General features: G+C 41.3%; 4 protein-coding genes across 5 annotated transcripts in view; 3 read left to right on the top strand and 1 right to left on the bottom strand.

Annotated features, from left to right (window-relative positions):
* Positions 1–16,286: 16,286 nt before the first annotated feature.
* Positions 16,287–29,514, bottom strand: LOC124253239 (elongation factor Ts, mitochondrial-like). Its single transcript, XM_046686981.1, has 6 exons — positions 29,253–29,514; positions 26,876–27,051; positions 26,346–26,474; positions 24,671–24,778; positions 24,164–24,335; positions 16,287–17,070 (listed from the first exon to the last, which is right to left on the bottom strand). Exons 1-6 carry the CDS (start codon positions 29,260–29,262, stop codon positions 16,670–16,672), a joined length of 996 nt encoding a protein of 331 aa, XP_046542937.1. The 5' UTR covers positions 29,263–29,514; the 3' UTR covers positions 16,287–16,669.
* A 2,639-nt stretch (positions 29,515–32,153) lies between these two features.
* Positions 32,154–40,175, top strand: LOC124253222 (protein CASC3-like). Its single transcript, XM_046686945.1, has 12 exons — positions 32,154–32,300; positions 33,470–33,497; positions 33,817–33,863; positions 34,171–34,344; positions 34,724–34,872; positions 34,982–35,152; positions 35,613–36,508; positions 36,719–36,916; positions 37,086–37,241; positions 37,452–37,663; positions 37,952–38,101; positions 38,322–40,175. The coding sequence occupies exons 1-12, from the start codon at positions 32,193–32,195 to the stop codon at positions 39,150–39,152; spliced, it is 3,120 nt and encodes a 1,039-aa protein (XP_046542901.1). The 5' UTR covers positions 32,154–32,192; the 3' UTR covers positions 39,153–40,175.
* A 7,022-nt stretch (positions 40,176–47,197) lies between these two features.
* Positions 47,198–57,099, top strand: LOC124253228. 2 transcript variants are annotated; one of them, XM_046686952.1, is made up of 12 exons: positions 47,198–47,335; positions 47,865–47,976; positions 48,321–48,482; positions 48,916–49,069; positions 49,582–50,198; positions 50,913–51,186; positions 53,408–53,466; positions 53,812–54,002; positions 54,332–54,395; positions 56,068–56,133; positions 56,322–56,491; positions 56,970–57,099. In XM_046686952.1, exons 1-11 carry the CDS (start codon positions 47,328–47,330, stop codon positions 56,412–56,414), a joined length of 1,800 nt encoding a protein of 599 aa, XP_046542908.1. In that variant the 5' UTR covers positions 47,198–47,327; the 3' UTR covers positions 56,415–56,491; positions 56,970–57,099. The 2 variants fall into 2 exon arrangements, with proteins under 2 accessions (XP_046542908.1, XP_046542907.1); XM_046686951.1 differs by having other exon boundaries at positions 48,321–48,491.
* A 3,166-nt stretch (positions 57,100–60,265) lies between these two features.
* LOC124253230 overlaps positions 60,266–63,127 on the top strand; it is a 9,734-nt gene continuing 6,872 nt past the window's right edge. Inside the window, exons 1-4 of the mRNA XM_046686956.1 lie at positions 60,266–60,290; positions 60,805–60,874; positions 61,193–61,309; positions 62,166–62,315. Coding sequence (XP_046542912.1) covers positions 60,268–60,290; positions 60,805–60,874; positions 61,193–61,309; positions 62,166–62,315 — 360 coding nt within the window. The 5' untranslated portion in view covers positions 60,266–60,267. The remainder of the gene's footprint in view (positions 60,291–60,804; positions 60,875–61,192; positions 61,310–62,165; positions 62,316–63,127) is intronic.

The raw sequence follows: 63,127 nt of genomic DNA, 5'->3' as shown, positions 1-63,127 counted from the left end.
ACAATGTGTGAAGCCCATTTCTGGTGTCGGCTGCGCGATATTGCTGGAATATTGCAAAAGCGGTGTAAACTAAACTCACTCACACATTCACTCTTACAGACTACCATTTTGCTTGCATGAGAGGAGTTTGACAAGCTGGTTGCTGATAATGGCTTTGGGGTGGGCTCAAGGTTCTCAGGCAACTGCTATGGAACAAGGTAAGGGACAAATGTGTCTGAATGGGTACTGGACTAATGTCTCAGTCAGCAGAATACCTTGGTGGTGGCTCCTATCAACCGGTCAGTTAAAAATATCTCATAACAATTAAAACACATGTTTTACAGGAACACAACGTTCATGTTTGATTTTTTGCATCACAATGCATGGCATATATATGTTTATATAAACACAACATTCATGGGGATCTTTGTAATACACACACAACAATGCTGGGCACACATGTTTATGTAACCCCATCATTCATGGGATCTTTGTAATACACAACAATGCTGGGCACACATGTTTATGTAACCCCAACATTCATGGGTTTGTTTATAGAGACATCACATCTGTGTTGCACATGCATTCCATTATTGTGACATTGCTTAAGGATCATTAGTCTCTGCCATTGTGTTTACTCAGCAAGAAATCCGTGGATGACATCAGCAGTTCTGGCAAGATCTGCATTCTGGATGTTGAGATCAACGATTGTAAAAGAACATTAAGAAGCGTTTGACCTTCTGGCCAGATACATCTTCATCAAGCACATGTGGCCTGGAAGTCCTGGTAGGTAGTCCTCAGCTGTACGTTCTCAAACAGTGAATGTATGCAGACACTGGCCATTCAGGGCAGAATAATTTGAAGGACATTTAAGGGGGCAGCATCAAAGCGTTGTATGAAAACATGAAACAGTTCTCTATTTTAACAAATACAGATAATATGATGGACTGGATCGGTGAGTGCGCGATGCAGTCACTGGCCTGTTAGCCCGTGGCTAGTAAAAAATCCAGTGAAATGCCAGTAAATCTCCACAGTCACTGTCCGCCCGACTGACTTGTGAATTTTCATGGGGTTATGTTGTAAATGTATCACTCTCTGCGACTTGTTAAGTTATAATACACTTTGCAAATCATGCAAGATTATAGCCTATTAAAAATGTGTCCATCATATTAGCAGCGTAATGATGAAACCCTTGTCTACATTCAAATTTTGGGCTAGTGAAGTATTTTTGTGGGCTAGTAACTTTTCAGGCATAGCTAGCCCTCGACTGCCTAACAAAATTTGGAAACTATTTAAGCACACTGGACTGGATATGTATTATCAGGACAGGGTTCATCTAAATATAACATATTCTTGTCATTGGGGTGTGCAAAATATGATGCAGTCCCAAGACCAATCCTCCTTGTAATGGTTAGATGCGTGAGTCAGTGAGAGTGTATGTGAGTCAGTGAGGTGTCGTCACGTGAGTCAGTGAGGTGTACTTGAGTCAGTGAGGTGTAAGTGAGTCAGTGAGGTGTGAGTCAGTCAGTGAGGTGTACATGGAGTCAGTGAGGTGTCGTGAGTCAGTGAGGTGTATGTGAGAGTGGGAGTGAGGTGTGCGTGAGAGTCAGTGAGGTGTGCTCTGAGTCAGTGAGGTGTACGTGAGTCAGTGAGGTGTATGTGAGTCAGTGTCATTGAGGTGTATGTGAGTCAGTGAGGTGTATGTGAGTCAGTGAGGTGTACATGTGAGTCAGTGAGGTGTACCTTGAGGTCAGTGAGGTGTACATGAGTCACTACAGTGGGTACACCTACAGAAGGCTGCTGTTCACATGTCATACAGCTTCACACTTCAGATGTTCAGACAGATTTGTAATTACCAGAACTTTTAACAATGTATAATATTTCGATGAAAACAAACAGTCTGGATCAGTATGCATCACTGGGACTCTAGTCTACCAATGGTCTGTGTACAACAGCCTTGTGTTCCTGTTCTGTCTTGATGCTGCTCCAGTGTTGAATAACAAGGTCTGAACCAGTAAACATCCTCTTTCTAAGTGATCCTCCATGGTCAAACTTGCAACAATATTCATCAGGAAAAAAGACTACAGGAACGAGGGACAGAGACTCCAGAGAGCCTGAAGAAGCGGATGGACACAGTGAAGGAGGCATTAGATTATGGTAATTGACCCCTTTCAAACAAAAATATAATAACTTTACAAGTAGATTACCGTAATGTGGAACCCTGCTCCAAATGTTGTGCCCATTTCTTCTCCCCCCAGTGATGTGCCCATTTCCTCTCCCCCAGTGATGTGCCCATTTCCTCTCCTCCCATGATGTGCCCATTTCCTCTCCCCCAGTGATGTGCCCATTTCATCTTTTTTTTTTCCCCAGTGATGTGCCCATTCCCTCTACCCCCAAGTGATGTGCCCATTTCATCTCCCCAGTGATGTGCCCATTTCATCCCCCATGATGCGTGCATTTCATCTCTACCCCCAGTGATGTGCCCATTTCCTCTCTGCCACCAAATATTGTGCCCATTTCCTCTCTGCACCCTAATGTTGTGCCCATTTCCCTCGCTGCACCCTCCATGATGTGCCAATTCCCTCTCTGCCACCCAATGATGTGCCTATTCCTTCTCTAACCCAAATGTTGTGGCCATACCCTCTCTACCCCCGTTGTTGTGCCCATTCCCTCTCTACCCCCGCTGTTGTGACATTTCCTCTTTACCCCCCGATGTTGTGTCCATTCCCTCTCTAACCCCAATGTTGTGCCCATTTCCTCTTCACACACACCCAATGTTGTGCCCATTCCCTCTCTACCCCCTAGACCACCTCCATGGTGTAGTGGTTAGAGCATCCGCCCGGAGAGTGGAAGGTCGCGGCTTCGATCCCCGACCGTGTCATACCAAAAGACGTTAAAATATGGTACTTGTTGGTCCCTGCCTGGCTCTCGGCATTAATGGGTACAACAAGGACTGGTCGGCTCAGAGTCAGTATAATGTGTCTGAGTGGGGTATTCATGCTTCACTGCGGCATGGTATCTCAGTGTGGCTAGGACTATAAAACCAGCTTAAGTCTGGGCTAGTACAAGCAGCCGCTGACATACACATACACACACACGCGTGCTGCGTCAGTCCATATGCCGAAATATTCTCAAGCACGACGTTGAACCCAATTTCACCTCACCTCTACCCCCTAATGTTGTGCCCATTTCCTCTCTGCCACCCAATGATGTGCCCATATTTCCTCTCTGCCCCAATCTGGTGCCCATTTCATCTCTGCCAAATATGAGTAAAAGATCATCAATTAAAAGACCATAAAGAAAATTAAATTGTCTCCAAGTAGTTTTAAACAACCTACAATACCATTGGTTGCTTCTGAGTCTTTTCTCTATTAACTTCATTTGATTCAGATAATTGTGATGGGATGCTTCGCTATTTCAGCTAATGGCAACAATTATGATTCTGTGATTGTCAATGATGTTAAAGAGAAGGCATACTACAAGTTGAGGGAAACTTTGATAGAGGTGAGAAGTAACATCTTTACTTTTTATAGAAGTATATTTCTCGGTTTTAAAATACAGAACACAAAATGTGGATCTATAAATATGTTTTAGTTTAAATCTCCAGCTTGTTTGTTAAACACATAATACCCTTCCTAGATGAATTTATGTAAATAGATTCTGTCTGTCTGTTGTGATTGGTTACCAAAGCATAAAAGCCTTAAAATGTTCCTCTATGGCCCTTTGTATACACATAAGCAATGTGCTAAACTGATGCCTTTTTTCACTATTCATGATGTTTTTATTATATTGCTTAGTGCAGTGTAAATTAAAGGTCACATGCAACCAAAAAATCAATCATAATTAAAACACAATTATCACTTATTCATATAATATACACTGCTGATTATGAAAAAACATATAAAACAAAATTATAAGCATACAATAGCGAAATCAAAAGTGCAATATTTTGTACTTGGGTTAACTTCCCAAGAAACAAAGGGAGCGGGATACCCAAACCCAGTCAGAGCTGGGTCATGTGACCCCATCAAATCTGTCATGTGACACACTACACTGGCTACATGAATGACCTTGACCTTAGATGAAATGTGGCCAGCCAAACGGTGATAAGCGAGAATTTTTAGAGTTGGTGATACAATTATGAGTATAAACAGAGTAATAAAATTGTTGTCATAATTTCTTATTTGTTTGTGTCAATAAATGTATCAAAAAAATAAAATGCTTCTGTATTTCACTTGTCGTTTAACAAAACCTCAAATTCGATAATTTTATCATAAACTAAGCCACCCGAAGTTATCTCCCTTTATGACAGTTCAGGAAAATCCTGGCTAAACGTTTTGCCTCTCATTCTGCCGATGATTGAATGTTCTTGTTTAAAGATAAGGTAAATAAAAGATCTTAAGAGTATCTGGGAAATTACAAGAGTCTTACAGTCCTTGCGACACCCTTCAAAACACCGTGTAACTAATATTGTCTGTGACGACATACCTATATCGCAAGTTAGAAATTCTGTCAACGCTTAAATAATGAAGCGTTGCTTTTAGTATCGAACTGAGAAAGTGGACTCGGTAAGAAAGAGCGTGTGGGGAAATAGACAAAGGAAATTATATAAACAGTTAAATCGGTAATGTACTGTCAACACAGAGGCCAAGATAAAATAATTATAGAATTACGCATTGAAAATAATTGTTGCTATGCACCAATTCGCATTTAAAAGTGTTAGATCGCTAGAAGTTTAAAACAAATCGTCACGGAATATATTTATAAAAATGCGGCTGGCATGTAATAAAAAGACATCGATTGCTATCAAGTTGTACTGTTAGTATATGGGACAAGTGTTGTAATGTCAGTATAGGATGAGTGATTTTTATGAAATAATTTCCATTATATTTAAGTTGGTTTTGATTAGGTATGACATAAGGCAGAACATACCTGCTTAGTAAACTTACTCAATGAGGTAATACTTAGGTGAGTAAAGTGACTGAAATAATGCACATATTTGAAAGCAGTGGGTAGCGGGAAAATGAAACACCCACTCAACATTCATAATACCCAATCCCAAAATACAGTGGGTACAGTACCCACATTAGCTAAATCTTATCTGGGCTCTGATAACATATAAAAAGCTCGTGCCTGTGAAACATCAACAACACATTATAAAAATAGCTCACACCAAAGCGTTCACCGAGTATTCACCGGACAACCCGCTTCCAAGCTGCACGCACCTATTTCACTGTGCATGTGCTATGAGCGCAGTCCAGCGCAGCCCAGCTGTTGAAACCACTTTTCCCCCCAAGCGCTGGGGGAAAATTAGTGAATCGTTTGAACTCCAATTTCACACGATTTTCTTCATTGCGTTATTTTTCAACTTTATAAGTTGAATTTGCAGTTTTGATGATTTGTTTCAGTAAGTCCATACCGAAAGGTATCAGAATCTGTAAAGTTGTGTTTTACGTTGCATGTAACCTTTAAGAATCATGTACACTTTGTTTTCTCGTGATGTTTGACTCACTATGATGAGTTATTTTCTTTTTCAGGACATCAACAGCCTGAAACCCGGGCAACTAGTTAATCTCAGTCCAGGATTGTGTTGCTCAGTCTCTAAGGAGAATCATCGAAATATACATTTTGTTTAGAGCTCATTATCACCTGTCAGGTATTTTTATGACAATATTTTAGAACCAGTTTATACAGATCTTTCATGGACCTGCATGGATTATTTTCCATTGTTTATAAATGCAGTCCATAAGTTAGTATATCCTGAACACAGTTGGGTCTGAGGCACTAGCATATGAAAACTTGTGTGTCAGTTGATTTACTTCATCATTTGGAGATGGAGCACTTCCTTGACATCAGGGTTTTGTGTTAAGTAATAACACAGTGTGTTAGGCAGTGTTGGCCACTAATTATAGTATTACTAACCCTTGGCTATTTTTTAAGTTGTTAAAATATTTTGATTATTATCTTGCTTACAAAATAATTTGTTTGTATGACAATGAGGGTAGGTCACATGCATAGCACTGCATGTCAGTGGTCAAGCTGCAGATGTTACGTTCACACTGAAGTTAGCAATATGTGCTATGCAGGCCGAGCAGTTTAATCTTGTAGAAATGTACCTAACAGGTTGATGAGTTAGTAGATATATATATTTCATATATCATGTGTATGTTTCGTCATCACTCTAGTGTAGATTTCACTGCCAGTACTTAACTTGAACACCATTATCACTATGCAGTTGCCATTTGGTATGGTTGGTGATAGCCATTTGGTATGGTTGGTGATAGCCATTTAGTATGGTTAATTGATAGCCATTTGGTATGGGTTTTCAGAAGCTAAGGAACATTTGTAGCTTCCTCCTCACCATTAGTAACTGGAAAACATCTGACTCACTTTTTATAGAACATTTTTATCTTTAAAAGCCATTATCAGAGTATTTACAGGGTCTATTTGACAGCACCCACCCACTGATATAGCACAAATAATTGCGAGAAACATGGCTATCTGAAAATGATGGAAAACATATAATCCAACAATGCAAGAGACCAAAGTGCGTTTGTTTTGCACCTATAATGGATCTATTTGATATAATGTTTACATGCTGTAACTTAAGGGTCTCTCCCTGTGTGTTGTGTGGGTAGACTGGTTCAGAGTCCTGTTTATAGGTTTATAACTCATATGGTTACATGTTCCAGTTAGTAATTGTTCCTGAATGTTTTGTAAGAACATCATTTAAACACACTTGATAATCATTGATACCAAATGTTTACACAGCCACAGCTTATCAATTGTTGGTCTTTCATGCAAGCTTGTTTTTTAAAAGTTTAATTTTGTTTCATATTTTGTTTGAAAAGCTACTGAAAACATTGCGGATGTGAATCAATGTTTGCATTCACGTTTATTGTGTAGTTAATGAAGGGGATGTTTGCTCACACATTGTGCTTGGTCAGTAATTGGGGTTTTAATATGATGCCACTAGTTTGGCAGTCAAGTTGGCGGACTGAAAGTCTAGTTATAAGTTTATTACGGTCTAAATGTTAATGTTTTAGAAGCACTAAAAGAGGCCCTCCCAAATCAAGTAATGTTCAGTCTGTACAGCATCTGAGGAAGAATCATGTGACGTCATCAATCAATGTGGATGCAGGACATGTCTTTTCATTATCTCTCTGTGTGCACACGGATGGAAGCAGATCCACAGGCAGTACATGGACATCAATGTTTCCCATCATGACAACTGCAGCAGGATTACCTCCCCTTGGTCAGCTGACATTCTGTGAGGAATGTTCCGAGACAAGTGCTCACTCATCTGCATTGTTTAAAAATTGTATATTAGTTTCTAAGGGCACAGACTTAAATGTCTAATGTGTACCTACACCATATCCTCAGGTGGAATTGTTCCTTGGCCAAGACAAAATGGTCTAGCATTTTATTATGAGCGGTTGCTATTTACAATTGTTTATGACACATTGTTTACAGGGATTCTGTGGGAATTAGCAATATAATTGTTGAGTATGTATAAACTTGTGATCATGTATACAGTCTTGATCTGACATCAATTTGTACATAGTGACTGGTTGTAGATACATTTTAACTATCTGAATGTCATAACATGTTTGTCAATACAAGTGTCATTCATGAAGAAATGGGAGTTCCCTGCACATGAATGTGGACCTGCATAATACTGTGTGGGATCCTGACATCAAGGGACTGAACTCCATTAAACAGGGATGAGTTTGGCTGCTTATTATAACAAGTAAGCCAAGTGTCAGATGATTTATCACGAACATTTTAATATATCATGTACAACAAAAGTGACTGTTGACTTATTGAATTCAAGGGAAAATTCTCGACCCTGGTAAATTCAGTTCTTTTCTGAACTAGTTAAATGGAAGTTTAGCCATTGTTTATTAACTTTGTCTTGTTCAATTTGCACAGTTTGGAGATAACCTATGAACCCACTGGACCAGTACATAAACTTTACAGTGGGATGATGGCTGTGCTGTATTTCAAGTATGCCAAAATCATTCAAACAAATTCGGACCTCCATGGCAGTTAGAAAATTGATCAGTCATCTACTTATGTATCTAAAAGGGTTTGTTGAAACCTCCGACATATATATTTCATTTTGTTCATGTTGTTGGGCGAAATAGGTCCGTCATTTTGGTTAAGTTTCTTTCTTTCATAATTGAGTTTCTTTAGCTTTAATCCATTGATATTGTAATGACAATCCTGCTCTGTGTATTGATGGGGTTTTTTAACATTTATATTTGGCTAAACTGTTTTTGAATGCATACCTTTATCTGTCAATATTATTCAATGGATAACCAGAGTTCCCAAGAGATCTAGTTATGGTGGATGTTGATGACCATCTCCAGTTCAAGTGCTGGAGGCAGTCTGTTGGTTCTGGGCATATTGCCTCAGTGCCTGAAACGTTCTGTACAGATAGTTTATGCATGCTTTTCATTGATCAGAATGCATATTCCATTAAATAAACATTTTACTAAATTCTTTTACAAAAAATGAAGTCAAAGCATTAATACTCTGAAACAAATACTGGATTATTTTTAAAGGCAAGCAGGTGAGAGTTTTCAGTTTTGTTATTTTACACTATATTTTATTGTTGTTTGTCAAGAGAACTATTTCAGCCAGTTGTGATGTTTGTGTATTGTGGGTTACATGTATTCTGTTGTATGTCGCACTCCATGGCTTTATGTAATAAAGACTAATCTCACAGCAGATCCTGTTGGTTTCTTTATTTATCTTGTGAATGCTGAATATACAAAACCCATTCGGAGAGTCCAACGCAGAAAAGGCCACCCTGACATCCAGAATCATGGCATGGAATAAAGCCTTTCTTGTCATAAAGACTAACTAATTGGGTTACCTGCAAAGGGGGTGGTTGCCCATTCTATCAACCACTGGTTTGCTTCGGCCATATTAATAGAGTTACAGGCTGCTGATTGTGCCTAAACTCACTATGATAAGTTATCTCTTATATTACTGTAATGTGTGTGTGTGTTTAACACCGCTTTTAGCAATAAAACGCTTTAACCGCTAGGCTACGCCACCGCCCCTGTATATATCAGTGAAGACATTTCATTGAACAGAAAGTGCATTGTGAAAACAAGTTATCCACATCTGCCATTGATGTTTATCCTGTGTATCCCTTATGACCTTGTACAACTGCAATCTGTCCTGCCACATCCTATCCCCACTTCGAATACGTGTGGCCACTAGTGTTACAGACACTGACAACATTCCTGTGCATTAGGAAAGATGTTCTGTTTTACAACTCACAAGGTTACAAGGTTAAGGCATGCACTGTCATGCTGTAATGTGATGTAACACCCATGGTTGATGTAACCACCTGACATCAATAAATATGGCCACCACTGCTTGCAAGATCAAACCTGATCCCGAGTTTCGTTTTACGCCACTTTTAGCAATATCCCAGCAATATCATGGTGGGTGGACACCAGAAATGGGCTTCACACATTGTGCCCATGTGGAGAATCGAACCTGTGTCTTCAGTGTGACAAGCAAACTTCTTCACCACTAGGCTACCCCCATATGTAGTTTAGTACTGATTTCAAAAGGTGAACCCGACAGACATGGTCTTCTTGCCAATGTGAAGTTACTTGTGGGCAACCAGAATTTGGAAATTTTAACTATAAATTGTATATTTATATGCTTATCCTATCTCACGACTTGCTCCTCTCTCTCTTCTTTCGACCATGAGTGGAAACAAATTAAACTTTGCTCCAGGCCTACCTTGTCCCTCTCCCGTGCTGTGTGTGCCTTCCTGTCTCAGTCGTGCTCACTAGTCCATGACAGCACGAGGCATGCGCAGTCCTCACCCAAGTGATCACCTTACATACTCATTCTCGATCTTGGAGCTGGTGGTAATCTAAGTAGTGGGGAGGTAGGGTGGGACTTTATTGCGTGAGATAGGATAAGTATATAAATATACAATTGATAGTTAAAATTTCCAAATTTTTAAACTTATCCTATCTCACGACTTGCACTATCCCACGGTAGGAATGTGGGTCAAAGATTACCCGTTCAAGCGATAAACAGCTAAGTGTTATGCCCAAACAGCCGTAGGAAGCAACTACAAGGTAGGCCAATAACTACAAGGTTACTACGTGCGAGGGTTAGTTCAAGCAGTAGAAGGGGAAGTGATCCCTCTGACCCGACAATAACATTCAAATTTCTTCCACTTATCGTCATATAAAGAGCGCGGTAGACGTGAGATGAGCTGCAGTGATAGCTGAGGCCACTCTGTGAGAATAACCTTTGGCCATTAGTGATTTCTGCAAATGTGCCATACGTGAAGATTGAACGTCTGTGGTGACTCGTGATACATGCCCGAGTGCGGATGAACTAGTAGATCGTCCCGCACGGGAAGAGGAATACTGCTTCGACTGACTAGACTTTAAGTCTGACGAACCAAGCTCTTTCCGGCCAGAAGGGCGCTACCAAAAGCAGTTGCACTTTGTTAGTTAACCGAATTTTCTGAATGACCTTGTGAAGCAGAGCCGGGGGCGGAAGTGCATGCGCGTTAAGACCCTTCCCAGGGAATGGCTAAGGCGTTGTGATCCCAAGCTAGTGGATCCTGTATTGGAGACACGAATCTCGGCAGTTGGGAGTTGAACCGAGTGGCAAACAGGTCAACATTTGGTCGAGAGTGCGGGTAAATTATCGTCCAAAAATCTTGAGCAGGAGTTGCCACTCTGTGGCGGCGGGTGACTGGGGCGTTCTTTGTTCGGGGATGTGCCTGGCTCTTGTTACGATGTTGAGAGAATCTATCAGGAGATAACATCGAAACGTCCACTGTAGAAGTGCTGCTGAACCTGTCAACCCTAGGTGATTGATGTACCACACTACTGTCAAGTTGTCGGACTGTATCAGCATGTGAGACATCTTGAGTAGAGCCGCCCAGTGCTGAATTGCCAGTAATACTGCCTTGAACTCCAGAATGTTTATGTGGAGTGACTTTTCTTCGGACGACCACTGCCCTGCCACTTGATGCTGAAGGAAGTGGGCGCCCCAACCTTCGAGAGAAGCATCCACAAACAACTAATGGGTCGGACTGATGGGCACCAAAGAGACGCCGGCGCAAACATTCTGTACGTTGAGCCACCAACGCAGAATTGGACGCAGTTCCCTGGATAACCGAATCAACTCCTGAGGGTTGTTGGCTTGACGATGAGGTCGCAGAAAAAAACTGAAGCGGGCGAAGCTGCAGCTGACCTCTGTAAGTCAGAGCCTGAGCTGACGTTAATACGCCCAGCAACTCTTGCCACTGGCGTAAAGTTCTAGGTTGATCCAAGGCTAGAGCAACCAGACGCTGAATTTTGGTCCACCTGTCCTAGGGAACAAACAACATGGCTTGTTTTGTGTCGAAAACTGCTCCTATGAACTGAAGTCTGTGAGTCGGTGTTAACTGCGACTTCTCTTAATTGAGGAGCCACCCTAACTGTTTGAGCAGCTTGATGGTGATCTCTCGATGAATTTGAAGAACGATTGGATCCTGTTGTGCCTGAATACAATCGTCTATATAGCTTTCGAAAGTCACTCCCCGAGAGTGAAGGAAACTGCTGATGGGTTTGGTCACCTCAGTAAAAAGCCACGGGGCCGTAGAGATTCCAAATGGAAGGACTTTCCATTGGAAGTGATGGCCCTCGAAGGTGAACCTCAGCTACTTCCGATGATCTGGGTGAATCGGAATGTGAAGGTATGCGTCTTGAAGATCGAGGGATATGATGAAATCCCCTTTCCTCAGAATTGAACGTAGAAGACTGACTGATACCATTCAAAAACGAGGTGGCGGTTGAAGGAAACGAGTGTTGAACGCCTTCATATTGAATATGAGACGCAGCTTGCTTGAGTTCTTCTTTGGCACAAGAAAAATCGGGGAGTAAAACCCTCGAGTTATGCACACCGGATCGAGGCGTTCTACCACATGTTTCTCCAGTAGAGTTGAGATTGTGGTCGGAAGGACTGTAGCCTGATCCTGAGGATACGTTCGCTGCAAAGGTTGAATGGTGAGGGGTGGTTCCCCGACAACAGGCATTCGATAGCCGTGAATGAGAGTCATTGTGACAAATGTATCCCCTAGAAACTCCCAGTTGGGAGCAAACAGACCTAACCTCCCGCTTACAGAACCAATCCGAGCTCTGATTTCCGCGAGTCACTGTTTGGAGTTTTTACTTCCGGTTCCAGCGTTGAGTCTAAAGGGGCAACGTGGTTGAGAAGACGCCTTGTCTTTCAAACAGTCACGAAGGTCTGGATTGGAAGGGGTAAAATGTGGGGTTCGACGGTGCCGCATAGAGCGTTGAAGTTGAATTTTTTGCAACTCCAACAGATCTACAGATACTTGAAACTGATTAAAACGGTCCACTTTGGATGCGACTTCTGCAATAGACCCACTGAACACCGTATCCCCCGACCACGGTTGACGAAACCATTCAGCCTTGAATCTATCTTCCCATGAGGATAAATTCAAAGGGCCCCGACACCGTATGGCAAGTAGATAGCCAAAGAAATGAGAAAGTTGCCCCAAGACCACCTGGAATTGATCTAACATCAGAGCCATACTTCCCCTAAAGTACGCATCCTGGTCTGTATAGGCATGATTGACAGCCGCCGCCACAGCGTCAACAGCCAAAATGATACAACTAATGGAAGGGATAGAATGCCAAATCGCAGCATCTAGATGAGCCAATTCCCTGTCATCCACAAAAAACACCATGATTGACAGCCGCCGTCCACAGCGTCAACAGCCAAAATGATACAACTAATGGAAGGGATAGAATGCCAAATCGCAGCATCTAGATGAGCCAATTCCCTGTCATCCACAAAAAACACCATGAACACCATGAGTATGTGCCGTCGATGGTCGGAACCTTGGAGCTGACAAACCATCCTTCGTCCTCCTAAGCTTCTTGAAAGCCGCATCAAGAGAAGAAAGTAATTGTTGAATACATGGACGCAAAGGAAGTGTGATACTGGAAATATCTCTATTTGTCATGGCATAAGACCTGGCCAAATCATCTGGAGATTTACTAAGAGGTAGCTGAAGTGTTTCAACTATCCAAGCTAGCATGTGAGCCGGTTCAACAACATCAAAACTGCCATCTGGAGTCGAGATGTCTGACTGCCCAGGTGAAGGTAAAGGAGTCTGAGACCGAGTCAGATCCCTCGAATCCACAGGACGATTATTGCTAGGTATGGTAGACGATTGTTGAACTTGAGAGGACAAATGACACTGATTCCAAACCGATGTAACAGCACGACGTATGGTGTTTAAATCCGGCGCTGGAGAGGGATCAAGCGCAGGATTCCAAGACTCAGCAATAACCTGTGACCGAGGCAAAGTAGAAGTGGCATGGCGTGAAGGTGAACAAACCACTGAACCATAAAGCTGCCTAGCAGGTGAAATCACCCGCACAGAAAGATGTTGATGAGGGGAACTATCACGTAAAGGCGCAGACCGCAAGTGCGCACTAGCTCCAGACTGACTAAACGGGATATCCTGATTCACCTGAGGTGAATGAGACCGACTACGAGAATCACTCTGATGAAAAGACACCATACGGCTAGGTGAACCGGATCGAAATGGCGAACCACTTTGACTATGTGAATCAAAACGCTGTGGTGAATTGATTCGACTATGAGATGGGGAGTCGAGCCAAAACATATCGTGAGGTGAATTGAGTCGGGAATGTAAACCGGTTCGTCCTGGTGAATCCATTCGATTACGTGAATCAATTCGGTCTGGTGAGCCGAACGGCTGAGTGAACTTGTTTGACCCTTGGCAATGACACGGCTAGGTGAATGGTTCCGTTCTAGTGAACCAACACTGGCATTAGACCCAATTCTGAATGGTGAAATGAATCGAGGTGGTGAATCGGTTCGGACTGGTACAATGGAAGGACGACGAGAGCTTGAGCGTGAACGAGATCTAGAACGACACTTTCCAGCAGTAGAAGAACGAATTCGAACCTACGAACCAGATGGTGACTCAACTTGTGTGGGTGAATTGTTTCGGTGGGATGAAACCGTACGAATAGGAGAACGGTTGCGTTCCAACCGTGCCGATCCACGCTTCGATGATGAATGCTTGGAATTTAGAAGTTTTCGAGGACTGTGAACAGTCCGATGAAACGGATCTACGAGATAAAGTAGATCGCAGGTCTTGTGTAGAGGAAATAGCAGTCATTATTACCCACGTGGTCAACGTATGGGTAGGTGCATACTAATCTCGTACGTCACACGAGTGTCGTATCGCATTGACCTGTGTTGTAACGACTTGACCTGAGATTCTAACGATTTGATTGGATAACCGATGACCTCTCAATTAGGTCACGTTGTGACAAAACTGATTTTTCATGCATAACAAACACGTGAATTCATTCATCCTACAACTTAAATGCATTGTGGGAATGTAAACATTGCGAACGTTGCCGTGTCGCTGTTTAATTGTGAGTTGAACTGAGGCATTATATGCGTCGAAAAACATAAACACAATGTTTCCACCAGGGATGTTAGCCGAATGAAGCAACTGCAAACTAAGAGACGGGGTGCTACGGAGTAGTTTAATATAGGAGGCTGTACGAGGCGATGACAACTGACATGCATCGTGACGTCGGTTACTAAGGGGACAGACGAGCAAGGCGTAGTGACGTCATTTTGTACAGTGTGACGTCATGCAAAAAGTGTACTACAGAACAACATTCTTCCGCAACCTCTTTATGAAACCGGTTTCGGTTTGAAACCATAAAAATAACAAAAATGCGCTATTTTGTCAATTTAAAGCATGTAAGATGTGGGTAATAATTAAAATACCACACTCGGTCTCATAACATATGAATTATATGAAACTCGTGACCTTCCTATCGTTTCTGACCTCGCTTTCGCTCGGTCAGATACCATAGGAAGGACACTTGTTTCGTATAATTCGTATGTAATGAGACCGAGTGTGATATTCTCTATTTACCACCCTTGCATGCCCATGAGAACTTGAGCTAGGTGAGGGAAGCGTCCCAAAAAGTCTTCTAACATTCTCAGACAAATAGGATTCAGACGAAGCGTCCATCAAATCTTTGTCAGGAGAGATGGGAGATTTATAACGGCAAGCAGTTAGGGTGGGGCGATCTAAACATTGTTTTTTAGCGGGAGATGGACCAGATCCCACAGAAGCATTCCTGGCCCTATCTGCCAAATGTCTGGCACAAGCACGTTTGTAAGCTTTAAAATCCACATTAGACAGTCCTGAACACTTAGGACAACGTTTGTCCCAATCACAACAACCCACGTGGTCAACGTATGGGTAGGTGCATACTAATCTCGTACGTCACACGAGTGTCGTATCGCATTGACCTGTGTCGTAACGACTTGACCTGAGATTCTAACGATTTGATTGGATAACCGATGACCTCTCAATTAGGTCACGTTGTGACAAAACTGATTTTTCATGCATAACAAACACGTGAATTCATTCATCCTACAACTTAAATGCATTGTGGGAATGTAAACATTGCGAACGTTAGGGTGGGGCGATCTAAACATTGTTTTTTAGCGGGAGATGGACCAGATCCCACAGAAGCATTCCTGGCCCTATCTGCCAAACGTCTGGCACAAGCACGTTTGTAAGCTTTAAAATCCACATTAGACAGTCCTGAACACTTAGGACAACGTTTGTCCCAATCACAATTACCCACGTGGTCAACGTATGGGTAGGTGCATACTACACGAGTGTCGTATCACTTAGGACAACGTTTGTCCCAATCACAACAACCCACAAAATCAACACACGATGTGTGTGGGTCCCAAGCTGAAAAGACTTTATTACACTGAGCTCAAAACTTTCGTTTTCTGGCCTGAACAGGCTTATCCATGTTGAGCAATTCTCAGGCGAAACAAATTTCACATCCACTCTGTCGAGCGACAAGAAAGAGAAAGAGTATGTAAGGTGATCACGTGGGTGAGGACTGCGCATGAAGGCATGCACAGCACGGGGATGGGGACAAGGTAGGCCGGAGCAAAGTCTAATTCGTTTCCACTCATGGTCGAATGAAGAGAGGTGCAAGTCGTGAGATAGGATAAGTTTTAAAATGTGGCTGGTGCCAAGTGTTGCAAGTTGTCACCAGTGGTATTACACTAACAATTTTCAAGCATTCCAACTACATACAAACCACTCAGTTTCAGATAGGCATGGCATAAGGTTTACCATGTTTGGCCGTCAATAATGTTGATTTACCACACTTCAACAATAAACTCTGTAAATGAATTGACCCATGACACAGTTTTTGTACATGTGATTATAATGCACGATTCTGAAAAATTCATGGAGATTTTGTACAAATGGGATTCTTTTAATAGTGCATAGGAAGCTTTAGTCCTCAAGCATATAAAGCTTCATAACCTATGTGCTTTCCATGGAAGTGTAGAAAATGCCCAAACTCCTGATTCTTGAGATATTTTAACAGATAGAAGCAAGGCAAAAAGTGCCCATACACCTTTTGAACTAAAACCAAACTTTTATCACTATCAACACCGTGTTAAGCACATATTTGGCTAATAAAATCTACAAAATCTGATAGCAGGTTCAGGGCACACACAATACAACAATGCTCCTGTGCAGCCATCCTGTACACTGAATATGACATGACACTGTACAATCCTATCTTCAGCTGGCGTCTTCTCCCAAGTCCTCACCACACTCAAACCTCACAAACTCCTTTATAGCCAAATGATTCTTCTTCAACATGTCCTTCACCGACAAGCTCGGGTCCATCAAGAACTCCTGGAAAATCAATTTGTCTTCCTCATCCTTGCTCTTGCTGGGCTCATCGTCTTCCTTGCCGATGCGTCTGGGATTCATGCCCACCACATGCAGGGCCAGTTGTCGACATGCCTCCTCTCGGGTCAGGGAAGCCTCTTCCTCATCACTTGAAGAGGAATCAGAGTCAGAGTCAGAAGAACTTGCAGAGTCGGGGGATTCCTCCGACACCACTGGCAGGGCTTGCAGCTCCAACAAGCTTCCAAACTTGCCCAGCCTACATTCACTGTTCGTGTTGATTTCAGCACCTGCAAAGGAAAGATGGACTTGTAAGATTAATGGGAGAGTAATATTTAATGGCAGTCAGCAATATTCCAGCTAAATTCAGGAAACAATGTGTACTATGGTAAACTAGTGGCAATTCCAAACTGACCGGTCACATGTTCTCTGAAGGAATAGAAGAACCTTAAACCCCAACCAGCCCTAGTGACATTCCTGTAACACCAGGGTTATAAATTAAGTCATATTTTCACAAGAAAATGAAATTTTTAGAGTAAAATTAATATTTTTATACTTATCCTGACTCATGTTTATTTGCTTGTCTTCTTCTTCTGGCTTAACCTAGTGGAACACTTGTATCTCCCAATTGAAGTTCCCTTCAATAAAAATCACTCATTAGTACTGACCACGAAGTTACCTCCCTTCCACAAGCTGCTGAACGAGGGCTTCACCTGAACCCATGTGCCTCACTCTCTCCTCATATACTGAGCTCAACACCTGAATTTCCAGGGAAATCCAAAGTGTTAAGTGGGAGGACGGAGGGAGCTTATTCATGAGTCAGGATAAGTATAAAAATATTAATTTTACTCTAAAAATTTCATATTTTTCTTATCCTGACTCATGTTTATTTGTTTGTAGAATCCTACGGAATAGGAGGTGGGATTATATATACTTTGGATTTTACTAATTAGTGATTTGAACTGAGATAATTGTAATAACCCTAAGGGAACTTCATGAAGGCACTGAACTGAATTCCTGCTGTTAACTTATCAGTTGCCATATAAGGGTTATTACAATTTACTGAATATAATAAAGTATATAGAACATTAATTAAGCTAAAGCTATTAATGTGATAGTATAAACTGTTGATAGTTTATAATGAATACTTTTATAAGAACCAAAGTAGTAAGCTTACAATATGCATATATGTAAGTTATAACAGAATTGTGCTTAAGGTATAATGATACTTTAAGCTGTATAATAGTAACCAACTACTGAGAGTTTGTTAACTAATACATGTTATGAAATGAACATATGACTGAGCTTAAGGATTGAAACTTAAGCTGAACATATATATAATAGTAGAACTCCTAAGAGTTGTAGGCATATATATAGTATGATTATAGAACTGTGCTTAAGATATAATTAACTTAAGCAACCTAAATAGCCAAAACAACTCCGTAGAGTTTGTTAGCTATTACATTTTATAATGTAACCATAATGCTTAAAATATGATGAAACTTAAGCTAAGTATATGATAGTAAAAAACTCTTTAGAGTTTGTTAGCTAATATACTTATATGATATAAACACAGTACTGAGCTTTAAGATATGAATAAACTTAAGCTACATATATAATAGCAAAACTCCGTGAGAGTTGTTAGCTAATACATGTTATAATGTAACCATAATGCTTAAGATATGATGAAACTGAAGCTAAGTATATGATAGCAAAAACTCTTTAGAGTTTGTTAGCTAATATACTTATATGATATAAACATAGTAATGAGCTTAAGATATGAATAAACTTAAGCTACATATATAATAGCAAAACTCCGTGAGAGTTTGTTAGCTAATATATTTATAATGTAACCATAGTACTGAGCTTAAGATATGATTAACTTAAGCTAAATATATAATAACAAACTCCGTGAGAGTTGTTAGCTTACATATTGTATGATATAATAACCATAGTACTGAGCTTAAGATAATAAATTGAACTTAAGCAAAATATATATAGCATGTAGCTATTTAGTACTGTTATAAGATAAGTAAAAATTCTGTAAGATGGACTTATCTTCTCCGAGGAACTGTCAACTGTTGTGCGAGGACCATGGGACCTAATAGGTGGATACCTGAGACGCCCTCGGTGGTGATATCTCTCAGATAGTGGTTGGCAAACACCATATCGATCTCCAGAAATAACCTCCATTATTCCAAAAGCATTTGTGTAGAGCAATTGGAGATGTTAGCCTAATATTATGAGGATTAGAAGCTCATGGAGGGTAGAGTCCTACAGTCTTGTAGGCACGTAGTATGACAGTTCTGATCCAAAAGGAGATATAGTAGTACGTGAGACTTCCGCTCATGCGTAGCTTGATAGAGGAAATAAATCTCTTGCATTTTTCCCTCCTGTTTGGCTCGGTGGAGATATATTTTCAGTGCTGTTACTGGCCATCGTGATAGATTCATCGATCATGGGGTTCAAGTATATCATCAAAGCGTGTTCATAAACCTCACTTGTGAGGTGTTGGAGCACTATATTCAGATCCCAAGTTGGAGCTGAACTTCCGCTTTAATCCTCCAATCGAAAGCTCGTAGCAGGCGAAAGTAACTGGGTTAGGTTAACTTGACGCCCTTCTCAGTTATGATAGAGCTATTGCTGCAAGATAGGTGGACAAGCTGAGCCTTATAAAATCTTAGTCTGACGTAGATAACATAAGTAGTCCGCCACTTGAGGATGAGTAGCATATCTAGCTGTAAATCCTTCCTTTGCAGCATAATTGACAAAACTGTGCCATTTGTCATCGTGATAAGTTGCCAGTTGAGTTACGCAGGGCAAGTTAGACTGCTTTGTCCGCCTGGCTGAATAACTTGTTATTCAGACACGCCTTGATACAATCCATACGCGAAGTTGGAATATATCTGGCTTTCCATTGTTTGGTGTATTAACAGATTCGAAAGCACTCTGTAAGATGTAGTATTGGTTGTCCGATTTCTTGAATAAGAGTTGGAAACCACTTCCTCGCTGGTCAGTAGGTCGCGACCAAAATCAGATGGAGGCTCTGCTTTAGACTGATTTAGAGTAAACTTGTGAGATTAACGCTGGTGGCGAAAAAGCCGCACGCTGCTGAGACCTTCCCACCATATGCTTAGCGCCTGTTGCCAATGCTAGTGGGTCTGGAACTGGCGATACTTAATGTTGTCAGTTGTTTGTTGAATCGAATGGTAAATAGGTCTATTAGTGTAGTTCCTATTTCCTTGATAATTTGAGTGAATATCTCTGTATGGAGCATTCATTCTGTCGGCGATGGTATGTGTGGTCGAGAGAGCGCCCTGCTATCACATTCTTTGCTCCTGGAATGTGATATGCTCTGACATGTATGTTGAGATTGTTGATTAAATCGAACAATTGAAAACAGAGTCGATATGTTCGGGACCTGGTTGAGCTTTAGTTTGTTCACATAAAACGCCACTGTCGAATTGACTGTGTGAATCATCCACTGGGTATACTGTAGTAAGTTGCTCCAGTGTATTAAGGCGCTTATTACTGCTTGCATCTCTAGCAGATTTATGTGTAATTGCTCTCTTGATTGCTCATAGCCCTGATGCCGCCCTGTTGGCAAGATGGGCTCCCTAACCTTATAGTGACACATCTACGAGAGAAGTGTTATCGATTCCAGCTCTATTAACGGACGCTTATTCAAACATTCGATCTCTTGGTGCATCATAGTAGATGAGGTTTGACCTGAACCGATGAATTGAACGGTAGAGATTCGCCTAGATGCTAATTGCTGATGACTTGTAACGGATGTAATTGTAGTCTGCCTCTGTCTGTCATGTCTTGAGCTGAGCTGAAGTGCGAACCCCAACAGACTCTGTCACTGTCGAGTGGTAGCGGAGATAGTAAGGCTTGTGGAAATGACTGTTGATCTTGATCCATGGTCCTCCGTACAATTATACGATTCTGCTACTGCTAAAATCAAAACCTAGAAATAGCAGATCTTGCGAAGGTTCTAGGTCCAACTTAAGTAGGTTTACTAACCATCTAGTTGTGTTAGTAGCTTGATGATGAATTCAACTGTAGTCTGAGACGCTATGGATTTGGATCCATTTGTATCCCGGGTCGCCGAGGTAAATTCGCCATGGCGTTTGACGATGTAGATGCATAACCAGGGTGACTGCCATCGCTGAACTTTATGTAAAAAATCGCCTGACTGCCGTGGTCCTCGCCCTTACTTGACAGGGGAGGTCTCTAACCTCAAGAAGGCAGCCCAATCATGAAGGTTTAGATTAGCTGGACTGTAAGGAGGCTTGCTCGCTCACTGATATATTGTTGTCACTTGCAACCTATGTGTTGAACTGTGAACTATGATCGACTTCTCGAGGGCGCTGTCCATCTCGGTCCAATCAGAACAAGGCATTTTGATTCTGTAGAGTACCCGCTGTGACGCCACCGTGTATCAGGAAAGGAACCTTGTATAATATAGTGCCGCTGCTGATATTAGAACAATCGCCGGTCTTCACCGTAACTTCCCCGGTTACCCGAAAGTGACCACGCGTTTCGAGGGTTGATGGTAAACGCCAAAAACCTCCGCCCAAATACCTCGCCTGTAATATTAATGCTGGGTAAGTTATTTTCCAGGCTGTCGCGGAAAGTAACTTCAGTCTTGAAGATAATTCCGACTTCCTTATATAAGGTTCAATAACCTTGCAAGTTGTCAGCTTGTAGACTGTTAAAGCTGAACTTGTTGTACATATTACTTCTGAGGAAATCGCTGACGATTATGAGTTTTACTCGCTGTAACAAGACTGCTGTTCAATTTCGCTTTGAATTGTCTGCAGATCTGCGTAATGGTCACGCATGTAGATAATCGTGATCGTAGTAGGTAGTCGGCTTGAAGATCCCTAATTAGGCTCTTCATCCGCTGATAAATTAATACAGCGACGCTGTGTGTTGTAAATAGCCTGTGCAATTGTCTTCGCAGAGGCTTGTAGACGCATATGGCTTACAGTTGATAAACAACTCATGTGATGTCTTGAACGGACTGACGAAAGTGGCTATATATGACGAAAGTGGCTAGTATATGGAGACCTTTGAGGAGACTTCCTCGGCTAACTGGATTCGCTAAGATCTCGGCAACGCTTCTAGATCTTCTGGGTGAAGTAGACTTGAGCCACTTAGCCTTCGCCTTCGCGACCTTCGCGAAAAGTATCGAGTCAGAGTCCGATCAATATATGAGCTTTGCTTCGCTTAATCCACCTCTGTGTTCTACAGGGTGTGGGCTCGGCTAAGCCCTTCCCGCCGATGTCCCTCAACTGGTGAGGCTGTAGCTCTTCTCGCTGAGGCGCCCTGGGACTTCCTTAGCGGGCGTCTAGAGTCCGATCTTAAATGATACCATCGCCTTCCTCTGACGATGGTCGTGATGTCGGAGACCCTCGATCTGTAAGAAGATCTATGTGAGGACTGAGGAGAACGGACTGACGATTGGCTAGTGTATGTAGACCTTGAGAAGACATCCTTCAAGAAACTGTGGGCTTCGAGAACGGTGATGGCTTCGCAGACGCCTGGGCTTCTCGAACGCTGAGGGCTGCGCCAACGCCTTCTAGGCGCTAGAACCACTTAGCCTTCGCTGCCTTGGCGCCAATGTCTGGAGTCAGTGTCCGATCCGACATATGAGTGCTTGCTTTGCTAACGCCTCTTCGCATACGACAAGGTGCGCATAGGCTTAAGCACTCTTCTCCGGGCCTCTTGCAAAGGGTCAGGCTCTAGCTCCTCCTCGAGGCGCCTGGGATACCTTATGCAAAGAGCTCACCCGGCAGGGTTGTTCTTCGCTGAGGCTGCCTATGGGCTCAGGGGCTCTACGCTGAAGTCAAGGCGGCTCTGGGGCCCTGTATGACTTAGTATGGGGTGGGCTCTGGGGCCTCGTGGCTCTGAGGCCTCTGTAAGCCGTGAACGGTCTTCCATCAGCCTCATGATTTGGTTGACCAGGTCGCCTGGGATGGTCTGCGCTGGCGCTGAGGGTGTCCTCTGTGATAGTGACGGACCCTCAGTTATAATCTCCGGGCCCAGCGTAGGGCATCTCTGATTGCATGTTGATCTGCGCTGAAGTGACGGTAGCCGCATTGGTCACTTCTTATGACATACATCTGGAATGATAATCGAAAATGTCATCATCATATAAACATAATTCTGAATATCAGAAGCAAAGTTTTTTTTTAGTCTTCGTGGATTTCCCTTTGACGAGGCTGTAGACCTGGGGCTCGGAGCATACGCTGAGACGACGTGGAAGTTCTTCTAGTTTTATACTGTGATGAAGGAACGCCCTGGGAAGCAGGTCGCTTCTAGATATAGCGGATCAAGGCCCCACGCTTATCCCCCGAAGGTAACTCAGGATATATCTGACTCGATCTATTAGCCATGACTGAAGATTGTTTCCGAGATTTATCTGCCTTCCGCCTCAAAACGGAACATAAATATTTATCAAAGGCAGAAATTGGTAAATTAATATATAATTTACAACGAGAAACAATAGAACATGGAGTAATGCAACTAGGGCATTTTAAATGTGGATCGGTAGCAGAGTAACGTAATTTACAAACAGTGCAGATTTTATTAACGCAAACTGTTGAGCAACACGGCTAACCGTGAATCAAGCAGCAGAAACACTAATAATTATCAATGCATGTTGAATAATGATACTAGTTACACCTCTATAGATGAATATAAGAGGTAACAAACTAAATATAAATAAAGGATATAGTGTGCAGGGAGACACAGGTGCTCTCACCGCCTTGCTCACTGGGCTAAGAAGGAGAGAGTGAGGCACATGGGTTCAGGTGGCTCTCGCTCCCCGCTTGTGGAAGGGAGGTAACTCGTGGTCAGTACTAATGAGTGATTTTTATTGAAGGAACTTCAATTGGGAGATACAAGTGTTCCACTAGGTTCGCCAGAAGAAGAAGACAAGCAAATAAACATGAGTCAGGATAAGGAAAAATAATACTGAATACCTCCCCAGATAGCATTCAGACATTGGCCCAACGTTGGCAATGTTGGCAAAACCATTGTCAACGTTGGGCCAACGTCTGAATGCTATCTGGGTCACTCTGTGAAAGATTTAAGATAATCGGTCGGTAAGTGGTAACGTATACATCATGTCATTGTGTGAAGTGCATCAAACGTAGAAGTTATTTCTGCCCACAACTGACATTCTTGTAATGGCAGCTAATATGACTTCCAGAAATAGTGGCATGTTTACAAGCCCACCACATTTTGCCTGGATACAGTGACTTGTGTTCCGCTGAGCTAACTTCTTTGCTGCATGGGTTCTTACAGATCTTGTCTCCTACCAGGATAGAATATCTGATGTGGCGAAATTGTCAACATAGTCCCTACACCCACCTGACACATGGACGTAGGATGACAGGAAGTTGTTCTCTGCAGCCCGAAGGTGAACAGCTCTACGCAGGGACATGTTTTCTCCGACACTTCCCACCTCAAGCGCCACCATATCAGCCAGGGTTTTACCACCTCCTGCCTGTAGACCTTGGACAGCTGCACCTTCCAAGCTTACCTGGAAAGTGAGTGAGTGAGTGAGTGAGTCAATCCAGTGATCAATACCATGAACAACAATCTACCCAACTGGGATCCGATGACATGTGTCAACCAAGTCAGTGAGCCTGACCACCTGATCCTGTTAGTCGCCTCTTACGACAAGCAAGGGTTAGAGAGGATCAATTCTAACCCAGATCTTCATGGGTTTACCTGGAAAGTAACACATGGCACCCACTTACTGTGAACACTTTCATCACCTTACTACATTTAAGAAAATTTCAGTATATTAGTTGTAGTTCTTCAGACATTATTTTGTAAGATGAGCAAGATGACGAGCATGCAGCACTACACTACCTTCCTGTCTGTCTGGCTGAGGAAGTGGTCCTGACAGGCCATGGTCAGGCTGGAGACCAGTTTCACAAACTTCTCATTCCGAGCCACAAAGTCAGTCTCACAATTCACCTAGAACAATATAGAAATAAGTATTCTTGCCATATAATTATTCTAAGAATGTCAGATTGCATACCCTCTCCCTGCAGAGTTCTTCACCAGACACAATGGTAGTACAGCTTTCATATGTTACAAACACTTATCAATATTACAAGTTCCACACATCTGTAATGCCAACTTTTACATATGCATCATGTAAGTATTGTTATGAGCAAAGCTTACAATACTGCTATCAACACTTAGCTATGTAATGATGGTCGAAACAAAGTCTACATAGGTTTTCTAACATTGTTTTCATGGCTGTCTGCTGGTGCCCCACTACCACCCAACCAACCAGTCTGCTGCTTCCCTCAACCACATCAACCAGTCACCTACCTCCACCATCCTGGCTGTCTCCTTCCCCCTACTACATCAACCAGTCACCTACCTCCACCATCCTGGCTGTCTCCTTCCCCCTACTACAACAACCAGTCACCTACCTCCACCATCCTGGCTGTCTCCTTCCCCCTACTACATCAACCAGTCACCTACCTCCACCATCCTGGCTGTCTCCTTCCCTCAACCACAACAACCAGTCACCTACCTCCACCATCGTGGCTGTCTCCTTCCCCCTACTACATCAACCAGTCACCTACCTCCACCATCCTGGCTGTCTCCTTCCCTCAACCACAACAACCAGTCACCTACCTCCACCATCGTGGCTGTCTCCTTCCCCCTACTACATCAACCAGTCACCTACCTCCACCATCCTGGCTGTCTCCTTCCCCCTACTACATCAACCACACCTCCAACCAGTCACCTACCTCCACCATCGTGGCTGTCTCCTTCCCCTACTACATCAACCAGTCACCTACCTCCACCATCCTGGCTGTCTCCTTCCCCTACTACATCAACCAGTCACCTACCTCCACCATCCTGGCTGTCTCCTTCCCCCTACTACATCAACCAGTCACCTACCTCCACCATCCTGGCTGTCTCCTTCCCCTACTACATCAACCAGTCACCTACCTCCACCATCGTGGCTGTCTCCTTCCCCCTACTACATCAACCAGTCACCTACCTCCACCATCCTGGCTGTCTCCTTCCCTCAACCACAACAACCAGTCACCTACCTCCACCATCGTGGCTGTCTCCTTCCCCCTACTACATCAACCAGTCACCTACCTCCACCATCCTGGCTGTCTCCTTCCCCTACTACATCAACCAGTCACCTACCTCCACCATCCTGGCTGTCTCCTTCCCCTACTACAACAACCAGTCACCTACCTCCACCATCCTGGCTGTCTCCTTCCCCCTACTACATCAACCAGTCACCTACCTCCACCATCCTGGCTGTCTCCTTCCCCCTACTACATCAACCAGTCACCTACCTCCACCATCCTGGCTGTCTCCTTCCCTCAACTACAACAACCAGTCACCTACCTCCACCATCCTGGCTGTCTCCTTCCCCCTACTACACCAACCAGTCACCTACCTCCACCATCCTGGCTGTCTCCTTCCCCCTACTACACCAACCAGTCACCTACCTCCACCTTCGTGGCTGTCTGTTGGTCCCCTACTACACCAACCAGTCACCTACCTCCACCATCGTGGCTGTCCGCTGGTCCCCTACTACACCAACAAGTCCCTGTGACATTGGCCGATTCTGCAACTTGGTAGCTTTTGCCCATCCTTCCTTCTGTGCTTGTTCCAGCAGCCATTTTTCCGCCTGTTTTTAGAATGGCCAAAGTATACATTTGATGTTAGTCTTACTACGCACAGCTTGACATTAATCAGACTTTCAATCTTAATTAACAAGGACTAAACAATGCTTAAAACATTCTTTCCTTCTTCTTTTAATCTGTTACAAGTTTTACTTTCATAGCCTTTCACTCTTCTATAACATATCACATCTGCAGTATGACAGTAAGGTGTATTCAGATGCAATCAGTACTTCACAAAGACATACTGAAGGTCCAAAAGCTGAAAGGCCATTTATGACAACTGTGTATTTGGACACTTAGACAAAATGACATAGAGAACAAGTAGCAAGAATCTAATTCTGATGCATTCTGAACATTCAGAGAATTATCTGAAACACTCAATTGCACTTGTAAGCCAGATACAAACCTGTTGTAAGTCATTATCAAACTGATCAAGGGCCTTCTTACAGTTGATGAGTGGAAATCCTGTCTTCTTCCTAAGCTTACTAAGCAGAGCTTTGTCAACTGTCTGACCAGTAGCCAGTTCCCGGGTCAATGTGATACCTACTGCCCGCACCATGCAGGTGTGTATTTTCATCATACCTGTAAATGTGTAACAAAATATCATCAAATAATCAAATAAATGTACATGTGGTGTTCAAGATGGACATCAATATTGACTTCTTTTATTGTTTACAATAATTAAAATCCACAACTGAAAAAGATACCAGATGCTGAAAAACAACTTCTGACAATTACTTGTGCCATGCAGGTTTGTTGGTCCAGTCAGGGCTCCAGATAAGATGCGTATCTGCATAAAATATGCATTCATAATTCAGATATATGAATAAAATGTCCAATCAATGAGTGAAAATTATGCATTTATATACTTTCTCAGAATACGAGTCAGACTTTGTTTGCATGCATGAACCAAACCTGTCAAACTATTGTTTCAGTCCTACACATCCGATATTAAGATCTCGAATAGTGTTGGTTGTCTGTATTGAAGCGAAGATTGTCCGAATGATCTCTGCAAATATTTCTAATTAATCTACATTCGGGGCACGATTTGTTTACAAGCAAGCACTTAAACAGCGTTACTATCACAATGTTTCTGGTCCGTATTAGTAATAATACAGCATTGGGGCTACTGTAGATTACGTGATGGCCCTTAACCAGCATAGGAAAACATTTAATGGACAATAGCTCAACGCGCACTGTCATTTATTTCCTGTCATCTCCAGTAAGAATGTCTTACCAAAAGAAATGTCGGGTTTTGGAAAGGAAAACTGTTTCAGTTAGCAAGGAAAAGTTAGTGTCTGATATTATCAACTTTTTACATGTAATTGACAATGTAGCTAAAGTCTGTATTAAGAATAAACACGATTGGAATAGTGTCACTGACAAAACGATTTCTGATTGGAAGTCAAATTTCTTGTGGTTGCATATGCTTATAAGCCAGTGCAGACCAAAAAAGCTAAAAAAAATGCTCTTAAGTGTTATGTCTCTGTGAAAGTATACAACCTGTGAAATACGCCTCCTTTTATTTCCATGTGGTATTTTACTCCTCATTTTTAATTTTGAGGAGTGAAATACCCCTGAGTCAAAATAATTATATGGAGCCCTGTCCAGTTTATATGTTTTTTTCAGGACTTGTTATCAATTGCTACTCTGCCTGCCACAGATTCAGTTATTCACTGCAGCATAAAACATTCATTCATAATAAGCCCTGTGGGGATTTGAAGACAGGTAAAGTTACTAGTGTCCTATGATTGTAATATAAGACTTCTTAAAGGGACACTGATCTAGAGCAATTCCCTGGGACTGGTTGTTGTTTTTACTATTGTTTTTTCACGCGAGTACTCGGATGATATCCCAGAATTCTTGATTGGGTTTGCGATCTCTGCTGTGCAAGAGTAATTAATCAGTCAACATGTTATCAGTTAATCCTTTGATCAATGTCTGTTTTAAACTAAACCAAAAATTCCTCATGCTGCACACCCACATTTGCCACATCAGACCTGAATTTATACAGTTGAGTATTTATCCCAGACATGAAAAATGCTAAAGGGGATCCTTTGTCAGGTAATCTGAGTGGTGTTACCACTAATTATTCCTGTTAAAAATTAATTAACTGAGCATGAAGTACATGATGACAAAGAAGTAGGTGTTGGTTTACATCACTAAACATGGATTACAGCAAGGGAGTAGCGATCATTATATTGTATGTGATTAAGTTGCCAAAACAAACTGCGGGGTGACACTGTTTTGAGGATACAAAAAGAACTTCATTCTTTCATAAGAAATACTATGGCCTAAAGTTAAAAACTGTATGTACATATTTATCTACGTGATTGTTTAGATTTTCTAGCAATGGCAAAGTTGAGTTGATTTAGTTTACAGATTCAAATAGATCAAATGTGTGTTTTCAATATCATAGGTCAATTGACTTGGTATGATTAAATATTGAGACACAAAACAGAAATGGGATCCAACTGCATCATTGATCGATACTGTTAGCAATGAGCCCTGTCGTTTTACAAGTAACACTATCAACTGCATTACAAACTGAAATCATAACTGTGTGTAATGTATGCTCCATCAAAAGCTTTTAACTCTCCAAAATCCTCTGGTCTACTGCAAACCCGAATCACGTTTTTGCCAGTGACAGGCAATGTCCTTCCTCTTGTGTAAATGGCCTGGACATGATGCAATGTCCAAGACAGCACATTTACATAATTCTGCGATTGATTTTAGAGTAGTTTCGCAGATTAACAAAATTCTGATCGCAACCAATGTCCCACCTTGTAGCATGTTGGCCAAGTAGTGTGTTTCCCACCCGGTACATGCAAACACGTGAAACTTGCAGACGGATCTTCTATCATTAGAGGTAGGCTTGCACGAAGGGAGAAATCATTGTGCCAATTCCTATTGTGGGGTCCTGTTAGGGTTCGTGGAAATCGTGCATTCAACTTTCACGTGAGTCTTCAGGCCGGATATTTCAACACTACTACTCACTCAATATGTCCATAACCTGGAGCACCCCATCACGCATCTAAAAAAAACCCAAAACATAAAGCAATTAATTGGCTAGTTTCGGTTTAAGAAAAGCATCTTGTATGAAGAATTAATTCCGCTCATGCAAATTCTTATTTTAGTTAAAATCCCAGTTCACCAGGAGTTTGGCACCACATCCTAGCATGCTTGTGAGTTTTACCAAAGAGGGGAACTTTTAAACCCTTCTTTATTTCGAATTGCCCTTCAAAGCGTTCACGCGTTACATGTAACTGAAATACTGTTCAAACCGTTACAAACCTGAATATTTTGAGGAAGGAGTAATACAGTCATATAAAAGTGGAAGTATAACTGCATGCTGGCGGATATTCCACAAACCAGAAAATTATTTGGACACAATTTATTTCTGCCTATATTACAAAGAGATTCATGTGATATACTGGAGGTCCTATAGTTGTAAAGTCATTTATGGTTCAGTCACAATTGAGTAGTATTCAATTCTAAAGGTCCACACAAAAGTGCGAGTGTGTCCATATCTTATCACACACACGCTGGTGCTGTAACGTCGGGATCGAGTATAACATCTTTCCTTAAATACATATCTAAATGAGTAACGTGTTTACGCCGCACATGGCAATATTCCAGCTATATGGCAGACATATCTAAATGAGTGAGTGAGTGTGTTAGGTTTTTCGCCGCACTCAGCAATATTCCAGCTATATGGCAGACATATCTAAATGAGTGAGTGAGTGAGTTTAGTTCTACGCCGCACACAGCGATATTCCAGTTATATGACACACATATCTAAATGAGTGAGTGAGTTTAGTTCTACGCCGCACACAGCGATATTCCAGCTATATGGCAGACATATCTAAATGAGTGAGTGAGTGAGTTTAGTTCTACGCCGCACACAGCAATATTCCAGTTATATGACAAACATATCTAAATGATTGAGTGAGTGAGTTTAGTTCTACGCCGCACACAGCAATATTCCAGCTATATGGCAGACATATCTAAATGAGTGAGTGAGTGAGTTTAGTTCTACGCCGCGCACAGCGATATTCCAGCTATATGGCAGACATATCTAAATGAGTGAGTGAGTGAGTTTAGTTCTACGTCGCACACAGCGATATTCCAGCTATATGGCAGACATATCTAAATGAGTGGGTGAGTGAGTTTAGTTCTACGCCGCGCACAGCGATATTCCAGCTATATGGCAGACATATCTAAATGAGTGAGTGAGTGAGTTTTCCAGTTCTACGTCGCACACAGCGATATTCCAGCCATATGGCAGACATATCTAAATGGAGTGAGTGAGTGAGTTTTAGTTCTACGCCACACACAGCAATATTCCAGCTATATGGCAGACATATCTAAATGAGTGAGTGAGTGAGTTTAGTTCTACGCCACACACAATATTCCAGCTATATGGCAGACTTATCTAAATGAGTGAGTGAGTGAGTTTAGTTCTACGCCGCACACAGCAATATTCCAGCTATATGACCAACATATCTAAATGAGTGAGTGAGTGAGTGAGTTTAGTTCTACGCCGCACACAGCAATATTCCAGCTATATGGCAGACATATCTAAATAGTGAGCAGTTCATATCTAAAGCAATATTCCAGAGCTGAGTGAGTTTAGTTCTACGCCACACACTAAATGAATATTCCAGCTCGCATATGGCAGACATATCTAAATGAGTGCCAGTGGCAGTATCTAAATGAGTTTAGTTCTACGCCACACACAGCAATATTCCAGCTATATGGCAGACATATCTAAATGAGTGAGTGAGTGAGTTTAGTTCTACGCCGCACACAGCGATATTCCAGCTATATGACAGACATATCTTAATGAGTGAGTGAGTTTAGTTCTACGCCGCACACAGCGATATTCCAGCTTATGGCAGACATATCTAAATGAGTGAGAGAGTTTAGTTTATACGCCGCACTCAGCAACATTTTAGCTATATTGCGGCGGTCTGTAAATAATCGAGTCTGAACCATACAATCCAGTGATCAACAGCATGAGCATCGATCTACGCAATTGGGATACGATGACATGCGTCAACCCAGTCATCGAGTCTGACCACCCCATCCCGTTAGTTGAATCTTACCACACATACCTAATTGAGGTAGTTGAATCAATAAAGTGGCATATCCGCGATTGGTGCATGAAGTAATTACGTCTTTTACTCTAGCTCTTGTCGATTGTAGAATGTGTTTATGCTATGACTTCATATTTTTCAAAGCCAACGCCCTTAACAATTTCCATTGCGGCCTGAGCAAGAATGCCTTAATCTGATTAAGAAAACACAAGGAGGGGGGAAAATGGCTTGAACAAAATTGTAGTATTGTTTTGTTTATTTCAAGAATTAAACTGCTATGTTTACAAAGTAATAATTAAATAATCTTTGTAAATAAATAACAAATTATATATATGAGATAAACTATTTACTGTTGAACTGAATACACCATTCTATATAGTAAATAACGCTATCTTTCTTTAAAAGGATATTGTTTACAAAGATTGCATTGATATACAGATGAAAATGTGTATTCCATTCCTGTCGTACGTTTTTACGCCACGCCAAGCAGTAAAACCATGGTAACTACTGTTTAGGTATCACTGCAAGTGCAAACGCAATATATAACGGGAGATAACTGTTTCGGGTATGAGTAGTTAGCGAAATCCCGTTTACAGACGAGATCACACTTGCCATGCTAAGAAAATGGCGGATAGACGTCGGAGAAGGCGAAGAGAAGATGGAGGAGAAGATGAAGGCGGGGCGGCCGATACCCTGAAAGAGGGTTCTACCAAAACTAGAGCTTCTGAATGTGTTAGTTATTCTTTTCACGCGAATTACTACCGGAGGAAATAATGTAGATATGTCAAATCGTTTCGCAGAAGCCAAGTCTCGTCAAATGAAAGTTCAGAATGTTTCGCATTTTTAGAATTCATTCATTCAAAAACTTGGTAATCCTAGTTAATATTGTTCATTCCGACAGTTGTATTCACGCGCCGAAAGGTAATGAACTGTTCTGTATAGATTTAAGGACACAGTAGAGTGAACTCTGTTCTTACCTTGATAAGTATGCCTCATCCGTCAGATAACGGGCACTGGTTTCTTGATGAGACATCTACAAAATGTTAGAAAAGTAGATTTGTTATCATGGAAAGTTGCATGTTTTGTATACATATGATGAACCGTTTTTACTTGCCCTTCTTTTTATCACGATGGGATCAAAGTGGACATAAGCAAGCTTCTCAAGTCTTGGGTGGCCTATAACCATTCGATCATAATCACATCCCAGTATGGGCATATAGATCAGTGCTTGCAAACTTGTGTCGGTACTAGTATTTGTCTCTTTGATGAGTGATTTGATTATTATCATAATGTCTTTACAAGCACAGGCAACTTAAAAATGTTTAACATGTCAAATTAACTTTTTTCATACATCATCTTTATGTGTCGTTTTATTCTATCAGTGTCTTTTGTGGTCTACTTATATTAGTTATAAATAAACTATTTATGTTTTTAAAAGGCTGATTGCGTTGGAAATTCATGCATTTCAAATTTCATCTACATTTGTCTGTGCAGTTAAAATATATATACGTGTGTTGCACGTTTTTCCATTTTAATTAAGGCAGGTTAGTGTGTTGCTGCTATTTTAATTAAGGCAGGTTACTGTGTTGCTGCAGAGTTGATCATTGTTTCTTGTTCTTATATTGCTTCTATAGTCATTGTTCTATGAAAAGTTTACCGGTGTCTCTTGGAATGTTTAGTATAATTCCTTCAGATTGTTTGTTGCATTATTTGTCAGCTGTTGACTAATGCACTAAAGTCAAGTTGTGAAGACCTTATTTGAGCTTCATTCTTTAATTAATCAAATATGTGTGCAGGGAGACTGAAAAGGGTCTTAAATGATCTGCTAATCTTTAGTGTAAGCCAATTCTAACACACTATATTATTTTCTGAAATAGAATCTTTTGTCTATTTTTTTTCAGGAAAGTGAAGGAGAAGGCAATGGAGGAGGTAATTACATGTTTACACTTAGTTACTTTGTCCAACAAACCAAATTGTATGTGAAACCTTGTCTATAGCTACAAGCCGTGGATCATTGAAAGCGATACTGATAAGAAAAACCCAATGACCTTGTCATTTTTGTAACATTAAATGGGTTTTATTGTAAATGAACACACTTATGCTTGGCTAAGACAAATGATTTCTTTTGTGCAATTATTCATGGTAGTTTTCTGGTTTGTATTAATACTATTGTTACATGAACCTCTAGTCTCAAATTTGTTGAAGATTTAACTTGTGATTATATTGACCTTATGTTAACCAATTGCAGATGTGCTTTCTGAGAATGGGAGTGCATCAGAAAAGAAAGTAAAAGAGGTAGGTCATGTGTTTTCAAAAGTGTCACCAGAATAGTGGAAATCTGAAACCAATACATTCTTTCTCCTCTGTTTAATTATTTTACATTAACACCTGTCCAATATTTGTTATTTTAGTGGTTGTCGATATGTTTTTTTAGTGTTCCAGAGAATTTGCTGATTCTGTATTAGCCAATAATATGGTTATGTTCTGCCATAGTATCAAGTATTCAGTGCAATTTGCACTTTTAAAAGTCCATAGATAGGTAGTATTCTCTTTCTGTAAAAAAAATATCTGGTCATCTATATTGGTAACAACTTTACTGAAGGATGAAGAGGATAGTGAAGAAGAATCGGACTCATCAGAAGAGACAGATTCAGATTCAGATGATGACGATGATGATGAAGAGGAAGATGATGATGAAGAAGCATATGACGATGATGTCATCATAGAGGATGATGGCAGCTGGGTAGAAGAAGAGAGGCAAAGTGGTGATGGAGAGGTATGTTGAAAGCTAGTTATCAAGTAATGCATCTATCATTTAATATATCAGATCAGGGTCTCTAAACATTATGGCTTTTAAACCAGCAGCAATCTATGAAGGTCTCGGTGAACCATGGTTTATGTGTAACATGGAGGAATTTAATGTGAAGAATGTGTATATGACAGACAACCTCATGAATACATTGACAGAGTAGTCAAATACATGTATTACTAACTGTGGACAGATGTGTGGAAATGGTTGTCATCATTCTTGTTCATAACAATCACTTTAATCATTAGAGATATGTAAGAAAGTTATTGGATTGTGAAATTCATAGTATTATAGATTTCCTCAATCAGTGCTCCTGCTGAATCCTCCAACTTTATCTTGTTTGCAGGAACAGCAAGAGGATGGTAAGAATCTTGATGATGATGAAGACCGGAAGAATCCTGCTTACATCCCTCGAAAAGGGGCCTTCTATGAGCACGATACTCGCATGCATGGAGGTGGGGAGACCCAGCAGAAGGAAGAGGAAGACGATCAAAGGTAAGCAGGATCCCTTACACTTTAATTCCCCAAAATATTTCTGGAACCAGCACCTTATCGCTGAGATTTCACGATTTCCATCTCATTTGTTGGTATGCAATTATTTCAGACCAAAGAAGAAGTTATGGAAGGATGAGGAAAAATGGCTGCATGATCGTTATCGGGATGACCAGCAAGCACCAAAGTCTCGAGAAGAGCTGATAGCCATCTATGGTTATGATATTCGTGCCTATGATAAGCCACCTGACAGTGCTCCTAAACGAGGAATGGGAAAGAGAGGGTATGAATTCCTAGCTTTTATACAAGACAAATCTGCTGGTTTGACAATTTGTTTCCATTATTCATACTGACTACAACCATACCATCACACATACCAAAACATTTCGTTGGACCATCTTGAAACAGGTTTTCAAAAGGCATGGGTGAAAGGGGATGAGTTGCATGCTTTGGTTTTGTCAGGACTCACTGGTGCAGATAAGGATCACATATTACCTTGGATTATGATCCTTGGCTTGACACTACCTATAAGCATGGGTTTAACAACAGTAAGAAATGGCCAGATCCTGCATTACTTCTCGCTTCTTCCCATACCAAGCTGACATGCCCTGATAAACCAAAGATATTTTTCAAAGATGGGATAAACCCTACTTTACGCTAGCATAGGTTGTCTTCATTCTGTATGTTATGTAGAAAATAGAACAATTAACAGACAATGAGTGTATTTATTCTATTTTGATTAGAGGCCGACGAGGACAAAGGAGACTTGGGGACTTTGTCCCAAGTCAACGAATGAAAACAGAGCTAGATAACAGGACCTCATACAGTGATCTTGCCAATGAGAATGATATGCGGTCACCGCGAGAATACAGGACTGAAATCCGAACAGGCCCTGACTACAGGAATCAAGATAATCGCTCTCAGTATGAAACAAGAGCCAAAAATTACCACAACCAGTCACAAGATTATCGTAATCAAGCCCCAGATGGCAGATCCCAGGATTATCGCCTGGAACATCGATCCCAGGATTACAGAAATCAGGACTATGGGAGTAGGTCTAGTCAAGATTATAGAGTGTCTCCTGAAAAATCACAGGATTACAGAAACCAAGCGGACTCACGATCTGGCTACAGGGGACATTCTGATTACAACAATCAATACCAATCAGATTACGTACAGAGGAATAATATGGATAATTCTCGGGGAAGAGGGCGTGGTCGTGGAGGAAGAGGCAGGGGCAATAGAGGCAGATATTCTGACTCCCCAGAAACATCATTTGCTCCAAGTCGGCCCCGCCAGTCCACATCACCTAGAGAGTTTACAAACACTACGTTGAAAAACCCTGGACAGGATGCAGATCAAGACCCTCAAGTAGAACGTGAATCAGACTCTTCTGAAATTAAGGAGAAGTCTCAGAGTCAGGATGTTATCATCTCCAACAAAGAAAATGTTCAAACTATAAGTGTGACGATTACAAACACTACCACGGAGAAGAAATCCTATTCTAAGGATCGCCGCAGTAAAGTTGTAGGTCGAACGAGGGTGCAGGACACAGTGGTTAATGCTATTGACCCCAATGTTGGATCTATGGCCATCGAAAGTCCTGCAAAGGCCCCACCAGAGGAAAACAATGGTCGAGGTATGTGTATCTGAACATAAAGTAAGTTAAACGTTACACTTAAGTGGTAAATGTGGAAGTTTTGTGTATAGCATGATACAGTTACTTAATGTGAGGTTAATGGAGAGAAATTCATACATAATTGATTTGTCTTTCCCCTCTAGATAATCTATAGTCGAGGACTAGCAGAACATGGTCATATCTAATCCTTATTGTAATTGACCCTTACAGCAGCAGCCCAGCAAAGTGGTTCCAGTAAAATAGCTGACAAACAGCAGTTCCCCCCACGCCTTCAGAACACAGCTGCTAAACCAGACATGGCGCAGCAGAGTCGACCTAAACGTTACTCCTCTCAGCGGCAGAGGAACATCCCTGATGTCAACTACTCAGATCAGGTGTCTGTAGACAGTGGAACATATTACAATCCTGGTAAGGACTCAAAAGTTTATTGCTCTCTAATTATTATAGTGTAAAGGTGTTGTTCTATGAGCATGGTAGTCCTGATGAGGTATGTTTGATGAGTAAGATATGTTGAGTAAGCAGACACATTAGTGTTGATGCCTTGCACGCTCACCCTCCCTGTCCTCTCTCCCTGCAGCTGCCCCAGCCTACACTCCACCTATGTACCGCCCTGAGCAGTCTGTTGCACAACCACCACAGCCATCACCTCCACGTCTCCCTCAGCCTCAGCCCCAAGACACAGCTGGCTTCCAGACAACAATACTACAGCCTCCCATGGGCTTTCCACTACCAGGTAGGCCATTCTAGCCAGGCAATTGGTTTTCAGTGCTTTGTTCCATGGGAAATGGACAATCCTCGTCATAGATAAGATCTTCAGACATGTAAAATATTGTGTTTCATTTAAAATACCTTTGTTGTGACCTTTGACCTAATCATACCATTTCAGGTGTAAAATGAAATGCTTGTTACATCACATTCTTTAACAATCTGTGGTATGTTCCAGTGTCTACAGCGGGTCTGCCAAATGTCCCCCCACGGTTGTATGCCCCAGGCCCTGCCCCAGCCGTCACCATGACTGCACCCTCTGCCATCATACAGCCACAGTTCCTGGGGACAGGTGTTCCTGGAGTGCCACAGGTTGTGTATGGGGCTCCCCCAGGACCATACCCAATGACAGTTGGATTCCCATCACCTCCGCCTCCCCCTCCACAGCAGGTATAACATTTAAAGGATCTGCTGCAGCCTTCATTTGATCTAAAAAATATGATTGTCTTTTCAGATATAACAACATCAGTACCCTTCTGCATCTAAAATTGTGAAATGCTGACCGGTCAATTAATTTTCAGTGATAATTATCTTGTGCAGATAATAGAATGTCAAAATAAAAGAGCAAATCATATGTCTATAAATAATATGTACTTAATCTTATCTTCAAGCTTCAAGTTGTGTGAAATAGTGATGGTCAGACCCAAACTGTATCAGTATTTGTCTTTCTTTGTATAGGGTGCAGCTGCTCCTGCTCCTCCAAGCAACACAGGGCAGGAATTGTTCAGAGGTGGCACCACTTACTATGCCCCAGAGTTGCAGCAGCCAAGTCCTAACAGATCACCGCAGAAGAGACCTAAGGCTGCCATACCTATAGTAAACCCTATTGTAAGTAACGTGTATTTGTCCCTAATTTGTATTCAGCCTTTTCAGTTCTTGAAATCTTCAAACATGTTTCAGTCTAGTTTGTGTATGGTTGTAGTAGGTACATGTTTTCAATGTCTTCATGGTCCAGTTCTGATGCCATGGCACAGAACACATAACCAAGTATTTCTGCTTTTAGAGGATATTCTGATATTTTACATGGATAAATGATTTTACATCACAGGAGCACAAGAAGAATGGAAGGACTGCTTATGAGAGGGAAGAGTCATCACGGGCTGGTCATCCAGTTGTTGGTGCTGAAATGGACAGGGAAGGGGAGACAAATTTATCTCCAGTTCCTGACAGTAGTGATGGTGATGGAGATCCTGGCCTGACAGCATACTCTCAACAGGCCGAGTTACCTCCCTATGAGAGTGCTACATACAAAGCCTCACAAGAACACAGTGCTAGCAATAACCAACAGAGCGATTCATTTGTGCAATCAACTGACATTAACATCAGTGATGCAAATTCTGAACCAGATCAGAATATGATTTCTTCTGATCACTTAAGTAAAACTACTGAAGACTCGCCTAGAATCATGTTCAGTCATCCTACTGACACTGATGCCAGTGAAGTTAGTCAACATTTGGTAGAAACTAAAAGTGAACCTAGAATACCAGAGGACAAACTTACAGCAATTGCTCACTCTCAAGATCATATATTGGAAAGTAGTTCCAGTGTTTCAAAAAGTGTACCAAACGTAGCAGTAGAAATAACAAGAGACTTGGAACATGTGTCATTGAATGAAACTGACACTTCAAACCCTGCACAGAGCACTGATGTTAAAGATGATGAGAGGAGAAAACCTCAAGTGCAAGAATTTTGTGTGAGAAAAGATTTTGAGGTTGCAGATATAAAGCCATCAGTTTCTCAGATTGATTCTGCGGTGGATGCAGGTGGTGACTCATCTCAGTATGGAGGCTCAAAGATGCAGATGAAGATTGAGATGGAAGAAGGTTCATCAGAAGCAGATGTCTCAGTTCCTGCCACTGCTGTTGAAGCCAGCAATTGAAGTGAACGGTGATCTAGGGTCCCACAGTTGAATGTTCTACATGATTTTTCAAGCTTATGTTGCATTTACTGAGAAGCATTTTGGATGTTGTTTTGTCTGTATCGAAAGGATTTTAAGTGTACTTTAAAGTGTTATTAAACATTCTTTGTGATGGTTTTATGAATTCTAACACATAAGTTGATTTTGTTCCCAGACTTTTATTTTTACTTTGAATATGAATATGATGCAGCTCAGTATTTTTCATTGTCTAAGAGCATGACAAGAATTTTGAATTTGAGGTATGTTTAGTTGTGTGAGAGGCATATCATAAATCTGTGCTTAATGTCCTTGTTTAGCTTTTGCCTCAATGGTGTTGAGAGAAATTGCAGTTTTATCAAGTATATTTGGTTCTGTCAGAAAATATTTCGACTTTGTTACAACAATTAACTCGGAAGAGATAACATGGAAAGTTTCCAAATGGAATTTTGCCAACACCATGTATCCTTGTGAAATTAGTGTATACCCATTTTATTGTGATATATTCCTTGCACCCGTCAGCCACCATATCTATTTTTGGTTAGATTCAATGACAGGATGCTAGATCAAGACATCCATTCTGATTACACTGGATTTTTTGGGTGATTTAAACAAGCAGCGATAACATCAGTGCTAGTCTTGTCTGCTGTAAACCTGGAACACCTTGAAGTAAGGGGTCTTCCCTCTACCCATTGAAAGAAATCACCATCTCCAGCTTAACAATCATATACAAAGAAATATTGCATGGTCACTGGGATGAGGAAAGTTGGATATAGAGCTATGCTGAACCAGTGTACAGGAGTAGTGATTGGATTGGTTGATTATTTCAAGTTCATGTGTGAGGGAATGTCCGTGTTTAGTGGTGGAGCTGAGGATGTCAAATTGAAGCTATATCAGAGCTACAGATAACTTTTTGGGTCATTGACTCATGTCCTCGCTTCTGTTCAGCTCAATTGGGTATCCTAATTTTCCTTTGAGTAACCAAATAAATTGTACTCACCTCACTCAGGCTCAATTGGGTATTTTGACATTTTCCATGAAATTTGAAAATATAATCAAGTTTAAATGTTAGTGGTTGTTGTTTATATTTGATCTGTAATATGAGAAACGCTAAGAAAGGCTGCAAGCTGTCAAGTTCATGTCCTGAAATAGAAACTCTAAATATACCTCAATTATTTTCTCTATCCACATGTACGCAAGCTAAGATTTGACATTTTTGTGTGTATGCATGTAAGAACGCATTTATTGAGTATTTACAAAAATTGAAGCGTACTTGTACGCAACAGACTTGAAAGGAATTGAGATTTCACATAAATATTTGCGTAATTTACGCAAATACGCAGCTTATCTGTACCTCTGTACATGTATAGGGTATTGATCAAGATAGAATGGGGTTTCAATACACTCGATAACTAAGGATTCCAACTCACTCTGATGAAGTTATGACTTCTTACTACAATACTGGGATGCATCTACAATTGGTCATAAGAATTGATGTGTAAGGTTATGATTCATTTCTTTGTTTTATTTTGTCTTATGAATTGCCTTATAATCATGCTGATGTGTTAAATATCAATTTAAGTTGTAATAGAATTATCTTGTGTGAATGACTTAATGTAACTATATCCTTTAAAATGATCATTTTATGGTCTTGTATTCACATATGTGTATGAGTGTATTGTTAGGTTTTCTTCTACTGTCACAAACTAGGTAGGAATAAATATAACATGGAATATCATTTGCCATGCATTACAATTAAATTACAAAATACAACAAAAGAAATCTGTTATATATATTATGTTAACCTTAGAAATTGATCTTTCAGTCTGAATTTAATCTGAGTAGGATTAAATAGCTAGATTTAACAAACAGCAATCTGGTGAAACTTTATGAAGAAACTATTTTTTCAAGTGTAAAATTATCCTTTGTTGTCCTGTTAGTGAAGCCACTTATGACACATCTATGGTGACACTTGGATACATATCCTGAAGTAATATGAGTGAATATTATGTTAGAAAGTTTGCATAATGGCAGTATATGCATGTTGTTTTTGGAAAATAACATTTTTGTTCCCGAGACTTACTACAAGCATAGGTCTTCCATGTATTTTTGTAGTTTTCTTATAGAAAGTATGTATACAGAACTTAAACAATGCATGTATTGAGATAAAATATAGGGGTACTTCTGGTCCAGGTTTCATAAGACATTGATGGGGTTAAGTGTTCATACTGATTTGGTCTGATGAACTGATCACTTGGAACAGTGATTCCCCAACTTTGTGGTTTCAATGACGTATTACATTGTTGTATGCATTTTGTTTAGTTACCCTCAATGATTTGTGGCATGAGTTAAGAAGATAGTTTTACCACATCATGTTGGTAATTGAAATAGCATTGCTTTGAAAAGGGTTTTCTTCGAGCAATCATACCATCTTCTAGATGACAAGTGTATGGTGTGTTTTGAGAAAATATTTAGAATATTTTTATTTCAAGGGTGGATACAGCTTTTTAAGAAAAGGGGTGTGTGTGTGTGCTCTAGTTCATTTCCACCTGAGACCAAATGGATCCACCTTTGATTTAATAAACTTTCAGGACAAAAGGGGGGCTGTGCACCCCCGTCTGGATCCGCCTATGTATTCCTGGATAAACTGAGATTTATTGTGTTTACTGTAATGGTAATCATTTCTCCTTTCATAATTTGTGTAAGTAATCTTGATTAGGTTGTGAAAACATATCTAAAACGTTAAACCTCTTTTCACAAGCACTTGTAGAAATTCGAAAAATGTATTATTTTTTATAATACCTTTGACATTAAAGGTGTATGTACATTATGATCAATTATTTAATTACATTACTACATGTTTCTACTGTGAGTCCGTGAGGCTTATGTATTTGTGTACATGCCATATTACCCTGTCAGTGACAAGTGTTCTACTGGCATCTAGATGCACCTTAATAATGTGTATACTAATAAGCAGAGCAGTGTTATTTGTCTATAACTGTGTACATGGTGTGTAATATGTATGTTTCAAGGTGCGAAGCATGCTTGTTTAGCGTTTGAATAAATACATCAAATAAGTTGCTGTAAATAAAAAAGTTTTTCAAAATTTTGTTTTCAAATTTTGTTGAATGTTATTGCTATGCTTATCCCAATTATGAGCACTTTCCTCATCCCCTGCTGAAGATGCGATTATTCTCCAACTATTTCAGGCACAGGACTGTTTCAGTAGAAAGGACTGTTTACATGCAACACCAAATTGTACCCTACTTGCATCAGTCCAGGCTCCAGACATGACCTGGTTTGACATGTAGTTTTGAAACCACCAACATGTATGCTTATGGTAGCTTTTTGATGTTATCAGTGGACCTTGCAGAGTGGATCAGGGTTTTTACGCCAGGCACAAATGTGGGTCCAGTAGGCACAAATGTAGAGAATGGACAAAACCCAAAATTCACCATCCGGAGAGACACACAAAATTAGTTATCTGTCTGTTATTTCACCCATCAGTCATGATCAGTATCCACATGACCATTGATTCATTCCAGGCTCTGAAGTAATTATCTGAACTTGCACTGTACTACACCATTTCAATAGCCAAAATGTTATGTTTTAACTGAAATACACCTACCTATCATTACATACGACTAAGGCTGAGGTACAGATTCTGGTAGTCATCTGGTGAGAGTATTCTATGGGCATGTGGTTGACTCCCACATGAGAACAATGTGATGCGCTTTTTCTAACGTTCCACGCAGGTCATTTCCTCATAAGACACAGTCCAGTCCACAAGATACTGTTGTGCATTGTCACTGCTTATTTTAAATGGGGACGCAAAGAAGCTGTTCAACGAAACGTCAGGTCACCTTACTTTCAAGATAGTCACCAATCATCTACGACCTGAAATTATGCAATGTTATAGCAATGTTCAGCAAGTATTGCGCACATGCCCATTCACATGCCATCCTTTACTCTTGTGAGTTTTGTGTGGAGTAAGCATAAATATTTCTGTTCAAGTGAAAAAAATGAAATATTTTAGAAGTCTAATTTTACAAAAAGTTCTCAACAACCTCAAGGCTAAAACCCCACGGGATCCACGTTTATCCAGGTACAGATAGTAAGGCCTAGAGCCCAAGTACAAGATATACATTCAACCAGGCATACTCTACAATATAGTCTCCCTGATTCAACTGATGTAACATCCTTTGCGATTTCTTTTCTGAAAAGGTCAATACCATATATTGGGATATTGAAAGTATTCGTCAGAGATCAGCATTGGAAATACAAGCATCACGTATACAATCTTATCTCTACAACTACAGACCAGCTACTGAAGCAGAGGCTCCGCATTTGATAAGAAAAAGCCCTTGTAAATCCTGCCAGCTTGACCCTATTCCAACATGGATCCTAAAATAAAATGTTGAAGTTGCAACACCTGCTGTACAAACATAGTTATCTTGTCTCTCTCTCTCTCTCTGAAAGTGTCGCACCAACAAAGACAAAAACAGCGCTGTTATCACCACTGTTTAAAAAACCTCATCTGGACCCAGAAGTGCTCAAAACCTACCGTCCGGTGTTAAATCTAAGCTACATCTCAAAGCTCGCAGAACGAGTAGTTGCCTCTAGACTCAGAGAACATGTGCTGCTAAATGGATCTTTTGAGCCCATGCAGTCGGCATACAGAGAATGTCACAGCACGGAAACAGCGCTTCTGCAGGTGTACAATGATCTTGAGGCTGTGGACCGGGATGGACCGGCTGACCTGTCCGCAGCAATTAACACGGGTGAAGCATGACACTCTTCTTTTAGCTCTTGGACACAGATGTGGACTCAATGACAATGCTCTGAAGTGGATGCCATCATACTTATCAGAAAGATATCAAGACGTTTCTATCGATGGTCACACCTCAAGGAAGGTCAAGCTCAAATACGGTGTACCCCAGGGGTCCGTTTTAGGGTCGTTGCTCTTTGCGGTATACACGTACACTGCTCCCATGGGTGACATAGCCAGATAATATAGACTGGCCTTTCATTTGTATGCGGATGACACGCCTTCAAGCCTCTCCAAAATTCTTCACTCAACTCTGCATTCTAAACGTTGTCCAGCTGCATCAGCGACATACGAACATGGATGGCTGAAAACTATTTAAAGTTAAATGACGATAACAGAACTCTTGATTCTGTGCCAAAGTCAACTGCATATAAACTGAAGATCCCAACCATCACCATTGGTGATTGGCATCATCACTCCCAGTTCAGATGCGAGAAATCTTGCTGTGCACTTTGACTCGACTCTCAGCCTCGATTGCACACCAAACAGGTCTGCAAACGGGCCTATGCAAATATCAGGAATAGTTCGCTTGTCAGAAAATACATCAGTAAGGATGTTTCTGCTTCGCTTATGCAGGCCCTAGTTATCTCACAGCTTGACTACTGTAATTCCCTCCTATATATGACTTACCAAAACATCAACTTGAGAGACTTCAGCCGATACAAGACACAGCAGCCAAGGTTATTCATCGAGCTAGCAAATACGTACATGTCACGTCCGCTCTTATAGTCCCTACATTGCTTGACCGATGAGAGCAAGATGAAAAAATTGTATACAAAAACAGTTTCATCTTGCTCCAGCTTACATCTGTTCAGCCATACGAACCTCCCCGCACCCTGCGATCTACCACTCAACATCTGCTTAAAGTGCACAAATCCAGAACCAAGAGTTACGGTGACAGATCTTTCGCAATTGCTTGACCATTGCTGTGGAACAATTTGCCAGAAGAGATCAGAACAAGTCCGATGCTGGATGTCTTCAAATCAAAACTAAAGACTCCTTTGTTTTGTGCCCACTACAACAAAACATAAATGTAGACTCATGGACAACAGCGCCTTTGAGCAGTGCTACATTGGAAATCAGCGCTATACAAATGAATAACATTAGTTTATTTTTTCTAATCCTGTCATTTGCACAACACAAAAGGTGAACCATCATGAATTCCGGACGTTGTCATCCGGGTACTGTAGATTATTCAAATTACCATTAGATGAACTGTGTTGTTTCCCAGGCGTGTGACCATTGGTGTGCTTCCTCAGCCGGTTTCCTACGGTCATGGGGGTGGTGGGGTAGCCTAGTGGTTAAAGCGTTAGCTCGTCACGGGTTCGAATCCCCACATGGGCAATGTGCACGAAGCCCATTTCTGGTGTCCCCCGCCGTGATGTTGCTGGACTATTGCTAAAAAGCTGCGTAAAACCGAACTCAGTCAGTCAGTCAGTCCTACGGTCATGCCATGCCAGTAGTTGGTCACCGCCCAGATAGTATAAGTTGTTCATGTGGCACTTCGGTGTGTCGATTCAAGAGTTGCTCTAACCGAATATGGTTGCCTTGATGAGGGCACATCACACAGTGATGGATTTCCTGTATTTGAGCCCATAGGCCTAAAATCGTGATTTCACTCCGTTCTATGCCCGTGGGGCTAAATTAAGATTTTCAGTGTTATTGTTTGGAGTGATGCTCCTTGATAAAAGCACATTGCGAACGTCGGTATATACTACGTCCATAGTGCAACCAGGGATTTCCATGTGTTCGGAACTCAGTAGACAGGCAAGATACTTCACACAGACTAACACTTCTATCAACTTGGAATTCTTTTTAATCAGACATATTCCGCAACTCTCTGAGTGTGATAAAGGTCTGACTTAGGACTTTTAGTGAAACAAACCAGTGCAGTTGACTTGTTTAACACTATTCCAGTAAAAATATAGTATAGAAGTTCCATGTGACTTTAAAGATAGCAGAAAACATTTTAGTGCATGAGAAACATTAATATCAAACTGTGCCTGTTCCTTTTCATTCAGTATGTGCAATTCCCGAATTTAAGTCCCGGGCCTAATTGAGTAGGGACACAGGGACATATTTTCTCCGACATTTCTCACCTCAAGCCCCTCCATATCAGCCAGGGCCTAGATTTTCGAAGCGCTCTTAGAGCTAAGACAGTCGTAAGTTAATGTTGATGTATGGCACTTACGACCATCTTAATACTAGGAGGGCTTCGAAAACGTAGGTCCAGGGTTTTACCGCCTCCTGTCTGTAGACCTTGGACAGCTGTGCCTTCCAGGCTTACCTGGAAAGTGAGTGAGTGAGTTTAGTTTTACGCCACACTCAGCAATATTCCAGCTATATATGGCGGCGGTCTGTAAATAATCGAGTCTGGACCAGACAATCCAGTGATCAACAGCATTGGGATACGATGACATCGACCCTGACCACCCAATCCCGTTAGTCGCCTTTTACGACAACCATGGGTTACTGAAGATCAATTCCAACCCGGATCTTCACGGATCCCTGGGCTTACATTGCGGTTTTATGATTACCAATGTGGTCATTTTTCACTATTAAAGCCTGGTGCTTTAAAAAGTAGGTGAAGATGATCCTGTCCATTGATGAATATTAAATGTCTCGCAACTGTTCCGCGACACTTCTATGAACATGAAACCCACGGCGCACAGACGATGAGTTTCAAAAAGCGAAAGCACTACGTTAGTTTTATCAGAGACCATATAATAGATAATATAATCTATTATATGGTCTCTGGTTTTAAGTGAAGTAAAACAGAAGTATTACGGTTGCATCCAAACTGAACCAGTAATCTCTCTCTCTCTCTCTCTTTCTCTCTCTCTCTCTCTCTCTCTCTCTCTCTCTCTGTGTACGAGCATAATTGGTTACTTCGCAATTTTTTTATAGGCATATCTTTTTTAATATAATACATATATCTTTAAATATCTCTCTCTCTCTCTCTCTCTCTCTCTCTGTGTGTGTGTGTGTGTGTGTGTGTGTGTGTGTGTACGAGCATAATTGGTTACTTTGCAATTTTTTTATAGGCATATCTTCTGTTTAACAAAAAGAACATGTGTCTTAGTGTATTGCTTTAAATAAGAAACCCTAAACGTGCCTCTATTCCGTACTCCTAACAGGCCACCATCTCTAGTTTTTCAGGATAGCGAATCCTAATAGCGAGAAAGGAGTTTGCACGGGGAAACCCCATGTTACCTTGACGTGGTGTTGAGACATTACACACAACCAACTGTTGCAGAAATGGAGGTATCTGTAAATTGACGCCAGCGGACTGGGAACTTAAAAAACAGATCCACCCGTTGAAGCCGTTTAAAATGTTTCGGTGAGTGTTACGAATACGTGTTGAGAAATAGTGTCGTTTAAAGTCGAAGTTCTCAACAGCCTTAATGTCCTTTTCTTTGGCAAAACTCGAGAATATTGTTTGTTTACAATTGTAAAGTCAACGTGGAAAATTAGGCACAGCCAACATTTTCAAAAATCAACACTTATGACAATGTATTTATCGGACATCAACTCTGGGATGATATTGTCACTAAAAGGTTTAAGTCCTTTAAGTCCTAAATAAGGCTTGCAACAATTTCTTTAATAACATCTACTGTATATTATGTATATTATACTAGTAGCTAGTACGTTATGTACAGGCTGGCAAGTCAAACTGATATTTATTAGGCAAACATTCACTAACAGCAAATGTGATTTATGTAATCAGTATATTTTAATGCGTTTGGTTTAGTCTGTAACATACTTTGTAATGATTAATAATTAGTCTTCAAAATGTGTCTATTTATTAGTTGATTGATGAGTGCCAAGCCTAGCTATGTTGAGTAAATATGCTCTTTATTGATTTTCAGGTTTTTATTGGTAATAACTTTGGTCACTGTGGTGACCATGTGCATTGATGAGGAAGCTTGGTACAATGCTGAAGAAGGAGATGACATTGGCCTGGCAGACTTGCTGGAGGAGGTAGGAACTTGTACACAGGAGCAAAGCCTTACTTCTCAGTAAAGTGGCAACTTGCTCATTTGAATCATGAATCCTTGATTGAAACTTAAAGGATAGGTGGCCAAGTCATCTATGTCTGCCCAATTTGTTGTACAGACTCACCTCCCTTAGGCATGAGAGGATCCTGTGGGTGTTATTCCTGATTCACCTTTTCATGTTTCTTGGTTTGTCCTTTAATATCTTTCATCATAGTAATACATGTCTAACACCTGCATCAGTTTGGGCTTGCCTCCCACTCTACGTGTACATTCTGTGATGTCAGTAACTATGTAGTGAGACAGTATCGTCTGGTTGGTACCTTGTAGGAGGACATTCAGGCAATTCTGAAAAAGTATGACATAGATGATAATGGAGAGCTGAGCGAGGATGAACTTGAGCTTGGAAGAGGGGAGATATCATCAGCAGTGAGACGGAAACAGAAGGAACTGAGGAAGGATCCTGACAGAGCAGATGACGAGACGGAGAAGGTAAGACAAGTATGTTTTGATGTATGTACACACTTTACATGTCAACAATCAGTGTTCCAATGCCCACTTTATCCATGCTACTATAAAGAAGGACTTGTTGTTTTTTTTGCATTCAAACAATTGTTGCAGAAGATCACAATCATAGAATATAATATTATAGTGCTTTGATGGATTATTTAAATGTAATATCCAATTGCAAAATGAAACTTTCTGAATAATATTGAGTAATGTGAATTTATATAATTTATATACAATCTTGTGCCACATTATATTTGGACAAAAGGGCCACTGATATTACTAGTAAACATCCTGAATATTTTGGTTTTGCTTGAATAAACTCCCAAATCAAGTCATATCAGTTAGCAAATCTGTCAACCTTTCAATAAGAAAGTGTGACCTGTACTTTTCATATCCTGATGTGTGCAACTTTCAGCCTGATGTAGCTGCTTCAGAACAGACGGAGAAGAACACCACCAACTATATATTGTTGTCTGTGATTGGTGGAGGTGTAGTGTTGGTGCTTGCTGCTGGCGTGATGAAAAGGCAGCAGACTCCTGCCCCTACTCCAATGTCTCCAGACGCAGAGAGTGAGTTGCATTGTTGATACGAGAATGAACCAGAAAAGACATATTCTTCTCAACATCCTTGTAGTCTAACTGTGGAATTACTTGGCAAGATTAGATGCTCAGCTAACCTGACATGATGAATTGTTCTGGCTCCTTTTGGATGGTATTTATTGTTTTTGTAGATATATATTTTAGATAATGGATAGTTTCTTCTTGAACTTATTGTGAGTTAACAACCCATCTGGTTAGTGTTCCACACCCTAGAGGATAAACTGAAAACAGAGACTACCTCAAGTGTACAATGATTGGGCAAGTCTATGTTGCCTAAGCTCAGCTGAAGTTTGAATTGTTCAGGTCTCCGTTTGGATGTTATTGTTTTGTAATGACATAGTTTGAGAAAAGATACAGTGTTTCTTGGACTAAATGTCAGTCTAGCTGTGAAACAGCATTGTATAAACCAGACAGAATTTCATTATATTGGGAACTCCTGTGAACCTCTTTCTGATGGTATTTTGTTGCTACTTGTTTCTCAGGATTATTGTTGAAGAGAAGAGAGGAATGGCTAGACAAGATGTCCAGTCAGAATGTGGCTCACAATCAACAGAGAAGGTTGAACAATTCCAAACAATCCACACCATTATCTACTGCCAGAAATAATACAAAGAGCAAAGCACAAATATCAAGACCTGACCTAGTTCCAACAGACGACACACAAACATTACAAAACACTACAGACAAACCAGAATTCAAAACTGACCAACAAGCTGAGAAGAGTGAAGACAAATCTGATCAGCTGAAGCCAGTTGAACAAACAGACGAGTGTGAAAGTATGTCTACCCAGTGTGAAAGTATGTCTACCCAGTGTGAAAGTATGTTTACCCAGTGTGAAAGTATGTCTACCCAGTCCCAGATGAAAGTTGGCATCAGTCTTACTGGTACAGACCCAGCAGAGATGTCTGATCAGCCCCAACATAACCAGAAACAGATTGTAAGAGGGAAACCAGATATATCACAAGGTGGATCTGCTGATTCCACTGAGGACTTAGTATCAAGTACACACAGACAAACAGCACAAGCACAGAGAGCACCAGCAACATCAAACAAGAATAATTTACGACAGTTCCTGTCCAGTGTTCTCGACTCCACCATAGTGAGTATATCATTTCCATTATAATTGAGATTCTGATGAAAACATTTACTGTATAGCATGACAAAAAACAGACTATCATTCATGAAACCTGTATTAGAGTGCATCAGTGATCCTTCTTCTGTTCCAGAACATAATTTTATTACAAACTGAATATAAACTGCTTGGCCAAAGAAAGCCTACACCTGTGTTTGATGGTGGCTTAAAGTGGAACAAACAAGAAATGGTTATTTGATGGTGATGTACTTGACATTGGTGTGTTTCTAACCAACTTGTTTCAGGGACTGCAGTCTAGTAATATTTCAGTAACATATGTGATTTTGTGGGCAAATCCAAGTTTCAAGTGTATGGTTTGTTTAATCTGACAGTTTATTTTATATGTAATGGTTAATCTTGCAAATATATACGGCCATCTTGTGACAGCATCCATGCTACTACAACAGAAGCTCTGAGGGGTGACTCTTACATAGAAAGACCTGACAATATGAATCTCAACTGATTGCACTCATAAGTGTTTGGTACCTCATGGCCCTTCTGACTAAAATGGCCATGAATCATGAGTAATGGTTTTACAACCTAGAGAGAGTGAGTGAGTTTGGTTATATGCTGTTTTAGCAATATTCCAGCAATATCACGGCGGGGGACACCAGAAACGGGCTTCACACATTGTGCCTATGTACAACCTAGAAGTCCTACATAACATATGTTCCTTGTTAGGACATCACCACCACAGGGAAGATCAGGTACAGCCTAGGAAGTCTCACCATCAATGCTAAGGATGTACCCGAACAGCCTGCTGGTATCCCAGCCTTCCTGGTTGAAGTAATGAAGAAGATAGTTCCACGTCAGATTAGTCACATCAAATACATCATGAAGTGTTACAGCATCTGTGAGGAGTTCCAGCCTCACTACAATGACCACCTGGTGACTGCTGCAGGTGACTGGCTGAAACAGTACAGTGTTGGGGTCATCATGGACAGCCTCAAGACAGGTGAGACACGCTGTCACACTTCTTCACGACACTTCAGCTAACAATGTAGCCTGGCACAAACTGGTGGCGGCATAAGTAAACTTGCTGATTTCCGTTCCAGTATATGACCCATCCTAATAATGTTATCAACTGCAAGTTGATGTTGTTGTCTTAAGTCATATGTTACATTCATCTTTTTATCAGTGTTTGAAAAAACAAAGTTTCAAGTTTTTTCAAGACATCAGACTTGAATATTTTTAAAGGATTGAAAAACCCAACTCATTTGACGAAAAATTATACATCTTCAATCAAACAGTGGAACATTGTTAGAATATTAGAGGCCATGCAAAAATATTGTCTAAAGTTGTTCCAGACATCATTGTCAGCTGTTAACTAAAACTGTTCCAGACATCATTGTCAGCTGTTAACTAAAGCTGTTCCAGACATCATTGTCAGCTGTTGGCTAAGGCTGTTCCAGACATCATTGTCAGCTGTTAACTAAGGCTGTTCCAGACATCATTGTCGGCTGTTAACTAAGGCTGTTCCAGACATCATTGTCAGCTGTTAACTAAAGCTGTTGCAGACATCATTGTCAGCTGTTAACTAAAGCTGTTCCAGACATCATTGTCAGCTGTTAACTAAAGTTGTTGCAGATATCATTGTCAGCTGTTAACTAAAGCTGTTGCAGACATCATTGTCAGCTGTTAACTAAGGCTGTTCCAGACATCATTGTCAGCGGTTAACTAAAGTTGTTGCAGATATCATTGTCAGCTGTTAACTAAAACTGTTCCAGACATCATTGTCGGCTGTTAACTAAGGCTGTTCCAGACATCATTGTCAGCTGTTAACTAAAGCTGTTGCAGACATCATTGTCAGCTGTTAACTAAAGTTGTTCCAGACATCATTGTCAGCTGTTAACTAAAGCTGTTCCAGACATCATTGTCAGCTGTTAACTAAGGCTGTTCCAGACATCATTGTCAGCTGTTAACTAAGGTTGTTCCAGACATCATTGTCAGCGGTTAACTAAAGCTGTTGCAGACATCATTGTCAGCGGTTAACTAAGGCTGTTGCAGACATCATTGTCAGCTGTTAACTAAAGCTGTTCCAGACATCATTGTCAGCTGTTAACTAAAGTTGTTCCAGACATCATTGTCAGCGGTTAACTAAAGCTGTTGCAGACATCACTGTCAGCTGTTAACTAAAGCTGTTGCAGACATCATTGTCAGCGGTTAACTAAAGCTGTTGCAGACATCATTGTCAGCTGTGAACTAAAGCTGTTGCAGACATCATTGTCAGCTGTTAACTAAGGCTGTTGCAGACATCATTGTCAGCTGTTAACTAAGGCTGTTGCAGACATCATTGTCAGCTGTTAACTAAAGCTGTTCCAGACATCATTGTCAGCTGTTAACTAAGGCTGTTGCAGACATCATTGTCAGCTGTTAACTAAAGCTGTTCCAGACATCATTGTCAGCTGTTAACTAAGGCTGTTGCAGACATCATTGTCAGCTGTTAACTAAGGCTGTTCCAGACATCATTGTCAGCTGTTAACTAAGGCTGTTCCAGACATCATTGTCAGCAGTTAACTAAAGTTGTTGCAGACATCATTGTCAGCGGTTAACTAAAGTTGTTCCAGACATCATTGTCGGCTATTAACTAAGGCTGTTGCAGACATCATTTTCAGCGGTTAACTAAAGCTGTTACAGACATCATTGTCAGCGGTTAACTAAAGCTGTTCCAGACATCATTGTCAGCTGTTAACTAAAGTTGTTGCAGATATCATTGTCAGCTGTTAACTAAAACTGTTGCAGACATCATTGTCAGCGGTTAACTAAAGCTGTTGCAGACATCATTGTCAGCGGTTAACTAAAGCTGTTCCAGACATCATTGTCAGCTGTTAACTAAAGTTGTTCCAGACATCATTGTCAGCTGTTAACTAAAGCTGTTGCAGACATCACTGTCAGCTGTTAAATAAAGTTGTTGCAGACATCATTGTCAGCAGTTAACTAAGGCTGTTCCAGACAAGCTCTCATACCTGTGTAGAGAAGTACTTGGTAGATTTTGTAGAAACTCTTTCCCTTGATATGATCATGGCCTGCAAATGTTGACTGCCCTAGTATATTCAACTATTTAATTTATACAATCAATTTATGGTCATCTGCAAAGACTTTTGTAAAAGTTCTGTGTTTCTTGCCATATTGTGTGTAAACGGTTTGAGTGAGAGCCTCTATACTTATTTCTGTAGAGTCAGCTAATGCCGAGGATGACGATCTGTGGTCTGACTATGACAATACACACGTTGCAGTAAGTAGGACCAGTGTGTTTTCAAGTACATGTATAGATTTAACTGTTTTGATAAAGACATGTTCTGTCCCCCAATTATTACATGTGCTACTATGGGGCCCTTTTGTAGTTTTTGTGTCAGACATTGTTGATGATAATGCTAGAGACAGATATGGTTGCCATGTATTTAAGCGAATCTGTATGTCACATATAATTCTTATGTTGGGATTTTAGTTTTGTAATACACATGTGTCTTTGTACAGGAGAGGAAAATAACAGCCAAATTTGGGGAAATGATTTCACGCATCATATTTGCAATTTGACAAATAACAATTTTGTGATTTTTCTTCTCCCATTTGCTTTCAGAGTGAGGCTGTGAACTTCCTGTTGTGTGTGACTGGGTGGTCGAAGGACTGTGTTCAGGTGCCTGCCAGCCTGTTGTCAAGGTTACTGCAGCAAAGTGAGGACAGTGCAGGTGCTGCCAAGGAAGATAACTCTGTCCTATTCCTGACTGTGTTGCTTCAGGCTGCAGGTCAACAAGTAGCCAGTGTTGAGAGGTATGTGTGTACCGGTATGTGTGTGATCAATATTGTGATCAGTGTGTGATCAGTCTTTGCATTAAAACTAAATGTCAAGGAGTTTATGTGTAGAACTGCAGAATATCAGTTTTTAAGTTTCATCTTATCAAAATGAAAATGCACATTTCATGAAACTGAATGTTTTGTATACTTTAGTTTATGAATTTATGTTAAAGTATCTGGAGGACAGAACCCAGCTGTTAGATGCTTCAGTTGTGCAGCAGCTGGTTCAGGAGTGTTTAATGATGTTATGTGTGAAGTAAGGTGAACATCACAAGAGCTGATTACCTGTACTGCTCCACTTGCAGGATGGATGAAGTGATTCTCAGGGAGGGCAAGACGCTCAGAGCTCTGGAAATACTACTTGATAATGTAAGATGGGTTCAGATAAAAAAAAAAAATCTTCTTAATTTGAGCTTTTCTGACACATAAGCTGGTCTTTTGTAATACAACTGGAATAATGTTTGGACATTACCCACCCATTCACTCAAACACCCTGGTTCATATTACCATGGCATCTTAAGTATACACCACTCTTTGAAATGTTTAGCTTGACTGGATGAAATTAATTTGTTGACTTGCCTGTTTTACATTTTCCAACCTGATGGATGGACTTGAAGGCAGCAGATTGATTAAAGTACTGTCGGAAATACTAGAAAAATGCTTTTTAACCTTAATACTTTGATAAAGGTGATAAATGTACTATGTTGTCAATATATTAACTCGCCTATAGTGTACCTAATTTTTATTTCAATCGATTTAACATTTCCATGCATTTAAAGGGCAGTTTACAGGAGAGAATTTGGTACCAAAACAACAACTCAAGATTTTTTCAGAGTTTAACATGAGAAATCTGAAATGGTCTTTAAATTTATGCTAATAATACAGGTGGTGCAAAAATATTAATTAATGTTTTTCTCAAACAAATAAAATGTTGAATGTTTGTGTTACTTGACTTAATTATGTTTTTTTATTGAAGAAATATTAATATAAATGTTAAGTCTTAATAAATAAGTTTCCCGTCATGCATGCACATCTTTATCACAGCGTTCACTATGGCCAACTATTTGCAGTCGATTGTTGCAAAGGTTTATAAGTTTTTTTGTGCTTGAGAAAGACAGAGGTAAACCTTTCATTAGTTTAGAAAGGGTTTATTACAGAACTTGTAGAGCTGTTGGTATGTCTTACCAATAAGTTAACAATATTTTAAACAAATCAGACAAGACAGGGACAGTCTCAAAAGCAAAACTGGGAAGCTATACCAGTGGCTTCGTTAAATCTTTGGCCAATGTTCACAACTTGATTAAATTGACCGAATTACATCCATATTTTTGCAAAGAAACATACTAATGACATGCAAAACAATTATTAAAACGTTGTACATTTCTACAATCAATCGATAAAATAACACAAGTGATGGGATGCTTTCTCATGCACAATAATTCGTATGTTTATTTCCACACACACACACACACACACACATATATATATATAGGTGTTATTGGTGTGCGACATGTGGATATCACATGATCCCTTACATAACCAATACGTATACTATACGTACACATATTCAACATTATGAAGAAAAAGATGTATTGAGATGACCCCTCACCCATGCACAAGTGTCAATTTCACCTGTCAATACCGTGCATGCTGATGACATAACACAAGCAGTTAATGTTTGTATCAAATAATGTTCCACTACCCCTTATTTTTCTAAGTTTTTTATATTTTCATATGTAAAAACACATTTTAGGGCATGTCTCAAAATTTATTCCCTCGGTCTACATTTGGTAGATGTTTCTTAAAGGGATATTTGTTATTTAAGTTACTGTGATACCTCTGACTTTTACATAAAAGTCAAAAAGCATTTTCCCAGCATTTCCGACAGTACTTTAGTACAAGTAACTGTATGAATCAGGTTCAAGATAGAAACCTCGATGGTTCACAGATAAATACAAGATCATGTGCACAATGAGGAGTGACTCCCTCATAACTGGCAACTGATGTTATCTTGGGGAGTAACTCTCACGTCTGTTTCCAGGGGACTGCAGGAGCTGTGTTAGCAATTGCTCTAGAGAAGGAAGTGCCTGAGGCTGCCAAGGGACTGGTGAGTTCCAGCTGACATTTATTTTCAGTGTTAAGAGATCAGGATACTTGAAGACCAACAATACAGACTTGACTCAGTTCTGCTCAGGCAAATTACTTCATGAAAACTGAACATGCTAGTTGAAGCACAACACTTCGCAACACTAAGTAAACTGTCACTTAGTGAACTTAATTCTTCTGCTTTATCAGGGCAATTATTTTGAGAAGTCATCCCTGTTTGGACCTCTTCTGGCGGTGTCCACAGTGCCAACCAAGTTCCAGCGAAGCGTCAGATCACCCTGACAGGGAATGCAGCGTCGCCATTTACATCTATGAGAGGCTTCCCTCGAGTCACTGAGTCAGACCTCCACCTTGTTGAGGTATGTTCATGCGGCCTTATATTTGTGTTTTGTGGAGAAGTAGTAGCCTTGTACAGCAAGCGATGTCACTCTGTGCCTGTGTTGATATGAAATGAATCATTGAGGGTCCACAGGTAGTCCAGTAGGCACCGAGACACCCAACTACTGGGATCCGGGGAGGCTCGGGTCATACCTTAGATATAAGCATCTTCAAATCAGATGCTTCATTGCATGAAATGTAACATGAGAGAAATCCTCATTTATACCCTGAGGGCATTTTGCCACTTGTAATTGCAGGTATTCTTTTGCTGAAAAACCCAAGTGTTAGCTACCCTCTAATATAAGGATATTGTTCAAATGTGGTATTTTCTTTTCATATACCTCTTAGTTTTAATGTATCTTTCCAAAGTACCTCATGCTTACTTTTGTGAAACATGCTACCCTATTTACTACTGAGTAATGTGTAACGTAGTTGTCGATTCTTGACTCCTGCTTCTAGTCAGCAATCCAGGAGGGACTTCATCGTTGTTGGAATGTGGTGTACAATGCCCTGAAGAAGGTTGTAACCTCCAGGGCGTCGAGGGAGCAGGGCCTGTCCTGGATCGCCAGTGTCATCAACCTGAACGAGTTGCGCACATCAGCCCTGCTACAGAATGATTCCCAGGTTCAAGCCTGCTGCAGTGATGGTGAGGCCCTGTCAGGGTTCAGTGACCCAGGTTGCAGTTGTCCCCATAATGGTGATGGTGAGGCCCTGTCAGGGTTCAGTGACCCAGGTTGTAGTTTGGCCCCATAATGGTGATGATGTACACTTGAGTCATGATGTATGCTGTGATATTTTTATTTCACAGCTATCCAATATCTGAATATTGATACAGGTATCAATATCAAAGAACACAACTAATCTGACGCTGTAAACTGTATTGACAGTTTTTAAAGAAATGGTAAAGTTGACAAATGTATGATGCATGCCTAAAGTGCCTGACAAATGCCTAAGAACACTGCATGTTCCTTGTTAGCATACATGGTGAACTTCTGCGGGATGCTGCTGGAGTTCTTCCTGCCAATCTACAGCAACAAGGGCAAGCTGGACAAGGTCAACCTCGGATACTCGACGTCAGAGGCATGTCGGCTCAACTACGACTTTGAGACATGTCTAGCTGGGGGACAGATAGGTGTGTTACAGCTATGTCTTATCTGCTTATGCACATATTAACATCACTGTCATATAACAGTGTTCATCATGATTTGTCATAACATAGCCTCATAGTCATTTATCATGTTCAACTTATCAAAACTTCTGGATACATTACACATTGATGAAAAATATATTTTCATCATTTTCTTTTACAATCTTTCATGTACTAAATCAAGCAAAATGGTTTCAGTGAGTGACACATCAGAAGAGCGAGGATTGGGCTCTGTTCCGAAAGATCTACAGTCACAACACAACTTTATCACAGAGTGTTTCCACTTAATCCAGCGGGCTCTTAATGTGGGTGTTCTACCTACCATCATGCACTACAACAGGATGCAGAGGTGAGTAGCCCTAAGTGTGGTGTCCCCATATACCATCATGCACTACAACAGGATGCAGAGGTGAGTAGCCCTTAGTGTGGTGTCCCCATCTACCATCATACACTACAACAGGATGCAGAGGTAAGTAGCCCTAAGTGTGGTGTCCCCATCTACCATCATGCACTACAACAGGATGCAGAGGTAAGTAGCCCTCAGTGTGGTGTCCCCATCTACCATCATGCACTACAACAGGATGCAGAGGTGAGTAGCCCTAAGTGTGGTGTCCCCATCTACCATCATGCACTACAACAGGATGCAGAGGTAAGTAGCCCTTAGTGTGGTGTCCCCATCTACCATCATGCACTGCAACAGGATGCAGAGGTAAGTAGCCCTCAGTGTGGTGTCCCCATCTACCATCATGCACTACAACAGGATGCAGAGGTAAGTAGCCCTCAGTGTGGTGTCCCCATCTACCATCATGCACTGCAACAGGATGCAGAGGTAGGTAGCCCTAAGTGTGGTGTCCCCATCTACCATCATGCACTACAACAGGATGCAGAGGTAAGTAGCCCTCCTCCTGTGTGGTGTCCCCATCTACCATCATGCACTACAACAGGATGCAGAGGTAAGTAGCCCTTAGTTTGGTGTCCCCATATACCATCATGCACTACAACAGGATGCAGAGGTAAGTAGCCCTCCGTGTGGTGTCCCCATCTACCATCATGCACTACAACAGGATGCAGAGGTAAGTAGCCCTCAGTGTGGTGTCCCCATCTACCACCATGCACTACAACAGGATGCAGAGGTAAGTAGCCCTAAGTGTGGTGTCCCCATCTACCATCATGCACTGCAACAGGATGTAGAGGTAAGTAGCCATCAGTGTGGTGTCCCCATCTACCATCATGCACTGCAACAGGATGCAGAGGTAAGTAGCCCTTAGTGTGGTGTCCCCATCTACCATCATGCACTGCAACAGGATGCAGAGGTAAGTAGCCCTAAGTGTGGTGTCCCCATCTACCATCGTGCACTACAACAGGATGCAGAGGTAAGTAGCCCTAAGTGTGGTGTCCCCATCTACCATCATGCACTACAACAGGATGCAGAGGTAGGTAGCCCTAAGTGTGGTGTCCCCATCTACCATCATGCACTGCAACAGGATGTAGAGGTAAGTAGCCCTCAGTGTGGTGTCCCCATCTACCATCATGCACTGCAACAGGATGCAGAGATAAGTAGCCATCAGTGTGGTGTCCCCATCTACCATCATGCACTACAACAGGATGCAGAGGTAAGTAGCCCTTAGTGTGGTGTCCCCATCTACCATCATGCACTACAACAGGATGCAGAGGTAAGTAGCCCTAAGTGTGGTGTCCCCATCTACCATCATGCACTACAACAGGATGCAGAGGTAAGTAGCCCTTAGTGTGGTGTCCCCATCTACCATCATGCACTACAACAGGATGCAGAGGTAAGTAGCCCTCCGTGTGGTGTCCCCATCTACCATCATGCACTGCAACAGGATGCAGAGGTAAGTAGCCCTAAGTGTGGTGTCCCCATCTACCATCATGCACTACAACAGGATGCAGAGGTAAGTAGCCCTTAGTGTGGTGTCCCCATCTACCATCATGCACTGCAACAGGATGCAGAGGTAAGTAGCCCTAAGTGTGGTGTCCCCATCTACCATCATGCACTACAACAGGATGCAGAGGTAAGTAGCCCTCCGTGTGGTGTCCCCATCTACCATCATGCACTGCAACAGGATGCAGAGGTAAGTAGCCCTTAGTGTGGTGTCCCCATATACCATCATGCACTACAACAGGATGCAGAGGTAAGTAGCCCTCCGTGTGGTGTCCCCATCTACCATCATGCACTACAACAGGATGCAGAGGTAAGTAGCCCTAAGTGTGGTGTCCCCATCTACCATCATGCACTGCAACAGGATGTAGAGGTAAGTAGCCCTCAGTGTGGTGTCCCCATCTACCATCATGCACTGCAACAGGATGCAGAGATAAGTAGCCATCAGTGTGGTGTCCCCATCTACCATCATGCACTACAACAGGATGCAGAGGTAAGTAGCCCTTAGTGTGGTGTCCCCATCTACCATCATGCACTACAACAGGATGCAGAGGTGAGTAGCCCTAAGTGTGGTGTCCCCATCTACCATCATGCACTACAACAGGATGCAGAGGTGAGTAGCCCTTAGTGTGGTGTCCCCATCTACCATCATGCACTACAACAGGATGCAGAGGTGAGTAGCCCTAAGTGTGGTGTCCCCATCTACCATCATGCACTACAACAGGATGCAGAGGTGAATAGCCCTCATGTCATCGGTTCCCAATTGCGCAGATCGATGCTCATGCTGTTGATCACTGGATTGTCTGGTCCAGACTAGATTATTTACAGACCGCCGCCATATAGCTGGGATATTGCTGAGTGCGGCGTAAAACTAAACTTACTCACTCACTCACTCACTCACTCACTACAACAGGATGCAGAGGTGAGTAGCCCTCAGTGTGGTGTCCCCATCTACCATCATGCACTACAACAAGGTGCAGAGGTGTGTAATTATCAGGTCAGTGTTTGAAATAAGTTCCTTTCCCTAAGGTGCCAATAAGGCCTGTGGCATGTAGGTCTCTAGTAAGGCCTGACCTTCCAAACTTGTGTGGTTCCTTATGACCTGCAGTAAATTTAAAGGTCAATTGATGTCACAATAAGCTGCAGTTTTTAGTTGATGGCCTGAATAATTAAAACATTGCTGTACATGTCCCACATACATTCACACACTACAAACATAAGTGTTTACTGGTGATGTTTCCTTTCAGAGACCTGCAACTGAAAATAGAGTCTGTAAAGGGAAGCAGCCTTGAAGAGCAGATTCGCAACCAGCACGTGGTAAGTATTTAGAAATACTAAGTACAGGTGACACATCTGGTGTCACCTTAGGCAAGTGAGTTTGTTCATGGATAGCCTCTGTTCACCCAGCAGTGAATGGGTACCCAGTGGGATAAGTCATGTGACTCTTAACCATCTTACACCTCACAGGCAGGGTAATAACATGTTAGCCCTTTGAGCATGCACCAGTGCATAGAAACAGGAGCTTTATGAATAGCCATTATTATTATTATTTATTATTAAGTATCTATCCCTCTATTGCAGTTATGATGTCAGTATATTTATCTATAATGGATCCATTCCATGCTTTCGTTCCAGCTGCTGACTCTGATGTGGGATACCTGTCTGTGTGACCAGGAGCTTGTCCGGAGTGTCACAATGTTCTATCTCAGTCAGGCTGAGTTGCTGCAGAAGCTGCTGAAGGAAGCTGGGGAGGTCAGTCCCATCCATTAGCATTGTAAACAGTTAGATTTGTAAACCACATACTTGTGAGAGGTGTTAGACTCTTCACACCTGATATACTTCCTGTGTACATCTGACATATGATTGACTGGTAGGTGAAGGTCAGTCATTATGAACTAGGAATAAATGAAGCTTGTCTATGTTATAACTTGAACATTTATGAATGGAATTTTGTCAGTCTACATGAACTCAAAGGCGGGGTCCCAATCCTATCAAGTTTTGGGTGACCTCCATATGAGGTTAAGGGTGCCAGAGGTCAATATGTGAAAGTATATGCCTACATAACTTCTATACTTGAGCATTTATGATTGAAATCTGACAAAACTGTATGTCCGTGATGTCTGTGGTGTAATTCGTGGTGTTATATATGCTGGGTGTGCTCATAACTTGGATATTATATTAGCTGCTGGCATGGTTTGATTATACATCAAAGATGTACCGCACTGGTCAGATGGTTTCCAAAACTGAAAGTGTTTTTTTAAACTGGAAGTGGCTATAACTATTTTATTGTGGAGTCATTACTCTTTTACTGTTCTACTTCTGCATTGCCAAAAGAGAAGTTATGTTATTTGAACCTGGAATTACTCAAAAAAGTCCCAAAGTTGTACTGCATTTGACATGCTGTGGTTAAGTCAAAACGGTTCATGATTCCTGTTTCTGATGGAACAGTTTTAGAGCCTTCAGGAAATTGTGTGTTTGGGGTAGCTTCTGTTTGCTGCATGAACTGCCAACACCTTTCTAGTTGTCTTTCACTTCCAAATAGATTACCAAAATTGTCCATGATAAGACACGTAAATTCTGTTCTAATCTAGTTCTTGTTCTTTCACAGGGATCAGTAAGTGATGAGGAGAAAGTGAAGGCAGAGAAGAAGGCTTTTTCCATGATACCAGAGTTCTGTGTGAAGGATATGGCCATCTGGTTCCGGTTTGTGGCCACCCATGCAGTCTACGTCCACAAGGGAGTTCTCCAGGGTCTTTCAGTGAGTTTCCATGGTTACATATGGACTTGTAAATGCATGAATTTGTATGTTGTTGAGCATGTTTTTCAACTCCCTCAATCCTGTGTCCACAGATCTCTTCCTTTGTTGTGTTTCTTCTAGAAAGGCCTGACATGCCTGGTCCTATCTCGGTCCACATATCTCCTCCTTTGTTGTGTGTCTTCTAGAAAGGCCTGTCCTCATGCCTGGTGCTATCTCGGTTCACATATCTCCTCCTTTGTTATGTGTCTTGTAGAAAGGCCTGACATGCCTGGTCCTCTCTCTGTCCACAGATCTCTTCCTTTGTTGTGTTTCTTCTAGAAAGGCCTGACATGCCTGGTCCTATCTCGGTCCACATATCTCCTCCTTTGTTGTGTGTCTTCTAGAAAGGCCTGTCCTCATGCCTGGTGCTATCTCGGTTCACATATCTCCTCCTTTGTTATGTGTCTTGTAGAAAGGCCTGACATGCCTGGTCCTCTCTCTGTCCACAGATCTCCTCCTTTGTTGTGTTTCTTCTAGAAAGGCCTGACATGCCTGGTGCTATCTCTGTCCACAGATCTCCTCCTTTGTTGTGTGTCTTCTAGAAAGACCTGACGTCATGCCTGGTGCTATCTCTGTCCACAGATCTCCTCCTTTGTTGTGTGTCTTCTAGAAAGGCCTGTCCTCATGCCTGGTCCTCTCTCTGTCCACAGATCTCCTCCTTTGTTGTGTTTCTTCTAGAAAGGCCTGACATGCCTGGTCCTATCTCTGTCCACATATCTCCTCCTTTGTTATGTGTCTTGTAGAAAGGCCTGACATGCCTGGTCCTCTCTCTG

Source organism: Haliotis rubra, unplaced genomic scaffold (assembly GCF_003918875.1).
Source record: "Haliotis rubra isolate DU_JTF1 unplaced genomic scaffold, ASM391887v1 Scf536, whole genome shotgun sequence".
Lineage (NCBI taxonomy): Eukaryota > Metazoa > Mollusca > Gastropoda > Lepetellida > Haliotidae > Haliotis > Haliotis rubra.
The sequence above is the reverse complement of the archived record's forward strand: the minus strand, read 5'-3'. Positions and strand labels throughout refer to the sequence as shown.

What these genes read in the sequence shown, in the direction of transcription:
- LOC124253239 (XM_046686981.1), bottom strand. An exon ending in TTGATAATGACTTACAACAG is followed by an intron (nt 26,475 to 26,875) that starts GTTTGTATCTGG and finishes TTCTAAAAACAG; the next exon opens with GCGGAAAAATGGCTGCTGGA. An exon ending in TCAGCCAGACAGACAGGAAG is followed by an intron (nt 24,336 to 24,670) that starts GTAGTGTAGTGC and finishes CTCACTTTCCAG; the next exon opens with GTAAGCTTGGAAGGTGCAGC.
- LOC124253222 (XM_046686945.1), top strand. Translation starts at nt 32,193, where the DNA reads ATGGCGGATAGACGTCGGAGAAGGCGAAGAGAAGATGGAGGAGAAGAT. An exon ending in AGGAGAAGGCAATGGAGGAG is followed by an intron (nt 33,498 to 33,816) that starts GTAATTACATGT and finishes AACCAATTGCAG; the next exon opens with ATGTGCTTTCTGAGAATGGG. An exon ending in CAGAAAAGAAAGTAAAAGAG is followed by an intron (nt 33,864 to 34,170) that starts GTAGGTCATGTG and finishes ACTTTACTGAAG; the next exon opens with GATGAAGAGGATAGTGAAGA.
- LOC124253228 (XM_046686951.1), top strand. An exon ending in GTGTTCTCGACTCCACCATA is followed by an intron (nt 50,199 to 50,912) that starts GTGAGTATATCA and finishes GTTCCTTGTTAG; the next exon opens with GACATCACCACCACAGGGAA. An exon ending in CATGGACAGCCTCAAGACAG is followed by an intron (nt 51,187 to 53,407) that starts GTGAGACACGCT and finishes TTATTTCTGTAG; the next exon opens with AGTCAGCTAATGCCGAGGAT.